The sequence below is a fragment of the Hibiscus syriacus genome, unplaced genomic scaffold, assembly GCF_006381635.1.
Source record: "Hibiscus syriacus cultivar Baekdansim isolate YM2019G1 unplaced genomic scaffold, ASM638163v2 tig00110419_pilon, whole genome shotgun sequence".
NCBI classification, from domain to species: Eukaryota; Viridiplantae; Streptophyta; class Magnoliopsida; order Malvales; family Malvaceae; genus Hibiscus; species Hibiscus syriacus.
The window spans coordinates 531,611-592,558 of record NW_024062731.1 but is presented as its reverse complement, the minus strand read 5'-3'; the positions used below and the strand labels follow the sequence as shown (position 1 = coordinate 592,558).

Here is a 60,948-nt window from a genome sequence, read left to right as displayed (position 1 = left end):
TTTTAAAATATATTATATAATTTCACAAAAATGTTTTTTAAAACTATATACTATATATGTTTTCAAAATGTTTTTAAAAACTATATAATATAAACGGTTTCAAAATGTTTTCAAAACTATATATATATATTTAAAAACTATATAATATATAAATTTTTGAAAATCATTTTCTGAAAATTATATATTATATTTTGTCAAAAACATTTTTACAAACTATAATAAAAACACAATAACTCCGGGCGAAAATGAGTGTCTACAGCTGCCCCTCTTTGTCCTTTTTCGTGGAACGAAAAATAGGACAAAGATAAAATGACACAAATTTTCGCTCGGTGGAGCTGAAAATTGATTTGAATTAGGAATAACTCCCTGTCGAATTGGGTTGCGGATGGCTCCTCCGTCGCGAAGTCGAGTCCATCTCGAATGATATAGAATTGAAGCCGTATTTCGGGATTTGAATCGGGATGTGGCTTCTCGTTGTAGTCCGCCTCGGTCTTTTTCCTCGGTTTAAAGACTCTGGTTGGAAATTCGACTGGAAAGTAGTTAATTGACTCCATCATGTGGTTGATAGGCCCTCGAGCTGAACGAAATCGAACTCGAAAGGTCTTTGTTGACAGATAGCTTTTCTCGACTAAAGCTATGCTGTCGGAAAATGGCTTCTTGTCACTAAGGCACGGCTAACCCAGGTCTTTTCCTTGACTTGAAAATCCCGACTACAACCGGACAGTAGTGTGATTGAGGTGTCATCGAGCTGAATGGAATCGAACTCGGTAATTTATTGACATATAACCCTTCTTGCCTTGAGCTATACTGCAAATGATGTGCCCTCGAAGTTGAGTGCAATCGAACTCTTTGGCAGATAACCCTTCTCGACTTAAGCTATGCTGCAAATGATGTACCGTTGAGCTGAGCGTTGTCGAACTCAAAGGTCTTTGGTTGGCAGATAACCCTTCTCGACTTAAGTTGTGCTGCAAATGAGGTGCCCTCGAAGCTGAGTGTAATCGAACTGGGGGTCTTTGGCAGATAGCCCTTCGACTTAAGCTATGCTGCAAATGATGTGCCTTGGAGCTGAGCGTAGTCGAACTCGAAGGTCTTTGGTTGGTAGATAACCCTTCTCGACTTAAGTTATGCTGCAAATAACGTGCCCTCGAAGATGAGTGTAATCGAACTCGGGGGTCTTTGGCAGATAGCCCTTCTCGACTTAAGCTATGCTGCAAATGATGTGCCTTGGAGCTGAGCGTAGTCGAACTCGAAGGTCTTTGGTTGGCAGATAACCCTTCTCGACTTAAGTTGTGCTGCAAATGACGTGCCCTCGAAGATGAGTGTAATCGATCTCGGGGGTCTTTGGCAGATAGCCCTTCTCGACTTAAGCTATACTGCAAATGATGTGCCGTTGAGCTGAGCGTAGTCGAACTCAAAGGTCTTTTGTTGCCAGACAACCCTTCTAGACTTAAGTTGTGCTGCAAATGATATGCCTTGGAGCTGAGCGTAGCCAAACTCGAAGGTCTTTGGTTGGCAGATAACCCTTCTCGACTTAAGTTATGCTGCAAATGATGTGCCCTCGAAGCTGAGTGTAATCGAACTCGGGGGTCTTTGGCAGATAGCCCTTCTCGACTTAAGCTATACTGCAAATGATTTGGTTTTAAAAAAAATGTGGTTTCCCTTAACTGGTCGAAGCCGATCATGATTCTTCAGGTGGTTCCTGAGCGAGAACCAAGTAAGACAATCTTTGGATGACTCCCATTTTATGGGAAAGCCCGTTGATGAATTCTGACAGCCAAATATCTTCCGTTGTGGAATTGAAATCTGGCTTGAAGACATAAACTGGAAACATGTTGCTCATTGTTGAGTTGAGCTGAACTGAATTTGATCTGAATTGGTTCTCGAACCCATCTGAAATTGGTTCTGAGATCTGTGGATATGTAAATTCGGTTGAGGTGTAGCTTCTTGCTGCTGAGTTACACCATCGTTCTTTAAAGGTGCTTGCAAGTCGAGTAGCCTTCATCCTGAAGTCGAAGCTTGACTCTGAAAGCTGCAAAATTATGCATGCTAAAATGATGGATGTGATGCACCTAAGTATGTCTAAGATGCATGCAACATGAATAAATTATGTGTTATTTCTTGGATGGAGTCTCGTGCTTTGTCTGCCAATCTGGTCCATGGAATCGATCGTGCCCCATTTGCTTCTCGAGCTTGGGCTTTACAGACATTTCATATCCGAGATTGTTCTGTTTGAAAATGTTTTTCTCATTTTCTTATTTCAGGAGAGAAGAAAATGATAAAAATGTTGTAAGATATTATTTGTAATTGAATCAAATTATAAACGCGAGTTCAAAGTATATCAAAGGAATCAATAGCACTTTTTATGATTTCAGAGTTACAGGTCTTTGACAAATGTTCAAAGGGATGAGTTGGCTTTAGGTTGGCCTCCTATTTTCTAAGGTTATGGCAAAAAGAAAAAAAATGTCATTTTCTTGGTCATTGAACATGTTTTGACATTTTGATTGGATGCGGACAAAATGACGCAACTAGCATTATCAACTACTAGGCCTTCTATTTCGGTTCTCCGAAATCTTTCATTTGTTCAAGTTTTGTAGGCTCCTCTAACAAAGGTAGTGTAGAAATATCGGTCTAAAAATGAAATTCTTGAGTGCTCGTGTGTAGTTGACTAACAGGTGTTCCTTAACTCCCTTAGTCCATTTTACCGAAAATTTCTTGCTTAGATAATTTGATTTAACTTGTCATTATCTGGCTAGCTGAATTGCCAAGTGTCCGAGCAATGTCATGGTTTGAACGTAATCTACTCATAAGGCCAGGGCTTTCAAACCAATTGCCTTAGTGGAATAGCTCAGCTTTACAGATTTAATTTCTTAAGATTGTCAAGAAGAACCTGTTATAGCCTAGGTATTTGTTGAAAGTCAAAAGTTTCATCTTTAGAGTTCAATTTTCAAGCAACTGACCTAAACTAGATTCACTTACTCGACTATTCCATCTGTGAAGATCATTATCATCACTGAACGTCTTAAATAAAAAGTATAGTAATCGTCATATGCAAACGATGCCCCATGTTGTCCGCACCTTAGAAAGGAAAAGGTTATATGGTTAATTGCAAGGTAGGGTATGGTGTTTGAGAGTATATTATGGGTAAGGTCAAAGTCCTTGTTTTTAAATCATGTTACTTCGTCAAAGATCTGTAACTTTGAACCATTTACAGAGTTTCTTAATTCAAATGATATTCAAAGAATTGCGAGTTTGCAAATGTGATTCATTGCTTACAATCTTTAAGTAGCATAAATTATTCAAATATCCAAAGAAAGTTCAAACAAGTCCCAAACATGAGGAAAAAAAATCAAAAACAAATTCAAACAACATGTCTCAAAAATTGAATAAGGCCTCATCAGGATGCCCCACCTGCCATGCTCTTTCTGCTTTAGGAGTGTCATTGCTTTCATCGTAAAATTCCAGCTCTTTCTTGTCCATCATTAGTTGGATCAAGGCTCTAAATTATGTACATTCTTGTACATCAGTCCATATCATTGTGATAACAACAATAACTGTCACTTTTGGAATATGATGTGCCAAGATGTGGTGCAAGAAAACCCCTCATTTATCATTTGCCTCCATACCCAAGCAAGAGGTAACTTCACTTCGGAAACTCTGGTTTGGCCTTTTTTACCTTTTTCCTCGGTGACTGTACTTTCCTTATTCTCTTCATGATTTGGTTGGGGGTTCTGTACAACGTGGAGATTCTGAATTATTAAAATGAATCCAACCCCTGTTGCGTATCCTTTGGATAACCCTCTTAAAGGGGAGGCAATTTTCGATAGCATGCCCCGGAACACTGCCAGATATTCACAGTGCGCATTTTTGTCATACCACCTGGGGTATGGGGGCTTTAGAGGTGTCTCGGGATAGGGTGACACCACATGTGCGTCAAACAGTTGTTGGTAGAGCTCCTTATATGTCATGGAATGGGATCAAATGCTCTTTTTCCTTCCTCGGTTTTTGCCTACAAAAGGGTACGACTGGAAACGACTTTGAAATGTTGATGATTCTCTTTCCTTCTTCTTCAGGGGAGGCTTTCCACCTTCTACCTCCTGGGTTAATGGTAATTTCTACCCTCTTTGTTTTGACCTCTTCTTCAAATTTCGGATGCGATAACTATCGAATTATCTTGAAGTCCTGGTAAGATTCTGGGTGTGAGACAACCACTTGCGGGGTAAGTGGCATGGTTACCCTTCCGATGAACCTGCCCCGAGTGCACTGGTCTGTTAAAGGCCAACTAACTTGGCAACGATCTGATCCACCAAGGACTCTTGGTTCTTTGTGATTGTTTCCAGAGTATTTCGACTATTCTGGTTTATCTTGTCTTCTAGCTCTTTCTGTAGTTTCAACATATTCTCCTCGATTATGTAATTCTGGCTTCCATCTTCTTCTTCTTCAAACGAGTGTTATATGGATGGGGTGTGTCCAACGCTTGAGACGGTGTATCCAGTATTTGCTCCTTTTGATGAGACATGTATATGTTAGTTTATGTGAATGCAAAGAAAATAACAAAATGCAAAGAAAATAACAAAATGCAAAGAAAATAACAAAATACAAAATGTCTAAATGCATGATGCATGAAATGATCGAGGCATTAATCCAAAAAATGTATTTGTTATTAAAAATAATCCTTATTGGGGACAAAAGTGTTTTATCTTTTAAGAGACAAGAATATTCTGACAACTTCTGACATGTTGACTAGTCTTCTGCCTTCGTCTGTCACGGTTGGATAACCTGTCGAACCGCTCCGACTTATGCAGATGATGAGTTGTTTGCCCCCAAAAAGAGTCTCGAAGGGCTGCACCTCAAGCTTCCACTCTCTGCCGAGTCTGTTCCCTAGCAGCAACACCATTGGAACCCTCTATCGAAGTTTTCTTCTTGAATTCGTCAGCCATGACGTTCAGCTCAGCTAGGGTTTTGCCATCTTGTTCTCGTAGTTTTCAAAAGGAGCGTCCGGGTCTGTAACATTTTCCTGTTTTGCTTTGCAACCTTTGACAGTTAGTTCTTCAAAGATATACTTTCATTGCTTGATGTAGGCCTGGTTCATCCTGAGTCCTTTATAATGCACCAGAGTAATATCCTCTTCAATGTGGGCACCACATAGTCACCTTGTAGATTGTCTTCTGCATTTTCATCTATTGTATTACAACCCCTTTGTCCATTAATGCAGATTATTCATTTTAACAAGCACGTTTTGGTGAATCAATGCCTCGTTTAAATGATGCAAATGATGAAAACAAAATAAAAGAGAACAAAAATAAAAAGAGTTAGTGAGGTAAATCAAAATAATAAAAAAAAAAATCCTACCCCACATGATATCTACCCTACATGCTTTACTTCCTACGGACATGATCTATCCCGCATGCTAATTTCAAACACAATCTTAACGCATATTTGTCTAGTTCGCATGCTTGAACAGAAAGTAAAGCAGGAAATAAAATCAAAGCCATAGGGTCTGAAATGAGGTTTTGGGGTGGGCTCTAATTCCCTGTACTCTCCCAGTTTAGGTTCTAAAAAAAAGGTACTCGAGTTTCCTTGCCGGTGCCCCCTTGGGCTTGCCAGACCCTTAGTCCTAAACCCATCACAGGCTTGTGTGGACTAAGTTTAAACTCGAGAGGACACATTCCCTTATGCCCATACGGAGAATAAATTCACACGAAGACATAAGGTATGAATCCCAAAGGTTACTTGCTAGGCCCATACGGAATAAATTCACACGAAGACGTCGCTTTCACCCCCACTTAAAAGGGTTCGGAGCTCGGGTATAGAGCTAGAGATGACAATTTTGAAAAATCTGAAATCATTAAAAACGTTAGTACAACTATTTATTTGAAAAAAATAATCAATAAATAATAAGAATCGAATAAATAAATTAAAATTTAAACTTGTAATTTTCGCTAAAAAAAAAGACAACCGGAAATTAATTTCGGCCTGACTCACTTACCGTCCCCAGTGGAGTCGCCAAGCTGTCGCAACCGTATTTCGGTTGGGCCCGGAATTGGGCTTCGACTTGAAAATGTGGATTGGAGTCGCCACCGACCATTTTAAAAATGAATTTATGTGGTTCGGACACCATCTTACCTGATCTGCGTTGTACCAGAAACGTGTCGGGTTCGGGAGTCAGTTATGGTCAAGGAAGGATTAGCACCCTTGAATCGCCCTTTCGGTACCAATTAATTTTTCGATTGTCTTTAATGCGAAATTGGAATTTAAATTAAAATTTAAATTATTCGATCCGAATCACTTACCCTTTGACGATTGAAATTACGACTAACAAAATATGTTAGATAAGAAAAAATAAACAAGAAAATAAAATGTTAATATGATAATAAAAGATAGATAAAAAGATAATAGAGATAAAAGAAAATATTTAAACAAAAAACAAATAAAAAAAATAAAAGGTTAAGTTTAAAAAAATATTTAAAAGTAAAAAAAAATTAGGACCAAATTGGAACAAATTGAGTTTAATGGATTAGAAAATGAGATGCAAAAGAGCAAATAAAAAGTTAGGGGACCAATTCACAAAATATAAAAATATAAACATGGACCAAATTGATTAAATTAGGAATATGGAGGCAAATTTACAGATGGTGACCAAAATGAACTACGACTCAAAGTATCAGGGACTGCGGAAGGAATTTAAGAATCTTGTATTTGCAGAATAGTCCTTTATATAAATAAGCTAAAACACTTATTTCATTTCACTTTCACATTTTTCTCAAATGGCTTCTCCCTCAGCCGAGAGAATGCTCTCAACTCTCCCAGAAAACGGCCAAAATTCGGCCACCACTCCGGTGGCCACCTATTGCGCCGGCCGCCACCGTCGGCGGCCGAAAAAACCCAAACCTCTCCAAAAAACCTCCTCTACCTCCTCAACACTAATCCATAAACCAAATCCCATAAAACGACCCCAAAAAAAGTAGATCTACGTTTTTTAGTTTCGGTTTTTACCTCACCAACGATGACTCTTCGGCTCCCGGTGTATTTGTTCTCTGCTTTGCTTTGCTTTGCTTGTCTATTGTGGTGTACTATGGTTTTTTTTTTGGTTTGGCCATGGTTGTTGTTTGTGTTGGCTATGTTTTTGGATTGTTTGTGTTTCGGCTTCTGGCCGTTTGGTTTGTTGTTCTGTTCTCGTTGGCTTTCGGTTCGTTGTGGTTGGCTCACTGTGATGGTTATCTATTCACTGTGTTCTCTCCGATGATGTGTTCTCGGTATACTATTCGTACCCTCTGTTGCGATGGGTTTCTGTTGAACCCTCGGTGATTCTCTGTGGTTCTCTCTGTCTTGTGAGTTCTAGATGCTCGTTTTGTCTCCCCCGTGAGTACTGTCGTGGGTTCTGTGTGTTCCTCCCCGTTAGCCTCCTCTGTACTGTGTTGGTCGTGGGTTTTTTATAACCCCCACCGGTCGTTGGGAGTCCCGACGATCTCGGGATCGTGGTTGGTTGGCCGGGGATTTCGGGATGGGTCAGTCCCGATCCCCTCGGCCGGAAATCTCGGTGACCGGTGTTTGTGGCGTTCAGGCTTCTGGTAACCTTGATTTGATCTTGACCGTTGGATTGGGTCAGATCCAACGGTCCAAGATCGGCCGCTGCTGATAGCTCTTTGTGGGTAAACAACCCTAATTCCCTTGCTATGTTGGACGTTGATCTCTTTGTTGATCCAACGGTCCCCTGTTGTGTGGCACTGTGACATATGCTGAAACCCTAATTTGACCTATGGGCTGGATCAGGCCCGTCTGACTGGATTTGGACCCGTTTCTGGACCCGTTTTGGACCTGAAAAGAAAAAAAAATATGAAATTAAATTAAATTAATAAAATAAAATATAAAATGATATAAACTATATATATATATTTCAAAAATGTTTTAGAAAACTATATTTATACTTAAAAAAAAATCCAAAACTATATATTACATAGTTTTCAAAACGCTTTAAAATATTATATAAGTTTTCAAAAAAATATTTTTAAACTATATATATAATTCACAAAAAATGTTTTTTAAAACTATATACTATATGTTTTCAAAATGTTTTTAAAAACTATATATATAAACGGTTTCAAAATGTTTTCAAAACTATATATTATAGTTTTTAAAAACTATAAATATAAATTTTCGAAAATCATTTTCTGAAAATTATATATTATATTTTGTCAAAAACATTTTTACAACTATAATAAAAACACAATAACTCCGGGCGAAATGAGTGTCTACAACAAGAAATAAAAATAATAATCAAACCTAATCTAAAATAATTGATGCCGACTCCAATCACGTAACAAATTCTTCAAAGACTCAATACATTTAAATCATTATAAAATAATTTCGACAGTTTAAAGACTTTACCAAAAACATTTAGAGTGTCAGGTCGCAATTGAAGGAAATTCTTACCCTGGAAAAAGTTTTGATCAATAGATTAACCTTAATAGTAAAAGATTTTTGTTACCGAGATTACGGAAGTTGTTTTACTGTGGTTAATTATCGTATCATGATCCTCTGCGTACGTTCAAACATAATATTGAGTTTTCTATTTGACCTCTATCCTTACTGAGAACAAAACACTATGGTGGTGTTTATGTTGCAGAAGTAAAAAGTCTGCGTACCACATCTGCAGGCATCTGCACCAAAAGAGGTGGACCAAAAGTCTGCAGTCTGTAATAAGAAGACTGTTTGTTTTTAAACGTCTGCAGACTGCTAAAATAAACTGAAATATAAATAAACTGATTTTTTAAACTACTCAAATAACCATTTTTACTATTCATTTTTAAAAAAATTATAAAATGTCATTAAATTTAATAAATTATTATAAAATAATCACTATAATGTTGTAATAAATTATAAAAGTTCGATAATATAATAATTATTTTATAGTATTTAGATAAATTTATTAATATTTTATAATCTTTAATAAATTTAATAAGTATTTTATAATTTTTAAACTTTATTGACGAAAATTATCATTTGTATATAACTCAACGATATAATATACTTTATTTGAAAAACTATATTAAATAAATATTATACGAATTTTATTATTATAAATTATTACATCTATGGACTATTAGATTTGGTTTAATATTATATCATTTTAAAAATTATTATTAAATCAATCAATAATGAAATCAATTTGATTTTAATTCAATCTGTTTCAGTTTAAGTAATTGTTAAAAAATTATATTTTAATTCTCAATTATTTCGATTCACAAATATATCAATACTCAATTTTATAATATCATTTAAATCATCTTAATTTATTCGAGTGGTACAATCCGATTTTAGTAACATCAAAAAATATATAATATATACTCCATATAATATACGTCAATTAGTATTTTTCTATTTAGAAAAAAATATATTATTTGTTTTTTATTTATTTATTATATAAAGAACTTTCGTACTTTACCGGAATTAAATGATAAGAATTAGATTTCAATAGTGTGAATATTTTTTTTATTAAAACATTTTTTTGTGTTTTAATGCTAATAATTGTATGTCCCCATGATTTTTTAAATTTATATAAAAAAAAGTTTACTAAGTTTAATTGTATAATATTTTTTACTAAGTTTAATATAATTTTTCAAATAAAGTATATTAGATATCGTTGAATTATATACAAATGATCATTTTCATCAATAAGTTTAAAAAATTATAAAATACTTATTAAATTTATTAAGATTATAAAATTATTAATAAATTTATCTAAATACTATAAATAATTATTATATTACGAACTTTTATAATTTATTACAACATTAGTGACTATTTTGTAATAATTCATTAAATTTAATGACATTTTATATATATTTTTAAAAATTAATAGCAAAATGGTTCTTTGAATAATTAGAAGAGCTTCGAAGACATAAGTCAACGTCTGTGCCAAGAAGAGGACGCGCAGACGTTAGAAGAGCTTATGTCTTCTAAAAAACAAACATTCTGCGAAGCACAATGTCTGCGCAGCGCAGACATAGAGCTTGAAGACCTTAAACAGTGAAAACAAACACCACCTATATCTTTGTGATGTTAACTTCTACACAAGATGGTAATTTACGATACTATGCCATATGTCTTCATGAGATAAACTTTAATGCAGACATAAGAAAATGTATCCTCCCATGGTCAGTATGAAGTATGAACTTGTAATGGATGGAGCAGAAAATTCTCTCTATTCATAAAAAACGGCCTCGATGTTTACATGAGGCAGCACCCACTAACATACTTTTTTTTCTTTTATAAATTTGGGATGAATAAGATAATATTTATTCAATACCTTAAACTATTTGACAATAACGATTGTACTCCTACATAAACGATGCTCAAACCCGAAACCTCAAAAGATAACAATCTCTTAACCACTTAGTTTGTGCCCTGCTAACCTACTTTATGGGTGTATTTGGGTTGTTAAAGTTTATACACAACCGTGTATGCGATCATTAAATTATTTGGGCTGTTGATTTTGATTACAGTTGCTTCAGGGTACATAATTGGTCATCAAAAGAGTAATATCTATATCATGTTTATATTCCATATCAGTTGATATGGATTTCCATGTGCTTTTTAATAGCTTCAGTTAAAGTTCTACTCCACAATGAAATTTGATTTGTGATGATTGAATATAAGATTCAGAGAAATTGCATTGTGTGGTGTTTTTGTATACAATAAATTCTACCAACACCAAGACCTCTACCAACTTTGCAATTTTGAGAGCTGTCGACGACTTTTGATTTTAAAACTTGAATCCATGCTTGGCAATAAAATGGCCAGTAGCTCAAGTCCAAAAATGGGTATTTAGACCTCTTCTCCATAACTGATTCATGCTGATCATCTTTGGTCTTTCATTCAATCAATTGAACTCTTTTAATTAGCTTGAGCATGTAGAGGCTCGAGCCGTATCGTGCTAAACCCTCTAAATATCCGAGTGTCAGTCTAGTATTTTCTCACCAGTTGAAAAGAGGTTCCAGACCACGGTTCCGACCAAATAAAGCCCAATCGAAACCCTGAAGACGTCATCCCATGAACCTGAGAATGGTCAGTATTAAGCAAAGGTTAGGTGTTGGAATGAGTAAAGATTCAATCACAACTAATGAGGGGATGCGATAAATCACTAGTTTACGTGAGCAATGTATAGGCAGGCGCACATAGAATATGATTCTATCAGAAAAATCCAGCTGACCCCACAGCGTCTTTGGCAAAGACAGTTTAGTTTATCACTTGTTTTCCGAGTTAAGCAAATAGGGTATGATCAACTTAAGAATCATAAGAGCAAAGGTATTATATAAGCAACTCTACTACTTCTATTGTCAGATGTCACCAGTAGGTAAATTTCCAGAGCCAATAGTGAGTTGAACTTTACTCACCAAATTCTATGCCATATAAGCCATGATTCGTTCACTTCAATTGGGCAAACTTTCTACTTCAAATCCTAGAAGATTAGGCGGTGACTTCTTACCGCTGCAGGATGTAGCCGGTTGCTGCTGTTCCAAAGACCCCTGCTAGTACTCCTGCAGTGTTCGATAAACCAAGTAATACTCCCTGCAAAGAAATAATAAGTAAAAATAAAATACAACTGTCTGAACAAGGTTAGCAGTAAACCGATGTCAAGAATCAAACATAACCCGAGTAATACAACAGCAAAAATTGTGGTTAGAGAAAGCTTATTTGGATAACAAAATCAATTCCCGCCATTAGTGTAACTTTCCTTGTTTGTTGAAGGATAATCTTGAAGAAAAACCAGGATATCAACAATGGCAAGAAAAACTTACGGAATATTGAGGATCAATATCCTGATGGTTTGAATAAAGGCCAGACTGTGAAAACGCATCAGTTCCCTATTCAGGTAAAAGTGGAAATTAGATATTCCAGTTGCATACAGTTGATACAAGTAAATGGTTTTTCTTCAATCACAGTGTGGGGGAAATGGTAGCAGAAGCTATTGGCGTATACCTGAGAACAAATTGGTGGGAGGGATCGGGTCATGTATAAATGGTTCATAAAATGAAAGCTGTTGATAGAGGAACAAAGTGGAAATTTGACGAAATCTGAAGATAGGATAACTAAAACAAAAGCAACATTAACTCTATGTTTCAAAGTTTTACAAGAAACAAACCTGACTGCATGCCATACACAAAACAGCCATAGCAGGTGAGTTGACATGGCTCAGCTGATTTAGGAAGAAAGCAGGGCCGAGAAATCCAATTGACTGCATAATCTGTAAACATAACAATGAACAAAATGCACCATAAGGGTTACTCCGGATGAATGCATATAGACTCTTAAGGAAAGCATATTTAAAGAAAATTAAATGATCAAAGAAGTAAGAACAATGAAAATTTCATAATCGCCAATATTGGAGTGTGTTGAGGAAAATGAAATTAAGAATACCTTGCGAACAGTCGTCACAGATAAACCTCTGCTCACTAGTGTATCTGCAATCCAACCTCCAAGGTTCGCAGAAAATGCCATTGTAAGCCAGGGTAAAACACAGAAGAGCCCTGACTCGGTGAGATTGAACTTCAGGACCTATAATGTATAACAAATAATTTATTTATACCGTTGTGACAACTCATAGAAGAAACATCAGAACATAATGTCGTGAGTAGTGACTGCTAAATTCTTACCGTGCTTATTAAGTATCTGCATTATGAATGCTATGCTTGCAAGAATAACGACAGTGTGCATTTAATGATTAAATCACTTACTTGATTATAGTAAGTAGGCATCCATGTTAAGAGAATAAATGTTCCCCAATTGTGACAGAAATGAGACACTATAAGGGCCCATACAGGTGGTTTTGATAAGATTAACTTCCAAGGTATTGTTTTAACTGACTGCTTGGAAATACAATTGGAAACATAAGCTTCTTCTCTTGCGGCCGAAGTTGAGGATCATCATTAGGTGAACTATAAGCCTACAGAACAAAGAAGAAATTTATGGCATTTGAGAGATATTTCCAATTAAAATCGAACACTTACCTCAACTGAATCCTCAAAAACAGTACTTAAGATCATTCAAAATAAGAGGTGTGCTTCAAGCTTCCTTTTCACAGGCAGCATTTACCTTATTTATCCATAAAGTAACCCAGACTGTCCCCAGGGAGCCAAAGGAGTAAAACACTGATGGCCATCCGTACTGATGTATCAAGAATGGTGAAAATGCAAGGCCTGTAACAGAGCCAAGATACATTCCACTGTAAACCAATGCTAATGATCTACTCCTTTCAGCAACAGGAACCCATTTGGACAAAATATTGTTCATGGCAGGCATGGAAACACCCTGAAAATCAAACAAAACCAAACTAAATCAATACCTTGTCCATATACAATAACAAAAAGCTAAAGAGTTCAAAATTTCAAATTAGGCTTATGTATATACACTAAAATCTGATGAATTAATCAATTTTGACTCAATACTAGTAGTAAAAGAAGCAACCTCTCCGATTCCCATGAAAGCACGAACAACAAGAAGAAATGGCAACCCCAATTTAGCTGCAACAGGAGTAAGAACCGTAGCAATGGACCACCAAACTACCCCAAATCCTAAAACCGACTTCCCACCTACAGTGTCTGCCCATATGCCACCAGCAATCTGTAATTAACTACAACATAATTAGCAATAAAAAACCCATAAAAACTTATACATTTGATTAACAGAAAACCAAGATTCCATCTCAAAACTAAACCATTTAAAAAGGTTTTACAAAAAGGGAAAAAAACAAAGAAGAAGGAATTATTACCTGAGTAAGGAGATAACCCCAGAAAAAAGATGATTGTATTAAACCAACAGTTGCTGGGTTCCAATTGAATTCAGCTGACATGGGAAGTATAGCAATGCTCATATTTACCTGTCAATCAAGAGCTGTTTAAAGTTGATAATGCAAATAATTACAAAGCTTTAGCTGAATTAAACTACTCCTAATTCTAATGGTCATTTTCAAAGCTATTTGACGGTTCTCCAAGAATCAAACCAAAGAAAGAACGGAAAAGTAAAGCTTACTCGATCCATATTACACAGCAAAAAGGCTGAAAAACACAAAAGAACGATAACCCAACGTTTGGGGAACTGTTCCCACCAGGGAACCGTAGTGTCCAAATCATCCCCACTAGAAGCGACATCGTTTAGTCCGTCTTTGAACTTAAGCGAATCTCTTAGGGAGTCGAGTATGTCTCTGACGTCTGCATGTACTTTCCCGCTTCTACTTCTCCTTCTTCCCTCACTAACTGGAACACGGGAAATGCGGCAGCCATGGAGGGAGTAGAGGGGGATCCGGTTCAGAGACCGGGTCGGGTTGGGGTTGTTCCTGGTGGAGATGGTACCGGGTGGTGATTTGGGGAAGTTAGAGGAGAAGAGGAGAGCTCTGAAGCTCATGGCAACCTTTTCAATTTCACCACTTCACAAACAAGGGAGGGAGGGAGATCTTTTTTAAGGTTAGAGAGCCGGAGGAAATGGGAGCGATATTTAAGGGGAATGTTCGGAAGTTTGACACGTGTACTTTGTTGGACTAACGGAAAACGGATTTTGGATTCCTTTCTTAGACATGGATTGGGCTTGTCAAAGTGCGATGATAAAAAGGCCCGTAAGCAATTTTAACTAATCATGTTGCACTGTCTCTGTGTCAATGATAAAAATTTTAAATTTTAACTAATCATGTTGCACTCTGTCTCTGTGTCAATGATAAAAAATTTAAATTTTATACAATTTTTTAGATCATTAAAGGAGGGGAAAATAAATTATTAAGATTAACAGTAAATAAATGAGTAGATTTTTACGAGAAAAAAAATAAAGTGAATTATATTTAAATATATAAAAAATTAATCTCAATCATTAAATTTAATTAATCCAATTATCTAAAAAATCCGTGTTGTTATATCCCCCCGTCATACTTCGTCACTCCGTGGGAGTTTTTTCTTAAAGCCATCCATCAAGCCCAGTTACAGCTAGATCATATGGCCTAATGGATCTATACGTCGGGTCATGGGGTTGATATATTATGTTGGTGATAATTTACATCCAACCTACGCACTTAACTACGACACAACCACATGATCATTAAATCGACTGTTTAACTGCTATTTTTCCACCATTTACATTATCGTAAAACATCACATGCAAGCACCACAAAGGGAAAAGGTGAGTAGAGAATATCACCAAGAAAGGTACTAATTCATAAAAATGTACAAGAAACACAAGTTAGCAGCACATCAAGAGTATACATGGTAAAACTTGGATCAACGTAAAATTTTATAAGCTTGTCTCCCTCTTAAAGTTTTAAAGGGGTAAAATTATATTTTCATTAAAAGATATAAAGAAAATAACTAAAATATATAGAAGTTTAAATTTTTTAAGAAAGATGATCGTATCCACTCGACCCAACTAAGTTTATCCTAGGGAAAAAGCGCATGCAACATCAAGTATAATTTTGTAATTCCTCATTCAACCCCGTAAAAAACTTCATAGATAATGAGATAACAAGTGTGATTATAATGGATATTTTGTGATTAGTATGAAAATAATATAGGGTAAACTATGCCAATAGTCCCTTTTATTTTTTATCTTATTGACTTTGATCACCAATTTTTAATTAAGTGCGCTTGGTCCTTTACGTTATCGGTTCATTCAATTTAAGTCCCTCGACTGTTAACTTCTGTTAACCAATTAACGAAAGTATTATATGGTAATTTTAAAATAATATAAAAATCACATTCATCATATGTAAGTGACATGACAAATTCAAAATAAAAAAAAAATCACACTTTTTCTTCTTCCTCTCCTCTCACTTATTCTCCTTCATCCATTATTTCTTATTCCTCCTCCTCTTCCAAGAACCCACAACACCCAACAAGACATAACCCCTATACCCCCAAAACATCTACTATAAACCCCAAAAATTTAAATTCCAAAGTCAAAAATTAATCCACACTCACACATTCACCGCCATCAACACCAAATCCCTTTAAAATGACCACCCAAACCTCATTTTCCTAAAACTAACCCTCATCTGAACTTCACACATACCTCACCTCATCGTTAAACACAAATCACACAGCCACAATAGTCAAAAATTTCAAGCGCAAAGAAGAAAATTACCGTTTGGTCTTTGGATTCTCAAAACTCCAATGATCACTTGATATATTCGAACGATGGGTATACGCGTGGAGAAGAAAGTAGTAACATACTCCGAAACCAAGGCAATCCAACGATGGGGATAGCAGATCGACGAGGAGAGCCCCGAGAGCTTTAAGCATAGATCTATGTCGTTTGGATCACTTCTTTGTAAAACGGTGACCCAAATTGTGTTCTCGACATCGAGACGTATTAGCTTTAGCACGTGCTTATTGGGGCTAACTTATAGTTCAGCTGTAACAGAATTCTTAACAGCTTCAACAATTTCAAAACCGTTTTACAACAGACTAACAAACTACAGTTAGCCCTAATAAGCACGTGCATGAACTGCATGAACTATCTCAACATTCTCCTTGCTTCTTCTTCTCTTCTTCAACAAGGCATCACTCATATTTTTTCTCTGAATTGTTCAAACGCTGCCTTAGCCAGGGGCTTAGTTAGACAATCAACCACTAGAAATCCAGCTGGAACATAACTAATACGAAGCTGACCATCAACAATTTTTTCCGAACAAAGTGGACATCCAGCTCAACATGCTTGGAGCGAGCATGGCATACCGGATTGACGCTCATAGCAACAACGCTTGTGTTGTCACACCAAATGGCAGGTTCATCCGGTAGAGACACACCAAAATCACGTAGCAAAGCAGTAATCCATGTAACCTTCGCTACAGTATCAGCAACGCTCCTGTACTCAGCTTCCATTGTGGAACGAGAAACAGTCTTTTGCTTCTTCGAACTCCAGGCAACCAACCAACCCCCAAGAAAAACACAATGTCCAGACATGGACCTGCGATTGCTAGCATCACTAGCCCCGTTAGCATCTAAGAATGCTTTGACACTTAACCTAACATCTTCTGCTGAAAACACCAACCAATAATCCAATGTACATTCCAGATAACACAATATTCGTTTGACTACCACAAAATGGACTTCACGATGGGCCTACTTTTAATCGCGAACGCAATATCTGGCCAAGTGTGACACACATACAAGATAAACCCCACAATACTGCGATACTCACGAACATTTATTAATAGAGCACCGTCTTGATCAACAAGCTTCGCAGTAGCAATCATTGGAGTACAAGTTGAAGTTGCTTGAAGCATATTTGTTTTTTTTAACAAATCAAAAATTTATGTCCGTTTGACTAAGCGCCAAACCATCACCAACTCGTTTAACCTCAATACCAAGAAAGTACTACAACTCGCCAAGATCCTTAAGCAAAAACCGACAACTCAACATCTCTACAACGTGGTTAACATCTGCAGCAGAGGTCTCGGTGATAATAATATCATCTACATACAGTAGAATGTATGTACATCATACACCCTTTGAACCGAACAAATAAAGACACGTATGCTTTCGACTCTATTAACCTCAGCTCCAAAAAACTAGCTTTAAGTTTTTCATTACAGTTGCGTAGCGCCTGACGAAGGCTGTAGAGCACCTTTTGTAGCTTACACACCAACGGAGAACCATCTGAAGCATACTGTTCAAACCTCGGTGTTGAGATAGTTCATGCAGTTCATGCACGTGCTTATTAGGTCTAACTGTAGTTTGTTAGTCTGTTGTAAAATGGTTTTGAAGCTGTTAAGAATTATGTTACAATTGAACTATAAGTAGCAGTACATTGTAAATGGAAAGCACATATACACAATGAATTTCTTTTACTCATTTATTGTTTATGCTAAAGCTAATATGGTATCATTCACTATTTGTTCCTGAGGGTTTGTGCTTCTTGCTGCGTCGTCTTCTTGTTTTGATAGAGCTCTCTACTGGTAAGACCTTTACAAACAAGAAGGTGAATATTATTCTTGATTAGTCCAATTTTTTGCTTTGGAAGTAGTAAATTCTGCTTATTGTTCGTAGTCGCCGGTTAGAACATTTGTTAACTGGTTCTCGGCGTGGCGATCTGTGTAGTTTGGACTCCAACAGCCACTGAAAGGCGATGGTAATCGGCTGTGACAGACGACGGTCGGCGATAACTAACGACGGTGGTGAGAGGCGGACAACTACCTGGATTCTAGAGCTTCTCTCTTTTCTAATTTTGAGAGAGTGGAGACAAATGAGCTGAAAACAAATTTTTGATTTTTTTATACCTTTGTGCAGGGGAAGAAGAAGAAGAAATAAAGGATGAAGAAGACGAAGTGAGAGAGGAGGTAGAAGAATTGGTGGAATTTTTATTATTTTAAAATTGCCATATCACTCACAGCTAGTAAATATGAATTTTTTATTATTTTAAAATTGTCACATAATACTTCTGTTAATAAGTTAACGATCGAGGGACTTAAACCTAATGGATCGATAACCTAAAAAATCAAGTACACTTACCGATGATGAAAGTTGATCAGACTGAAAACAAAGAAAACTATTGACATCGTTTACCTAGTAATATATTATAAATATGTGTAAAATTAATATATTAGTGTAAACGTGGGAAACACCTTGATTGTAGGGTTGAAATCCTCTTCCATGAATTTAGCTAGGTACATTATACATATAAATTCTTTTAGGTAGGTCGTGCATTTATAACCAAAACAGTGTCAGGCTAATAAATGATTGTTTAATTTAGAGCAACAAAACTAATAAAATTTAACATGCACAAACCTGATAATTACAGTAGCTTTAAAAGTAGGATGATTACGTGTGTGTATAATATGAATTATTTGCTTTTATAAAATCATTGTTACGGAAATAAAAGTTCAAAAATAAAAATAATCAATCATATTATACATTTGTATGGAAACTGCGAGTAATGATTTTGAATTCGTCCACAACTTGATTATAGTTTTCTTCGCAAGTCATGAGAGATGATAATCATCGTTAAAATAAGTCATTGGAGATAATATCATATATCTTTTTGGAGATGGATTAAGATTAAAATGCTAAAAAGAGGATTATATAACTTAAATCGAAACAAACTGAAATTGAAATTGAAATACTAAAGATAATCATAAAAGCTACTTGTGACAATATTTTACGACAATAAGTCGAAATTGTTAGATTTCATAATGGTTTAATATCTACGAAAAATAATCTTGACAAGACTCGTCATAATTGAACTTAAATATAATAAAATTTGGGTACAACGTACATATGATTTACAGTCTGAGACACTCAGATTTAGGATCTAACCCTAATCGTGCTGTTAAATTAAGGCGGTGTCAATTAGAATAATTAGTTGAATAGAATTTTCATGAATGACTTCATAGATTCAAATTTTACTTAATTAAGTTTGGTCATAAGAACCAACTTACCTTAGTGATTAAAAAAATCGTTATTATTTTTAAAGGTCACGGGTTCAAACACCAACAATTGTAGAAGAGTAATTGAGCAAATTTTATGTATGGATCAACTTTATATTTGTTCAAATCCGGTCCAATCTAAATAATGACCTAATATTTTTAGGATAAACTGTACATTTAGTACTTAAATTATCAATTTTAATTTATTTTAATCTCTAAACTTTTAATTTTTCTAAAATCAAACTTAATGTTTAATTTTTATTTTATTTTAGCACTACTATCGTTAAGAACTTATAGCATTTAGTACTTGAACTTTCAATTTTGGTCTGTTTTAGTACTTAACCTTTCAATTTTAAATTTTGAACGGTTATACTAAACAAAACAAAGACTAAACTTTAAATATAATTTTAAAAAAATTAAAAGTTTAAGTATACTAATGGATAGTTTAAGGCTTTGACGGCAAGAAATTAGTTGTTATTTGGCTTTAAATTACATACTCAGTGAATCCGAGAAGAAAGGCAAATATTCCGCGCAAAAACAGATCACACAAAAAACTGTGAGCAACAAAACACCTAATTAAAATAGCGTCATGGAAAAGAAAAGGAGCAGAGGCCAGAGAGTTGCTTCCGCAGTTTATAATGGCGAAATGCAGATAACGTTTGACTTTGTTGAAACCTCGGGAACTGTCCCAAGATCCATTTTCCAAATACTGACATCCCTCGAATCTCGCTTTTTTCTCGCTCGTTGCATTCATTTAAGCTCCCCAACTCTCCATTCTTTTAGTCTTTCCCCTTTGCGTTCCATTTTAAAAAGAAATCTGATCTTCAGTTCTCACGTCTTTTGCATGTCCAACGCCTTTCATTGGTTTCTCACCATTTCAAGTTTCCTTCTTCTTCTTTTCATTTATAGAATTCTCAGGGTTTTGCTCTGTAATTTGTTGCTAACTGGGACGATATTGAATTCAAGCTTGAAGGTAACCAATCAAATTGGTAACTTCTTCAAATTCTTGGGTTATGTTCACATTTTTCATTTTGTTTTTTGTTCGCCAGTTGTTAGATAAAAATCTCGGCATTACCTTAAAGGTAAATGCAAACTTTTTATCGTATTGTTGCTGTGTATATTGGTTCATATTTCCCTCAGTGGCAAGGTTTTTTTTTCCCGTTCTTTTTTTCTAGTTGAACTTTAGGAAGGTGAAAAATAGAGTGACAAAAGCAGGGCAATTTCTTGTTTCTCAAATCGTAGCTTATGCACTTCAATACAATTTGCTTCAAAAAGGCTTCTACTATTGGCACTGTTGCTTCTTTGAAGTTCATGCTTTATAAATTGGAATTGTATCACTTGATTGGCAAATTTTCATTCTTGGGAATGGCAATTCGGAGATTTTGAATTCCGACTTTAATGTTTCTTTTCATGTGCAGGTTAGTGATATGTCGAATATCAAGCTAGATGAGGTTGTGTGCCATGATTCTGAGGAATCAGAATTAAGCTCTTGGAAGGGGAAAGTAGCATCAGATGAGAAGGTTAATAGAGTATACGATATCCTAACTACTATCCATAAGGAAGGGAAGAGGTCACTTAGCAGTAGCACCGCAAATGTGGAGAATGGAACACGGTCCGATAGGTATTACCGATATGTTTCGACTTGTAATGGTTTATTATTCATTTATCTGTAAACTGCTATCTTGTTGGAGTTCTCTCTTGTTAATTGTACTTCATCGTAATGCACACTCATTTTGCTAGTTGGAATCTGATTTATGTACTCTCTACATGTCCATGTTTGAAAGACGAGGTCAGCAGAATTGCTAAGCGAAGAGATTATTTGATAACCACTAATGGATATTTATCTGTCGTTTTTATTTGAAGATTTTAGTTTCTAAATGTCTCCTAATTTATGTACTGTACCAAACTACTAATGAATTTTTTTGCATTCGTGTTTTTTAATTTAATATGATCATATTTAGCACTTTAAAAGGACTCTTATCTGGTCGATTTGATGTATATATCACTCTTCCAACAGGCTATTTAAAGGGAACGAAAAGCATGCACGTGTAGTCGGAAGATCTGGACCTCTTATATCCGGAACAGCCTACTGCATTTCTTCGTGCAGCATGATATTGCTGAATAAAGTTGTTCTCTCAAGTTATAACTTCAAAGCAGGAATATCATTGATGTTTTACCAGGTAATTAAATGCACCTCAATATTCTAATAGCATTGTGAGCATGCAAAAAATGTTGTCATGAGTGTCACAAGTAAGTTTCTCTCTGCTTTATCACGTTATTAAATTGAAACTGTAAAACCTCCAGAACTCTTAGGTGGCGTTTGGTTGGATGGAATCCCTTGGAATTGGAGGAATTGGAATCTAATTCCACCATTTTCCCATGTTTGGTTTAAGTTTTCCAAGGGAATTAGAATCCCTCATGGCTTCAACTTTCTATCAAATGAGAGAATTGAAATTTGACCATACTACCCTCATCAATCTTTTGGTAATTTATTTATATATTGAATAAAAATATTTTTTTATTATTTCGGGTCGGGTCGGGTTTCTAATTCATATATTCGGGTCGGGTGAAACTTTATTTTGGTCGGGTCGGGTCGGTTTTTTTTAAGTGTGATATTAGGGTCGGGTTGAGTTCGAGTTTAGGGTGAAAAATACTCGACCCAAAAATATATATAATTTTACCTTATATATTTAGGAATAATTACAATAATACCCATATATATATATATTTTCAATTAAGTTACTGTTTTTATTGAATAAAAATAATTTTTTATTATTTCGGGTCGGGTCGGATTTCTAATTCATATATTCGGATCGGGTCGGGTGAAACTTTATTTTGTTCGGGTCGGGTTTTTTAAGTGTGATATTCGGGTCGGGTCGAATTCGGGTTTAGGGTGAAAAAAAACCGGACCGACCCGAAAAAAGTATATAATTTTACTTTATATGTTTAGGAATAATTACAATAATACCCTTCTATATATAATTTTTTTCCAATTAAGTCAATGTTTTTATTGAATAAAAATAATTTTTTCATTATTTTGTGTCATGTCGGGTCGGGTTTTTAATTTATTTATTGAATAAAAATAGTTTTTGGTATATTTTTTGGTAACTAATTAACATACTCCGATTGGAATGTATCGAAATATTGCTCTATCTTTTGATAACTTATTAACATATTTTGATTACGATGATTTTAACTTATAATGTTTATTAGCATGTTTTTTATAATTTATTGAAATGAATAATCAATCAATAAAATGAAATTTTAATATTTTTTAATTTTTTATAATATATTACTTCATGTAAGTTGTAAAACAAACTAAAATAAAGCAAAAAAATAAGAAGGACAATTCTATCATTTTACATTACTGAAATCAAATGACTGCGAACCAAACAGAATATAGAATTGGATTCCAATTCCTGACAGATTTCAATTCCTTCACAGATTTCAATTCCCTCATAAACATTCCAGCGAACCAAACGCCACCTTAGCGTCTTTGAACCTTTACTCGGCAACATTAATCCCGAATGTAATCAACTTTTAATGTCTGATTTCATGAGAACCTTAAAATTTAATCGATGGAAGTTCATTATTTTTACTGTATTGCAATGCAGAATCTGATAGCTTGTCTAGTCATTGCCATATTGGGTCTATGTGGAGCGATTTCGGTCGAAAAGCACAGTTGGAGGCTGATCAGGGTTTGGATCCCTGTAAATATAATCTTTGTCGGCATGCTTGTGTCGGGAATGTATACGTATGTTATAGGCCGCCTTTAGCATATTCCTCGAATTATTTACACAAAAAGTGAAGAGAAGTGGAGTCCTAACAATACATTTTGTGTTTTCCGTTACAGTTTGAAACACATAAATATAGCAATGGTGACCATTCTGAAGAACATGACAAATATTTTAACAGCAATAGGAGAATATTATTTTTTTCGAAAACGTCAAAATCTGAAAGTCTGGACAGCCATGTTTATGATGGTAAAGTTACTCCTAAATGACTTCCATCTAATTCTTTAGTGCACAAATCAAGTCAAAACACTTCCTTACATATAAACTCCTCTCAAATAGAGAAACTCTCTTATAATCATGAAAGTAAATTTTCCCTTTAGTCCGAAATTTTACTGAGAACTTATGCGTCCTTGCGCTGCAGATTATCTCTGCTGTCAGTGGTGGTATTACAGATCTCTCATTTGATGCCACAGGGTATACTTGGCAGATTTTAAATTGCATCTTAACAGCTGGCTACTCGGTATGCCTCGAATGTATTCATTATTTAGGCAACTCATGATTTTGAGATCTCTAATTTCTAGTTTAGACTTTGGAAACTATGGTCTCAAATCAGGATCACTTAACAGAGTGTCCATGGTTTTTCTGAATAATTTCTTGTCTCTACCCTTTGCCATCTTCTTGATCTTTGTTTTGAACGAATGGGAATATGTAATGAACACGTGAGTGAACGCCTTAGCTTACCATTTGTGACGGTTATATAAGTTTTCCATCGTGCAAGTATCATCTTCTGCGTTCTGACGATTTCAGTTTTGGGCTTTTCAGCAATGTGATAAGATTGCCGATGTTTTGGGTTTTCGCAACAGCTAGTGGGTTGCTTGGTCTTGCCATTAGCTTCACTTCTATGTGGTTTTTACATCAAACTGGACCAACCACTTACAGGTATTTGGTTTTGTATCAAAAAGGAGTGCCTCTAGGAAATATATGCTCCATTAATATTCTTTATGCTCATACGTACTCGGTACTCCATAGGTGTCGTACTATATTAGTTTCGTGATCCTCCATTTACACCGTCTTTTATCTTCAATTATGCATCGTGCAGTGTATCCTTTACACGTTCCCGAATGTTACGATCACAGTAACAATGACATTGTATCCTTGTTTTACAGCCTTGTAGGTTCCTTGAACAAGGTTCCCATCTCTATAGCCGGACTCGCGTTGTTCAAAGTTCCATTCAGTGTACCAAACCTGTTCAGCATACTTTTCGGTAAACTAATCGACTCTGCATTTACTATGAACAAAACGCTTACGAAACGAAGATCCTTATCTTATGTTGATCGACGCGTGCTCCTCCCAGGTTTATTTGCCGGAATAGTATTTGCCAGAGCTAAAATGTCATGATCCGAGATCAAGAACACGGCTTCTCTCCTTCCGTAAGGATACATGCATAAAACTTCTGAAAATGGTAGGAAACAAAAATTTTATTGCAAACTCAAAGGAGTAAACATATATTATATCAATGCCTTAAAATCACAACATCATATACACGAAAGGTCGTTAGTTAACACAATAGTTCTGATTTTCATTTGTTTAGGGCTTGTTTTTCCTTTTTGAGGAAACAGCGACATATATAGGAATTATGAGGAATTCCCTTGTAACTTTCTTATTTCTCCTACCATTTTTATATTTTCCATTGTTTTGGGTATTTATGAAAAAAGGCTGGTAAAACATGATGGCTGCCAAGTTGCCGGTTTGATTCTCTACATCACTAAAATTGCATAATAAAACTTTAAATCTCCATCAACTTCTTTGATATTAATACCAAAAATTCGCAGGTACATTACAGCCTCGGTCTCTTCGGGTGGCAATTCACGTAAACATTTGCATGTGCATCACCTTATATCTCAATCCCTATTCCCAAAGCCTTTTGGAGCTTCCATTTGTTTGCATGCATTGCCTTCCCAGATTAGCTTCTTTAAACCGACATTGTCTATTGATATCTCTCTTCCTCATTCATTGCCGTGGTTCGGCCATTGTGCCGGAGCACCAACTTTTCTCACAATCAGTATCATCGTTAATTTTTTTAGCGACGGATGATCAAAACGTAACATTAGATAAGATTTAAAGAAAAATAGTTGGGCGGTAAAGCAGAAATTAAGAAATAAATGACGTAGTTTGCCCTTAGCTGTATCATGAGAGTTCAAATCAAAACTTACATCAGTTACATGTATGACAAAAATATATCATCAAAATTATTCAAGAAGAGTAATGTCATTAATCTATAGTCAAGATGTGATCAAACTATCCAAGAAGGGACCCATTTCACAGTGTACTTAGACAAAAATGAATAGTTCCAGTATTATTATGCCATTGAATTTCATAATTGCAATACACAAAATGCTTGATATCTGGTATTCCGGTGGTCAAACTGCTTGATTCTGAAACTTTTGGGTAGAACAATTGACTTTCGCGCTCTGGACGAGAGAATCAGGAAAATGTGGATGCCCAAAGCTGAATACGAGTTAATAGACGTAGGGGAATGATACTACCTGGCTAAGTTTTCATCTCTGGAGGATCTCCGTTTTGCCCGGGAGAAAGGGCCTTGGATCGTATATGGACATTACTTAACAGTCCGCAAATGGTTCCCGGAATTTCACCCATCGTCTACAACGATTGACTCCAAGGTTGTCTGGGTTTGTTTTCCTTATTTACCGATCCAATATTATAACTAGCGTATGTTATTTGCAATGGGAAATACCCTTGGTCGTCCTTTCAAGGTTGATAGTAACACGAGCTTCACGTCCAAGGGGAGATTCGCTCGTGTTTATGTTGAAATTGAGTTTGGTCATCCTTTAGTGCCGAAGATTGAAGTGGATGATGTCTGGTATCATATAAAATATGAGGGTTTGCCCATGAATTGCTTTAATAATGGCATGTTTGGTCATAAGGACTGCTCTTCGATTATTGCTCTTGCGACTACTGGTGCGGAGAAAGAAGGTAGAACATTCGGGGGGGGGGGGGGAAGATGGCAAGAACACCACCGGAGTAACTGAGGTTGGTGAACCGCCGGTAGAAAGTGCCAAATCTTCCTCCGCTGATTTTGGACCTTGGATGATTGCCCAACGCCCGAAATCTAGGAAGAATTCCAGGAATCTCCGGGGGGATGCATGGAAAGTAAGGAATCATGGGAGAGACAAAGGTTGGTGAAGATTCACCCCTTTGAATGATATCTCGGATAATTCGACGGCATTTAATACAGCTGACAATGTGCATGACAAGGAATCTAATAAGCAGGGAGCAAAAAGATAGCCATAATTGTTGACTAAGCATCGAAAGGTGCATATTAAATGCATCGAAAAAAATGAGCAGTTCTATTGATTTTTTTGGATAATGACTAAATCATAATTTAGTCATTAAACTTTAAGGTATTTATAAATTAGTCCTTAGATTTCAACTATAAATACCCTAGCTCATTTAGCTTCAAAATCATCCCAAAGCATTCTAGTTTTCTTCCAATACTAGAGAGATTTTAGAGAGTTTCTTGAGAGTTGTTTTCTCCTTTTTATCTAGAGAGAATTATCATTGTTTTCTCCTTGGTAGATCGAGAGAGGTTGTAATTCCTATTTTCTCATAGTGAAATTCTTCTACCGTTGCCCGTGGTTTTTACCCTAAATATTTTAGGGATTTTCCACGTAAATTTTGTGTCTCTTTTATCTTCAATTTTATTTTCTCAAATTATCAGTTGCAATTTTGCTCTATCTGATAGCCGTCTTCCGCAACAATTGGTATCAGAGCTAGATTAGAGTGTGTAATATCTGCTTATTGTCTTTGTGGTTGCCACCAAAAGGTGGATCCTCCAACATAAGAAAGTAAGAAGGTATTACTCATTCTTTGAAGGTTCCAGAGAACTATTCACGATAGTGAAATAGTGGGAGCTATCCGTAATAGAAGCTATGACAACGAAATTTGATATTGAAAAATTCAATGGGAGAAATTTCTCACTGTGGAAATTGAAGATGAAGGTCATCTTGAGGAAAGACGGGTGTCTAGCGGCTATCAATGAAAGGCCGGTGGATTTCGCAGATGACAACAAATGGAACGAGAGATGGACGGAAATGCTATGGCAAACTTTCATCTAGCATTGGCAGATGAAGTATTGTCAAGCATCGAGGAGAAGAAGACAGCTAAGGAGATATGGGATCATTTCACCAAATTGTACGAGGCCACATCGTTGCACAATAAAATTTTCCTTAAAAGGAAATTGTACACTCTCCGTATGCCAGAATCTACTTCAGTGACAGAGCACTTAAATACACTGAACACCTTATTTTCTCAGCTTACATCCTTAAGCTATAAAATAGGAGAACAAGAACGTGCTGAACTTCTACTTCAAAGTCTACCGGATTCGTATGATCAACTCATCATCAACTTGACAAACAATAATGTCACCAGTCTAGTCTTCGATGACGTTGCAGCTGCTGTTCTACAAGAAGAAAATCGGCGCAAGAACAAGGAAGACGGACAAGTAAATCTGCAACAAGCAGAGGCATTGACAACGATGAGAGGGAGATCAACAGAACGTGGCCAAAGCAGCAGCCACAAACATGGTAGATCGAAGTCGAGAAGCAAGAAGAATTTAAAGTGCTACCACAGTGGAAAGAAGGGTCACTTGAAGAAGGATTGTTGGAGTCTCAATAAAAACTCCAATCCATAAGGCAATACCGCAAACACTTCAGATGATGGAGATGTTCTATGCTGTGAAGCGTCAACCACCGTGGAAGGAAGAAAACGATTTGCAGATATATGGCTCATTGATTCAGGAGCAACATATCACATGACCTCAAGAAGAGAATGGTTCCATCATTATGAACATGTCTCAGGAGGATCTGTTTATAATTACAATGATCATGCCTTAGATATCGTTGGCGTGGGAACCATCAAATTAAAGATGTATGATGGAACAATTAAAGTTGTTCGAGATGTGCGGCACGTGAAAGGCCTGAAGAAAAATTTATTATCCTACGGATTGTTGGATAATAATGCAAGCAAGATTGAAACACAAAAAGGAATCATGAAGGTGTTCCGTGGAGCGCTTGTGGTGCTGAAATGCGAAAAGATAGCTGCAAACTTGTACATGCTGAAGGGAGAGACTTTGCTAGAAGCAGAAGCCTCTGTTGCCTCATGTAGTTCAGATTCTGCAATGTTATGGCATAAGAAACTTGGACACATGTCAGAACAAGGTATCACTTCCTTTGTGTGATCATTGTATAACAAGTAAGCAACATCGGTTGAAATTCAACACATCAAATTCTAGAGGCAAAAGTGTTCTAGAATTGGTTCACTCTGACGTATGGCAAGCACCGGTCACATCCCTAGGCGGAGCAAAATACTTGGTCTCATTTATTGATGAATACTGCAGGAGATGTTGGGTGTACCCTATTAAGAAGAAGTCAGATGTGTTTGCAACTTTCAAAAACTTCAAAGCGCGGGTGGAACTTGATTCTGGAAATAAGATCAAGTGTTTCAGAACAGATAATGGAGGAGAATACACAAGCGAAGAATTTGATGACTTTTGCAAGAGAGAAGGCATCAAAAGACAGTTCACAGTGGCGAACACTCCTCAACAAAATGGAGTGGCAGAGCGGATGAATAGAACCTTGTTAGAAAGAACACGAGCAATGTTGAGGGATGCGCAGGCCTAGAAAAATCATTCTGGGCAGAAGCAGTCAATACCGCCTGTTATTTGGTGAATCGAGCTCCATCAACTGCAATAGAGCTGAAGACACCAATGGAGATGTGGACTGGTAAACCAACTGATTATTCAAACCTCCATGTATTTGGAAGTATTGTGTACGTGATGTACAACTCCCAAGAAATCTCAAAGCTGGATCCAAAATCCAGGAAATGCAAATTCTTGGGGTATACTGATGGAGTCAAGGGGTATCGCTTGTGGGATCCCACTGCCCGCAAAGTGACCATTAGCAGGGATGTTATCTTTGTAGAAGATAAGCTACAAAGAAAAGAAGACGATGATAGCGTTGAAAAGTCAGAGACTACACATATACATGTGGAAAAGGAGGTTGAACAAGGAGATTCTTCTGAAGCAGAACCAACATATGATGAACAAGAACCAGAGAGTTCTGAAACTCCAACAACTCGTCAATCAGATCGTGTGAGAAGACGTCCCAATTGGCACTCAGATTATGTTATAGAAGGTAATATTGCATACTGCCTTTTAACAGAGGACGGTGAGCCATCAACATACCAAGAGGCAATAAACAACTCAGATGCTTCACTATGGATGATGGCGATGCAAGAGGAAATCGAAGCCCTTCATAAAAATAATACATGGGACCTTGTGCCACTACCACAAGGAAGGAAGCCAATTGGTAACAAATGAGTCTTCAAAATCAAGCGAAATGGTGACGATCAAGTTGAGAGGTATCGTGCAAGATTGGTGGTCAAAGGATATGCTCAAAAAGAAGGTATTGATTTCAATGAAATATTTTCTCCTGTGGTTCGACTAACAACAGTTCGAGTAATTTTGGCAATGTGTGCTACATTGAACTTACATCTAGAGCAACTAGATGTTAAAACAACTTTTCTTCATGGAAATCTTGAAGAAGATATTTACATGCTCCATCCTGAAGGATTTGAAGAAAAAGAAAAGAAGAACTTGGTTTGCAGGTTGAACAAATCTCTGTACGGTCTAAAGCAGGCGCCGAGGTGTTGGTATAAGAGATTTGATTCCTTCATTATGTGCCTTGGATACAACAGACTTAATGCAGACCCTTGTGCTTATTTTAAGAGGTCTGGTGATAACGATTTTGTTATATTTATGTTGTATGTGGATGACATGTTGGTTGCAGGACCCAACAAAGATCATATTGAAGAATTGAAGGCACAACTGGCTAGGGAATTTGAAATGAAGGACTTGGGATCAGCAAACAAGATTCTAGGGATGCAAATTCACCGAGACAGAAGTAATAGGAAGATTTGGCTTTCACAAAAGAATTACTTGAAGAAGATCTTGTCACGATTCAGCATGCAAGATTGTAAGCCAATTTCTACCCCTCTTCCTATTAACTTCAAATTATCCTCCAGTATGAGTCCTAGCAGTGAAGAAGAGAGGATGGAGATGTCTCGAGTACCGTATGCATCAGCAGTGGGAAGTTTAATGTTCGCTATGATATGCACAAGACCAGACATTGCACAAGCAGTGGGAGTGGTTAGTCGGTACATTGAGAATCCAGGCAAAGAGCATTGGAATACAGTGAAGAGGATCCTGAGATACATCAAAGGGACCTCAAATGTTGCATTATGTTACGGAGGATCAAACTTACTAATCAATGGTTATGTAGATTCTGACTATGCAGGGGATTTGGATAAAAGCAAATCTACTACATAATATGTGTTTAAAATTGATGGTGGAGCTGTAAGTTGGGTTTCAAAATTGCAGTTAGTCGTAGCTACCTCCACAACAGAGGCAGAATATGTAGCAGTTACACAAGCCAGTAAAGAAGCAATTTGGTTGAAGATGCTATTGGAGGAGCTTGGGCACAATCAAGAGTATATTTTTCTGTTTTGTGACAGTCAAAGCGCCTTGCATCTAGAAAGGAATCCAGCATTTCATTCAAGGACAAAGCACATACGAGTTCAATACCATTTCATTCGTGAAAAGGTGGAAGAAGGGACGGTAGATATGCAGAAGATTCATACCAAAGACAACATAGCAGATTTCATGACGAAAGCGATCAATACCGATAAATTTACTTGGTGTCGATCCTCTTGTGGCCTGTTAAAGACGTAAGCAACATGATGGTACAAGGTAGAAAGAATGGTGTGAAGATATGATTGTTCCAATCAAATCTTCAAGTGGGAGATTGTTGACTAAGCACCAAAAGGTGCATATTAAATGCACCGAAAAAAATGAGTTGTTTTGTTGATTTTTTGGACAATGGCTAAATCATAATTTAGTCATTAAACTTTAGGGTATTTACAAATTAGTCCTTAGTTTTCAACTATAAATACCCTAGCTCATTTAGCTTCAAAATCATCCCAAAACATTCTAGCTTTCTTCCAATACTAGAGAGATTTTAGAGAGTTTCTTGAGAGTTGTTTTCTCTTTTTTATCTAGAGAGAATTATCATTGTTTTCTCCTTGGTAGATCGAGAGAGGTTGTAATTCCTATTTTTCTCATAGTGAAATTCTTCTACCGTTGCCCGTGGTTTTTACCCTAAATATTTTAGGGGTTTTCCACGTAAATTTTGTATCTCTTTTATCTTCAATTTTATTTTCTCAAATTATCAGTTGCAATTTTACTCTATCTCATAGCCGTCTTCCGCAACAATAATCACAGCAGAATAGTAGGATTCTCAATGTTTAATTAGATAAAGGGAGGACCCCGCCTATAGTTGATAAAGTCTTTAATGACTCCACGATTTGTGTTCCCCCAAAAGCAGCTTTCCTGCATGGGAACACAAATCACGTAACTGGTAATGGAAAGCATGGTTCGTCCTCTATGAGAAGAGGAGAGGAAGGTATGACGGCTGATGGTGATGCGGTTATGGGGATGCTGCTTCCAATGAGGCTTCTCTACACATGGATCATAGAAATTTTGAGCCTCCTGATGACAGTCTTCAAGGATCGGAGACATCTATCTCACGACAAGAGCAAGCACTCACGGTGGGTAACCCACCTGGTGAGAGGTTTATCGTTAACAATGTAGCAAGGAACCTAGAATTTCTCGAAGAGTCACTGAACGTGTAGCAAGGAAACTCACCCTTTCGAAGTTTCATATTGTTGATCCAGTTGGCTTCTCAGGGGCCATATGGGTTACTTGGGACTAGGGCAGTAAATGAGACGAGATAAATCGTGAGTTATTTGAGATCAACTCGATCAAGGCTCGATAAATACTCGGATCGAATGGATTCGACTCGAGCTCGACTCGAGTTCTTGACGAGTCGAAACGAGTTACTTAATATTCAACTCGAAAAGTTTGTAAGCAGCTCGAAAATATAATATATTAAGATTTTATTTTTTTTAAATAAATTATTAATAATATTAATATTTATATATTGATTTTTTTAAAAAAATACAATAAGATCTCATGTATTTAAGGTTCATATTCGAGTTTGAATTTGAGGCTTCAATAGAATTAAATTTAAGAATTCTTTTTTCATTTCGAGCCTTTTCGAGTTGCTCACGACAGTGACAGATGCACTAAGCCCCATAGAAGCCAAGTGCATCTAGAGATGCACATAGCCGGATTTAAATCCGATCCGGATCGGATAAAAAACCGATCCGGTTTTTTCACTAAGCCAAAAAACCGGTTTATAAAAAAACCGGTTCGGATCATAACCGGTTTGGAGGGTCGGATGATGTAACCAGTGTAACCGGTTTCGGTTTGAAAAAAAACCGATTTTTTAAAAAAACCGGTTTTTAATCCGGTAAAAAATCCGGTCATCTAATTTTTTAAACCCCAGACCGGATTTTTTTCCGAATAATCCGGTTTGTTTCAAACCGGTTTTTAATCCGTTAAAAAATCCGGTCGTCCAATTTTTTCTCAAACCGGTTATACTATCCTGTTTTAAAATATCCGATCCGGTTTAAAAAAAACTGATTTTTCCCAAATCCGATTTCGGATATTTTTTACACAAAATCGGATATTCGAATTTTTTGTGCACCTCTAAGTGCATCCAATTATTTTGGAAATGTGATTAAATTTAGCTTAATGTGTTAAGGAAAAAAGAAAAAAAAATACAATTTTTGCATACCTATTATTTTTAAGAAAATAAAATTAAAATTTTGGATCTCATTCTTAAATTTCTGGATCCGCCACTGCTCACGAGCTTCAGTTCAAGATTTCGAGTTCGAGTCGAGTTTGAAAGTTTTAAGCTCGCGAGTTTTCGAATCGAGTCGAGCTTTATTTCAGAGTTTTCGAATCGAGTCGAGCTCAGCAATACTCGAGCTCGACTCGGCTCGTTTACACCTACTTGGGGACGATAAGCGGGTTTACTCAACGTTGTCCATTCATCTCTGCAGGTTGTTCATTGTACTATCACCATGGAGAATGAAACCCCTTTTTTGTTGTCCATTATTTACGCTAGCCCCACCTTGGAATCTCGTAGACGACTTTGGTCTAATCTTGTGAAGTTTGCAGGTTCAGTCTCTATTCCGTGGCTTATTGCATGTGATTTTAATGATGTTCTCCACTCATCGGAAAAGTTTGGGGGTAGGTTGCCTCTCCTCTTAGATGTCGGTTGTTTCATGACATGATAGCCAAATGTAATCTGATGGACCTGGGGTTCCAAGGTCCTTCCTTCACATGGTGGAACATGAGGAATGGTCCGAATAAAATTCAAGCACGGTTAGATAGAGCTCTATCCACCCCAAGCTGGCGTACTTGTTTTCCGAAGCCCTCGTTACTCACCTTCCTCAGCTTCACTCAGACCATTGCCCTTTGTTGGTCCAGCTTCGCCCAATGATGGGGGTGAATAGGGGAAATCGCCCTTTCCATTTCCAAGCTATGTGGTTGAAGAAAGCAGGTTTCCATGATTTTGTTTGTAATTTTTGGAGCTCCTTGAACAATGGTTTTGTGGAAAACACTATGAACTTGGCAGTAGCTCTCTCCAAATGGAACAAGGATGTCTTTGGCAACATTTTTGGTCGGAAAAAATGCCTTCGCACGAGAATCCATGGTATTTAAAACCTCCCAGCTAATAGGCGTTCTCACCAATTTGAGCTTTTAGAGGAAAGTTTGATTGCGGAGCATAACAGTCTTCTTGAGCAGGAGGAAACTCTATAGCTCAGAAATCGAGAGTACAATGGCTGCAATATGGGGACCGTAATTCTCACTTCTTCTGTCTCTCAACTATCACTCGAAGACGGAGAAATAAGACTCTAATCCTGAAAGATTTAAATTGTAATTGGGTTACTGACCCGACTCCCTAAAACAGTTGGTCACGGGTTTTTTCCGGGATCTCTTTGCTGCTGATGATATCCCTCGTCTATCTCTCTCAAATTTAGCTTTCCCAAAGTTAAGCCTCGAGATTTGTAAGATTTTGGTTAGAGACATTACTAAGGAGGAAATCAAACAAGTCTATGAAACCTTGGAAGTCCCCAGGTCTTGATGGGTTCCAGGCGGGGTTTTATCATGAATTTTGGGATACACTCTGCCCTGTCCTTGTTTCTTTGGTTCGTGGAGCTTTGGATACGGGATCATTCCCCGCTGCGTTGAATGTAACTCTGCTCGTCCTTACTCCTAAATTGCAGAATCTAGAGATGATAAAGCAGTTTCGCCCTATAAGTTTGTGTAATGTGGCTTACAAGCTTATTACAAAAGTCTTGGTTAATTGACTACGGCCATTTTTGGAAGATTTGGTAGCTCCGGTTCAGGCAAGTTTTATCTCGGGTCGGCATGTTAGATTTGTCTAGAAATTAAGTTGACAAGTTGGAAATTTCATCTTGGTTGGTGGCCAACTTATTAGAAATTTCATCTTGGTCGGTGGCCAAACTTTGAACATGTGAATTTCATATTTGGTGGCTAACTTGTACATATTGGAAAATTCTTTGGTATGTGGCCAAACTTTGAACATATTATTCTTGAAACTCAACTATAAATAGGCCTAAGTATTTCCATTAGAAATCATCCCAAAAAACAAGTTCTCTCTTCCTCTTGTATTATTTATTCTCCCACTTTGGGAATTCCAAAAAATTCCATTTGTTGTAATATTGGCGATATAGTGAAGTTATCATCCGGTGTGGTGCCCGAGGAGTAGACGATATTCTCGTCGAACCTCGTAAATTTGGTGTGTTCTCTCCTTTATTGTTTTTTATTCGTTTCTTTTCCATTGTGTTTCAATATTCAATAGTTTGACAGGTTTATCCGTTGTGCAACCTTTGGTGGTTTTAATCTTGACATTTTAGGTCAATTTTAAAACTACGTTCGTGTGAGAAATAACCCGTTTTCCCCAACAATTGGTATCAGAGCTTCGGTTGAGGTTATCCTGGTAGTTCCGTTACTGAAAAGATACAGTTCGTGATATTGAATATTGTTCGTTAGAATTAAAATGCCAAAATACGGATCAGTTGAGACATCAAGCTCTTCATCTGGACCGGTGAGGAGGGTGATGTCAAATACAAATTTCTCGGTGGAGTTGTTCGATGGATCCGGTCATTTTGGCATGTGGCAAGGCGAGGTGTTAGACGCTTTATTCCAATAAGGTCTAGACATTGCCATTAAGGAAGAAAAGCTCGAATATATGGAGGAGAAAGAATGGGGAACAATCAATTGTTTGGCGTGCAGCACGATTCGATCTTGTCTTTCCAGGGAGCAGAAGTATGGCTACAAGAACGAGACTTCTGCAAGTAAGATGTGGAAAGCTTTGGAGGAAAAATTCCTGAAGAAAAACTCTCAGAATCGTCTCCACATGAAGAAAAGATTGTTCAGATTTGATTATCAACCAGGCACCGGTATGAATGAACACATCACTGCGTTCAATGAGCTAGTGGAAGACTTATTGGGCATGGATGAAACCTTCAAAGATGAAGATTTGGCTTTGATGTTGTTGTCATCTCTTCCAGATGAATTTGAGCACCTTGAGACAACGTTACTTCATGGTAAGGATAATGTTACCCTTAAAGATGTAACTGTTGCTTTGTATACTTATGAACTCAGGAAGAAAACCAAGAAGGAGAGCAAGTACGAAGCAGTAGAGGCCATGGTGGCAAGAGGTCGCTCGAAAAGTTAAAAGTCAAAGTGGAGAGGGAGATCAAAGTCGAAGTCCAGACTGGGAAAAGATGAATGTGCCTTTTGTCATGAGAAAGTCCATTAGAAGAAAGATTGTCCGAAGCTGAAGAAGAAAGGAAAAGTTGCTCCAGATGCATGTGTTGCAGAGCATGATGCACATGACTCTGACATATCATTGGTTGCTTCATCAACAACATTCCATTCCGATGAGTGGATATTAGATTCGGGTTGCACCTATCATATGTCCCCTAATCGGGAGTGGTTCTCCGATTTAGTGGAACTAAATGCAGGAGTTGTTTATATGGGCAATGACAATGCCTGTAAAACTGTTGGGATAGGTTCAATTCGATTGAAGAATCAAGATGGATCAACCAGAGTTCTGACAGATGTCCGATACGTGCCCAGTTTGAAGAAAAATCTCATCTCGTTGGGAGCCTTAGAATCCAAAGGCTCAGTAGTCACTATGAGTGATGGAGTTTTAAAAGTCACATATGGCGCACTTGTGATGATGAAGGGCATCAGGAAAAATAATTTGTATTACTACCAAGGTAGTACAATTATTGTAGCAGTTGCAGCAGCTTCAGGAGGTGATGATTTGGATGCAACCCAGTTGTGGCATATGCGGTTGGGACATGCTGGAGAGAAATCCTTGCAAATTATGGCAAAGAAAGGATTGTTGAAAGGTGCAAAGGCTTGCAAATTGAACTTTTGCGAGCATTGTGTTCTGGGAAAGCAGAAGAGAGTGAAGTTTGGCACCACTATACATAATACAAAAGGTATTGTAGATTATATTCACTCAGATGCATGGGGTCCTTCAAAGACATCGTCTTTGGGAGGAAACCATTATTTTGTAACTTTTATAGATGACTTTTCCAGAAGAGTTTGGGTGTATCCGATGAAGTCTAAAGATGAAGTGCTTCAAATTTTCCTGAAATGGAAAAATATGATCGAGAACCAGACTGGTAGAAAGATCAAACGTCTTAGGACGGACAATGGAGGGGAATATAAAAGTGACCCATTCTTTGACGTTTGCCATGAGTATGGTATTGTTCGACACTTCACTGTTAGACATACACCACAACAGAATGGGGTGGCAGAGCGTATGAATCGAACACTATTGGAGAAAGTTCGATGTATGTTGTCTAATGCTGGGTTAGGCAAGGAATTTTGGGCTGAGGCTGTGACATATGCTGGCCATCTCATTAATCATCTGCCGTCATCAGCGATAGGAGGAAAAACACCATTGGAGGTATGGTCTGGAAAACCTGCTATTGATTATGATTCCTTACATGTATTTGAATCCACTGCTTATTATCATGTGAAGGAATCCAAGCTTGATCCGAGAGCAAAAAAGGCTCTCTTTATGGGAATCACCCATGGAGTGAAGGGATTCCGCCTTTTGTGTTTAGACACCAAGAAGGTAATTTGTAGTAGAGATGTTACCTTTGATGAATCTGCCCTTGTAAAGAAGGTAACAAGTGAAGCTGTCCAGACAAGTAGTACTCCGCAGTAGGTGGAGCATACTCCAAAACAGGTGGAGTTTCAGCAGATGATGATCCCAGAAGTTGATGCAGCTGATTCTTCAACTCCAATAGAAGAATCAGAAGATGAAGAGGTTCAAACTTAAGAATCATTAGAGACACCAGAAACACTTGCAGTTACAAGGCCAAGGAGAGAAATTCGTAGACCTGCTCGATTTGTTGATATGGTGGCCTATGCTCTTCCAGTTGTTGATGATGATATCCCTATCACTTACCAAGAAGCAATACAAAACTTGGAAAGTGATAAGTGAAAAAGTGCCATGGATGAAGAAATGCAATCTCTCCAAAAGAACGACACTTGGAAACTGGCACAATTACCGAAAGGTAAAAGAGCCATTAGATGCAAGTGTGTATTTGTAAAGAAAGATGGATCTCATAACAAGAAAGATGTTCTCTACAAGGCACGATTGGTAGCTAAAGGCTACGCTCAAAAGGAGGGAATCGACTACAATGAAGTATTTTCCCCTGTTGTGAAGCATTCCTCCATTAGAATATTATTGGCCTTGGTAGCACAGTTGAATTTAGAGCTAGCTCAACTTGATGTAAAGACGGCTTTCTTGCACGGTGATTTAGAAGAGGAGATCTATATGACACAGCCAGAAGGATAAAAAGATGGTGGTTGTGAGAAATGGGTTTGTAAGCAGAACAAATCTCTATATGGATTGAAGCAATCTCTGAGGCAGTGGTACAAGCGATTTGATAGCTTTATGAGGAGGCAAAAGTATACTAGAAGCAAATATGATCATTGTGTGTATTTGTAAAAGCTCAAAGATGGATCTTTCATTTATCTTCTCTTGTACGTTGACGATATGTTGATCGCTTCGAAGAGTCAAAAGGAGATAGACAAATTAAAGGCTCAGTTGAATCAAGAGTTTGAGATGAAAGATCTAGGTGAGGCCAAGAAGATTCTTGGTATAGAGATAAGCAGAGATAGACAGAGAGGGAAGCTTTGTTTAACACAGAAGTAGTATCTGAGAAAGGTATTACAATGTTTTGGCATGAATGAAAATACCAAACATGTAAGTATCCTATTGGCTTCTCATTTGAAACTTGGTTCTCAATTATCTCTTAAAACTAACGAAGAACGATTGTATATGGCAAAAGTTCCATATGCTAATGCAGTTGGGAGCTTGATGTATGCAATGGTGTGTACGCGTCCTGACATTTCACAAGCAGTTGGAGTTGTGAGCAGGTACATGCATGATCCTGGAGAAAGACATTGGCAAGCTGTGAAATGGATTCTACGGTATCTCCAACAAACCGTGGATGTTGGTTTAGTTTTTGAACATGATGAAGCACTTGGTCAGTGTATGGTTGGATATGTTGATTCTGATTATGCTGGTGATTTGGATAAGCGTCGATCAACTACTGGGTATTTGTTTACTCTTACTAAAGCCCAGTAAGTTGGAAGTCTACATTGCAATCTACGGTGGCCTTGTCTACTACAGAGGCAGAATACATGGCAGTTTCAGAGGCTGTAAAGGAAGCAATTTGGCTTAACGGGTTGATGGAAGACTTGGGAGTTGTTCAAAGTCACATTAGTCTCTATTGTGACAGTCAGAGCGCTATTCACTTAGCGAAAAATCAAGTCTACCATTCAAGGACTAAGCATATCGACGTGAGGTATCACTTTGTGCGGGAGATCTTTGAAGAAGGAAAGATTCTACTTCAGAAAATTGCGACATCAGAAAATCCTGCAGATATGATGACCAAGGTGGTAACAGTAATCAAGTTCAATCATTGTTTGAACTTGATTAACATCCTGAAAGTATGAACACCTTCGGGTGTGTGGCGCTTGTGAGCGCAATTAGAGGCACTACAAATTTGGGGGAGTTGAAGAAGTTGAGTAGGCTTGGTAATTTCAAGCCAAGGTGGAGATTTGTTAGATTTGTCTAGAAATTAAGTTGACAAGTTGGAAATTTTCATCTTGGTTGGTGGCCAAACTTTGAACATGTGAATTTCATATTTGGTGGCTAACTTGTACACATTGGAAAATTCTTTGGTATGTGGTCAAACTTTGAACATATTGTTCTTGAAACTCAACTATAAATAGGCCTAATTATTTCCATTAGAAATCATCCCAAAAAACAATTTCTCTCTTCCTCTTGTATTCTTCATTCTCCCACTTTAGGAATTCCAAAGAATTCCATTTGTTGTAATATTGGCGATATAGTGAAGTTATCATCCGGTGTGGTGCCCGAGGAGTAGACGATATTCTCGTCGAACCTCGTAAATTTGGTGTGTTCTCTCTTTTATTGTTTTTTATTCGTTTCTTTTCCATTGTGTTTCAATATTCAATAGTTTGACAGGTTTATCCGCTGTGCAACCTTTGGTGGTTTTAATCTTGACATTTTAGGTCAATTTTAAAACTACGTTCGTGTGGGAAATAACCCGTTTTCCCCAACACGGCAGGCATCAGATAATATTCTCCTAGCTCAGGAGATGATACATAAAATAAGGAGATTTAGGGGGAAGAATGGTCTTGTGGCTATTAAGCTTGACCTTGAAAAGGCCTATGACAGGATTCGTTGGGACTTCCTTGAAGAAACGCTTGTTCACTTTAGGTTCCCTCGCATTTGGGTTGATCTGATTATGTTCTGTGTTCTGAGCTCCAGGTTGTCGGTGCTTTGGAACCACGAGAAGACGGACTTTTTCAGCCCTTCTAGAGGCTTACGACAAGGCAATCCTATTTCTCCGTATCTCTTTGTGCTTTGCATGGAAGGCCTTGGTCAATTGATTCAACAAGCTGTTGAAAATAATACTTGGAAACCGATCAAATTGGGCAAGGATGGTCCTCGGATCTCTCATTTATTTTTTATTGATGATCTATTCTTATTTGGTAGGGCCAATGAAGATCAAGCCAATGTTTTCAAATCTATTTTGGATCGATTTTGCCTTGTTTCGGGAGCAAAAGTGAGTTACGAGAAGTCGAAGTTCTTCATATCTCCAAAAGCTTGCTCAAATGCTAGCCGAAGGTTTGGCCAAATTGTAAATTTAGGTGCTACTTTGGATTTGAAAAAATATCTTGGAGTGCCCCTCATTCATGGTCGGATTACCAAAGCAACCTATAGCGAGCTTGTGGATAAAGTGCATCTAAGGCTTAACGGGTGGAAAATGAGGCATTTGTCTATGGCAGGGAGAGCTACGCTTGTGAGGTCGGTGACGTCCGCGGTGCCAATGTATATGATGTGAACTTCTTGACCGCCTAAGAATACCTGTCAAAGTCTTGATCGAGCCAATCGTAGGTTCCTGTGGGCTGGTGATGATGAAAAATGTTCCCCTCATTTGGTAGCTTGGAATGATAACTGGTTGTGGAAGCCTCTTGTACAGTACCCTGATGTTTCGTTTTTTATTGCGGATAATTCAACAAAAGTCTCAGAGTTTATTACGGCAAATGGTAAGTGGGATTTAGAACGTGTTTTTGCTCAACTCCTTATGGACGTGGCGAATAAAGTTACGAGTTATCCCTTACCCAGAGTTTCAACTTTACCTGATTCTTATATTTGGGGCCTCTCTACAAATGGTGAGTTATAGTATGAGATCAGCGTACCTGGCCCTTCTTGCCGAGGATTATGTTGAAATTGGTACGGGTTTCTCATGGATATGGAACTTATCTATCCCTCCTAAATGGCAATTTTTCGTGTGGCTTGCATGGCATAGTCGGCTGCTCACTAATGCAAGAGTAGCGTCCTATAATCAAAATATTTCTCCTTGGTGTTTTTCTTGCGGAGGTGCGGTTGAAGATTTGATTCACATATTGAGGGACTGTTCTGTCGCTCGAAAAATTTGGAACTATTATTTCCGACTCTCCCGCACAGGACTTATTGTCGCATAATTTAGAGACGTGGTTGGCTGAAAATCTTGAAAAATCTAAACATTCGGAGGAGTACATCGCTGGGTTTGCAGCAACTCTGTGGAAGCTTTGGACATATCGGCGTGTTAAGAGCTTCGATCAAAATGGTGTAGTGTCGGATGAACTTGGCATGTGGCAAAGCATTGTTGTAGCAACAAAATAGGTGTTGCTGGCTTACAAAAAATTACCCAGGGCCCCGAAGGATCAGTTTATGGTGACTTGGAAGGCTCCAAGTGATGGCATCATTAAGTTAAACACTGATGGCGCAAGTCAAGGGAGCCCGGGTCTAGCGGGAGCTGGTGGAATTTTCCGCAATGCTAGTGGCGAATGGATTCTGGGATTTTCAGCGCTTGTCGGGATCTGCACCAGCATGGCAGTCGAACTTCAAGCGGTTCGCATGGGTTTGATGATCGCATGGGATAAGGGTTTCCGAGCTATTGAATGTGAAGTTGATGCACAATTAGCTCTTCCTCTTATTGATTCGGGATGCATAGATATTCGTAATCTCAAGAATCGCAGCTGGTCTCTCACATTTCTCCATACGTATCGCGAGGGAAACTTTAGTGCTGACATACTTTCGAAGATGGGTTGTAGTCTTGACGAAGAGCTTGTTATCTTCGAGCATCCGCCGACATAAGGTAGCATAAGCAAGTTTTGTCTTTCATTCCCCCTTTGTAACCCTAAAAAGCTAAAAAAAAAAAAAGGAAAATGCAAATTGAAAATGATTTGTGTACTTACAATTTGGTCATGTGGTTGGGTGTGAACTCGGAAAAATAAAAGACCATAATTTCGAAATGTGCGCAAAAGAACTTGACAAATAAGAAAGCTTTATCCATACCATAAAGCTTTCATTTTTCATAATCTGATAGTCTAAGATTTTAATCAGACATATCAGCTCAATTTTGAGTCCGTCCATATGAATTAAATTAATCTAAATTTTATTATATCTGCCTTTAGCCAACGGGATGAGTTTTGATGCTTCGTTTAATTGGTTCAAAATTGAAATGATGTAAAGATAGGCTAAGAAGGGAGTAGCAGTGGTAGATCTACATTGATACAATGCCCATCTTCAAATTTTCTTTTTTAAAAAATCGAAGTATTCTTTATTAATGTATATATGTTCACTCTGAAATTCTATGGTGATGGGTGATGTGGCTGATGACGTGACAGATAGACTATATTGATTTTTTTTTAAAGTTCGATTGTCAAATTGATTTTTTCAATATCTATAAATTTCCAGCATCATGTGAAACTAAACTTCATGTATTTTTTCAATATCTATAAATTTCCAACTTCTATTAAAAATTGTGTCTTCACTTTCATTACATATTTTTTTCTTAATAAGATTAAAATTTTGCTTTTAATTTTTTAATAGTTTATTTTTTTTTGGTGTTTTTATATTTATTTAATATTTTTATATTTTAAATTTAAATTAATTATATTTTAAAAAAAATCAAATATTCCCTTGAACTTTTAAAAAAAAATCAATTTGATACTTGAACTTAAAAAATCAATTTAGTTCATTAACTATATCATCAACCACAGTCAATCGTACGTCAACACTGTAAAATATCACGTCAATATCGTAATGTTCAATAACGGAAATCAATGGTTAAAATATCACATTGAGTTATTTTTTAAAAAAACTTTTGAAGTTCACATACTTCAATTCTAATTTCACACTTGAAAGTTTCTTATAATAATCTAAAATAATTATTAAAAAAATTAACTATTAATTACGTACACGTTTTATAAACACTCACTTTCAATTTAGATTAAGTCATTTTAAAAATTATGCTTTTCAAACTATTACACGAATATATAAGATTTCATGGAAATTAGATTGAAATTAGTAAGGTGAATTTTGGGAACAAAGAACGACAAACCAACTATAGAAATATCCATAAACAGCAGATCTGAAAGTGGTCGTGCAGATGGCACCGTACGGTGCTAAACAAGTCTCCCGCCGTCGCTAAGTTTACCTGTATTTGCCGGAATTCTTCACATGCATCCCCATCCGGAATTCTTCACATGCATCCCCATCCCATGCACCCACCTGTTCCGAATCACTCGCCATATGTTTCCGCCTCGGCTAAACAAGAACACCCAAGTTTCGAGAACAACCCCATTCTTCTTCCCCAAGTTGCTTCAATCCCATACATGATTTTCCCTTTTTATAACTTAAGATCATATTATATTAAGCAAAAACGAATTGGATCGAACTCATCATGGAAAGCTTTATGTTCCTTATTTTATAAACAAAATTCGTGAATAAAAAACAAACAAATTAAGGGGGAGAGGGTTAATATGTTTGTTCTAATGTTTTATTTCTTTTGTATTTTTGTTTTATAATTTTCAAGCTTCTTGGGTAGTGTCCGGGGAGGCAAGAGGGAAACAAGTGTCTTCCCCACCGGTGTTCCATAGAAAATGAGCATAATTCGCGGCGTGATACGAGTTACAAGGATCCGCCGACATCGCTTCCAAGAAAGTTTCCTCCGCCGCCCACAGATCGTTCCGAGCTCTCCATAAAAAGGTCGCGTATTTACTGTATGCCTCCGCGTCCGCCGCGTCCGCCGCGATTGCTTTCTTGAAGTACTCTTCCGCTCTGCGTTTTTTAAAAGAGAAAAAAAAATACCTCGTTAGTCAAAACAGCTGTAAATCGAAAGTGGAGTTCAACTAACACACGCATGCTACAGAGAAAAAATCTTAACTTTTTCCTAGTCAAAAAGTCAAAAACTAGAGAGCTAATTCACATAAGCGCGTGAAGAATCACGTGCATGAAAGGTGATAGATTGGGACATTTACGACTCTGCCATGCCCAACATTATGAACCCTGCTGCTCCACCACACATTAAAACTCCCCCATCAGATATTCAGGGTAACGACATAGGTTATTAATTTTTTAATATAGGAGGACCAAAATTAAAATTTTCCCTTAATTATTTGAAGCGCAGCCGCAGACTAAATACCAAAGAAATAGATATATTATTGTAATTTCTTAATTCAGTTAATCAATCAGCTGCTTGGTGATTCGATTCGGTGTAGTACAATTTCATCTTGAATCTCAGTACCCACTTTGATTAAAAATAAATTGGGGAAATAATTTTTAATTTTTATTGTAAATGAAAATTGAATGAAAAGATGGGAAAGATTCCGTACCTGTCGTAATTATGTGCAACAAGGTAGAGAAACTGGGCATAATTGGCAAGGAGGAGAGCGTTGCTAGGCTCTTGTGACAACCCGGTTTGATAAAGCAGCTCGGTTCTGAAATAGTCTTCATAGTCACCGTCCGGTTCGATTTTCGCCGTCACCGGCGAAACGAATCTCTGGACTGTTTCCTGATCGAGCGTTTCATCTCTGACTGAAGCTAGCATTCTCGAAGCTTCGTCGACCATGGAGTTCCAAAGAGTGAGCTCTTCTCTGGTTTCTCTCTCTAACGTTGAATCTCTGTGTGTTTCGCCTGTTGTTCCTGGAGATGGTAACTGAGACGCACCGTTTGGAACAATGTTACTGAATTGGTCTGCCTTTTCAAACCATCCGTCGCCGTCTGTTCCGCTGGCTACAGGCCGGACTTTTCCTCCTCCGCCGTTCTTCCCACCGATAGAAGCGGTTTTCCCGCTCGACGATGATACTGAAAATGACTTTATCGAATCGAACTTGGAATGCTTCTGATCTTGAACATCAACCATTGAAACACAAGTCCCAGGCGTTGGATTCGCGGCGGCTGCGGCGGCTGCAGCGAGAGCGGCGTTGCTTCCCATGGAGTGAACCGAGTAATTGGCTAATAGAATCATCACATAAACCATTAAAGTGGGTGTGTGAGAGAAAACCTGCTGAAACAACCAAACGAACGAAGCGTGCATCTCATTTTGAACTCTGACAAGAATCCCTTGTAAATCCTCGTAATACAAAAGCTCTCGCATTTGTAAAGTGTAACTATGAAGCTCCCGGATTATGAAAACCATGGAAGAAAACGCCTTCTTCACTGAACAATAAGCCGTTTCCCCTGCCTCTCGGAACCCCTCTTGCCATTGTATTTTCCTCTTAATCATTCGCAGTGAAACCGGAAGATCAACGCTGTTGGCTTTACGTTCTATGCTTGACGATGCTATTTCTTCTCCTCTTTCAACCCATGACGATAGTTCGTCGAATCCCAAAGATTCCGGAACGGACTCCGTTTCCCGTTCCCGTTCAGAATCTAAATCATTTCCGGTACTTCTGCTGCTAGTGGTGCCATCATTATCAGACAACTGGAATCTAAGGGCCAATTCTTGAATCTTTTTCGAAAATTCTTCATCGGAAAAGGATTCTAAGCTTGCGCTGCAAGCTCTTCGTAAAGTTCCGGATCTTGATTTCTCGCCCGACCGGGACCGTTGGATACTGGAGGAGTTTGAACCGAACAGAGCCGACCGGTTCAGTCTTTGTACGGTCTTGAGAATAAGAGCGCCGTCGCTACGGCAACGCCTCGGAAGGGAAGGCGAAGAGATCGCTGAAGCTAAAGCTTGGGAGGAAGATGGTGGCTGAGGAAGATTTGGCTTTGACCATTGTAAACTCGTCGCCGTTGCCGCAACTTTCAGTACCATTTGTTAAAGGCTTAGCAAATTCAAAAGCTTGCTGGAAAACAACTTTCTAGTTCAAACTAAACTTTAACTTTCACTAAGAACCTGAAATTTTAAATTAGAAGGAAAAGTATATACATTAAAAATCACTCTCAATTGAAATTGGAAAATCAGTTCGAAGAAATAAAGAAAGTATTTCCCAATTGGGATCTCCAAAACCACATTAGATATCATGAAAATCGGATCTCAAAACTCTAAAACAGTGAGACTCGAAATTTTCTAAGATTAAACAACTTTTGATGAAGAAACCGACTTACTCTGGGTACGAACTTCGATGGCAGTGACAATTTTATTTTGAAAAAAAATAATATTAGATTGGCCGCCAGATTAAAAGCTCCGACGAAGTTTGAGATTGAAGCTTATCAGAGAAGAAAGAGAACTCCAACCGCTCTTTATATATCCCACGGCTCTTGGATTTCTCATAAAAATGTATTTTGAATAAAAAAATAATGAAAATTATTTATGTATATACGTAATTTATTAGAGAAAAATATCTAACGGGCTAAGCCGGTTAATTCAGCGTAAAGAATTCTGGCGTAGGAACGGAAATCACAATGTCTTCGATGGGGAGATCCGGTCACAGGTTGTTCAAGTTTATTTTTATTTTTATTTTAGAATAAATTACGCATTTAGTACCTAAATTATCAGTTTTAATCTTCTAACACTTATACTTTCAATATTTTTCAAAACTATATGTAATGTTTAGTTTGCGTACAATTTTAGTACCTTTCCGTTAAAAATGAGTAATTTGCATGTGGTACATTTTTATGGATAAATTTTTATGAATAAATCACTCAACTATTTTTTCACTCTTATTTTGGTCACTAAAGTTTAATTTTTTTTTAATTTAATTACTCAACTTTCATATTATACCTAATTTAATCACTCTAACTTTAAAATTTATTTAATTTTATTTTAATTATAGATTAATAAAATAATAATAAAATTTCATGTCACAAAAATATTAATAAAATAAATTAGAGTGAATAAAATATGTTGATTAGTTGAATTGAAAATTATTAAACTTTTGAACCAAAAAAGGAGTGAGAAGATAGTTGAGGGATTAATGATGTAATTACCCATAAAAAATACAGGTAGTTGAGTTTTTAACGGCGAGGTACTAAAACGAAACAAAAACTAAACGTTAGGTATAATTTTTAAAAAGATGAAAGTTTAGTTACTAAAACTAATAATTTAAATACTAAACATATAATTTACCCTTTATTTTATTGTGGTATTCTAGAAAATTCATCAAGATGATAATAGAATTCAAATCTAAAAAGAAGTTCATTAAGAAATTGAAGTTACATGCTTATTCTTTTCAATAGTTTTATTATTTTATATGTCAAATTCATTTGCACGAATAAACTTGACTAAATGGTTAAAGAAACTATTGTTGTTCCTAGAGGTTACGGGTTCGAGCACCAGCAATTACAGTAAGGTGGTGAGCTTTCATTGTCAAATGATTGATAATATTTAGAATATATATTACTTTATTATTATAATCACCTTAGCTTAATTAAAAATTTTAATTTCATTTTTATCAAATAAATTCATTATAAACATGGTAAAACTAATTCATAACAACTTTTTATTTTTATTTATTTTTTAAATGTAGATGATCAAAATGGAATTGGAACATAATATTATGTATGATTTAAAAAATAGTTGAATGATTAAAATAGAAACATATGAAATATGAGTGACTAAATATGTAATTTACCCTATATATTTATTTTTTCTTATAATAGTGACGGGTTTGATTCTGAATGAACTTTGTATTAGAATCACAATATATAATTCTCATCAAAAATCATAGAAACTACGATAACCATGTATTTGTATATAATTAATTTACTTATAAAAAGTATTTATTAAGTTAATGTGATAACAAAGTAGTATTTGTTTTAAATATTCTCAATCATTTTACAATAAACGTTCAATCACTCTATTTCGGTAGTTGGTGCTCAAACTCGTAATCCCTATGAACAATAACGTTCCTTTAACTCCTTAAGTAAGTTAGTTTATGTACTTGTAAAAAATATTCAACTATAAAGTTTCATTAATGAATAATAACAAAATTTTATTTATTTCAATATTTACATAAAGCATTAATGAATAGTATTTATTATTTCTAATTAAGGTTTTTTTTTTCTTTTTAAGAGTTAATTATTCATTTCTCACCAATGAAGATGGATGTGATCAGGGCCTTTGAATGCGCCACGTGTCCATACCATCACACGTCGTTGTGAAGATTTGGTTTGATGATAAATATCAAGAAATCGTGATAATTTCATCTACTTTCACCGTGACCTTAAAAACACGCGTCTGCTCTGTGCTTTCTGCAGTTTTGTTGGTAGAAATTAAACTTTTCATTCCCACTTGTATCAGTATATGAAGCGGGAACGGTCATACACTCTAAAAATATAAAATTATTATATATTTTAAATTTTTATGTATTTTTTATTGAAAATTTATTTTCGTTCTTTAAAATTTTATAAGTTCAAGTTTATCGACTTAAAATATTATAAGTTAAAGTTTATCCCCCTAACTTTAAATCATGCGTTCGTCCGTATTAAAATACTCAGAACAAATATAACTTTATAATCACATTAACTTAACAAACAAATAATTAATATATAATAGTAAATTATTACTCAAAGGTAAATTACAACCAAAGTCAATTAATTATGAGTTTAATAATAAATATGTCATTTTATCTAAAAGTTTAAACTGATCACTTAATTAAAATATTGTTATAAAGATGTGATTGGTCATTAAATATTGGCAAAAAATTATTGTGAACATGTATACTAATAATTTTAATCTTTAAAATTTATATAATTAATTAATTTGATCCAAATTCAATAAGTTTAATCTTTTATATTTCTAATTTCAGCATTTTAGTCTTTTTTTTCTTATCTTAAATTGTTTTTTTGGTTGAGAAAGGTACAAAATTCGCCTATCTACCCGTTTTGTCTACAATCAGTAGCTCTTCAGCTTCTTTAGGATAATCTTCGAACAAATTGGTATCTTCATGGTGCTTTCCCATCTATTTGACGATGAAATCAGCGACACGATTGGCCTCCCTAAGTATATAACCCAGATCAATTACCCAATTTCTTCTCAACAATTTTTCGTTATCTTAAATTGTTTAATAATAAATATGTCACTTTATCTAAAAGGTTAAACAGATCACTTAATGAAAATATTGTTATAAGCATGTCATTGGTCATTAAATATTAGACAAAAAATTATTGTGAACATGTATACTAATAATTTTAATCTTTAAAACTTATATAATTAATTAATTTGATTGAAATTCAAAAAATTTAATCTTTTATATTTCTAATTTCAGCATTTTAGTCTTTTTTTTCTTATCTTAAATTGTTTGTTCTTTTCCAAAAAAAATATTATATTATTTTGTTGTTATTTTTTTGTCTAATAACAATTTAACAATAATTTATTGTTACTTTATCGAATAATACAATTATATAACTACTATTTTAATCTAATAAACTCGCTTGGTTTGACATTATTGCAAAAAACTGAATTGATAGAATTTTTAAACATTGAAGGTTAAGTTCGTTTAATTATTTTTAATTTTGAACAGGAGTATAAATAAGTAAGGCTTGAACGAACAAGATCGTATTTATTTTTTAAGGTGTTTATATTCGGTTTGTATTCATTTAAACCATTAATGTTGTATTAGTATTTACTTGTTTATATTTTAAGGTGTTCATATTTGGTCCATTTAGTGTTCGTGAATATGTTCGTTTAATATTTGTGAACATATTTATTTACCACTCGCAAGCATATTAATTTATATGTTTACCAACATGTTCGTTTAGCATTTTTTAATATGTTTATTTATATGTTCGACAACATATTCTTTTAGTGTTCATTTATATGTTTAGAAATATTAACTAAAAAACCAAAACAAAAATTAAATTAAAAATGATAAAATTACACCACTAGTCCTTAAGCTCCTTAAACTCCATAGTTTAAACTCTAAGGTTCACCAAGTGTCTAATTTAATCCTTACTTTCATCAATATGTAAAATGTAAAAATTAAAAAAGGAGAATCAGGTAAATGAGTCAATGAAAGAGATTTTAAGTAATATTATTCGTGAATATAATATAATCTAACACACATATATTTAGGGTTGGGAACGGGACCCGAATCTGACGAGTTTCGAATCAATCGGGTCTGGTTTTTTTTAAAAAAAAATGGGTTCGGGTCGGGATTGAGTTTTTTTAAGTGTGATGTTCGGGTCGGGTCGGGTTTAGGGTGAAAAATATCCGGCCAACCCGACCTGAAAAAATATATAATTTTATCTTATATATTTAGGAATAATTATAATAATACCCCTCTATATATAATTTTTTTCAATTAAGTCACTGTTTTTATTGAATAAAAATAATATTTTTTATTATTTCGGGTCGGGTCAGGTTTCTAAGTTATATATCGGGTTTGGTTCGAGTTGGGTAAAATTTTGTTTTGGTCGGGTCTGGTCGGGTCTCGAGTGGAGGATCCTTTGTTCTCAGGTCGGGTCGGGTGGACCAAAAACCCGACCCATGCCCATCCCTACATATATTCATGTTCGTCCATTTATTAAATAATTATAATAATCGAACATATTTTTGTTCGTGTTAGAGATTTTGAAATATTTTTAGATTATCCAGAAAGTATAATGCACGAGAAAGATACGTTGAGGACCTTCAACATGGTTTGATACACTTAAAATTTATCTAATTTTTTAATAGAAGCAGCTAGTTCTATTAAAAAAATATGAAATATCCAAAATTAGAATGAATGTTTAAAAGCATAACCGTAAATAAAATGTATAATTAGGACATTTTTCTATAACAATTGACACAAAAAGTAGCCACCTAAATAACACAAGGACCAAACAAGGAAAAATTTAAAAAAACATAAGTAAAAAGCTCAAACAAAATATAAATATGAATAAATCTGATTGCATTGATATACGAACCACAAAATGAGTGAAGCTATTAAAAGATCACCGACAATCTATAAATCAGAGTCTAGCGACGTGAGAAAACTATCCAAGAACACAAATTGGGCATCCAGATAAATTTGAGGATCCAAAGTAAAGAAGATCAATATGATAACAAATAAGAGTAGTTTAGATCACGTGACGATGTCAAATCCAACCCTGAAAAGAAAAAAATAAATGAAAACAAAAACCAAACGTCGTAAATATACGAAAAAACAGAGAAAAACGTGCTATAAAAGGATAATGAAATGTATCATAAAGATAATATTATTAAAAAGCAAATGAAACAAAGGAAAAACAAAGATATTGTAGTTATTTAATCTCAATTTAATTAATATGCTTTAATTTAAATATATTTAAACATAATTATATTTTATTTTAAAATTTAGATAAAAAAAGTCACATTTAATAAAATTATTATTTTTAAGTTAACTCAGAAGTTCCAACTAGTATAACTTATAATCAATGGTGGAACTTGGTAATAAAGTTTGGAGGACCAACTTAAAGCTTTAAAATATTTGGAAGTTTAAATTAAAATTTTCAAAAATTTTGAAGGTTTAATATATATTTTTTCCCTAAAATATATTATGGTCTAGCTAAAATTTTTGAAATTTTGAGAGGCTTAATAAGATTTGTTTTAAAAAATTATGGGAGGGGATTTAATTAAAATCATTAAAAAATATATAAAATTTAATTTGAATTATTAAAAAATTTAGAGGAACTAAAATAAATTTTTAAAATTTTTAAAGGTTTAAATTTTATTTTTTTTAAATTTTGGGGGCATGGCCTCCACTAACCTTACTTATGTTCCGCCACTGCTTATAATATTTCTTCTGCTATACTTGATAGTAATGATTTAATTGGCAAGTGCCTTTAAAATAATGATTAATAGAACACCCAGCTAGATATTATGTATAGACAAGTTCATTAAATTACCATATCCTTGTTATTCTTCATAGAACAAACATGTAGCACGTTGTCTTTTGATTATTTAAATATTTATTCCCATCCCTTTATTTTATTTGATAATAAGAGGAAATTTCCCTACCGTCCCTTCTATTTATTTATTTATTTTAAATTAACCAATTCTTTAAAACTTTAAAGAAAAGACAAATAAAAAAAACAAAAACTTTGGGGTAGCCTGGCAAAGGAGATGATGAACCGACGGTCCAAAATGAAAAGCTTAGGAAGGCAACTTGCTTCACATTTACATCAGCAGAAATACAAATGGCAAAGGGTCAAGAAGGCGACATCATAAGATCTACGGCTAATATTTCACTTAGGAAATCTTCCGGATGGTTCAGATTGATTCTTCCGATAACGTCTTTTCTTTAAGAATAATAATAATAAAAAAAATAGTCGTTTTCGTTCCATGGCTTTCTAATGCTATCATATCATATATTCATATGTTATTGTCCTTTTATAGTACTATGTGGTATGGGAATTATATTTATTACTTTATGATATCTATTTTCACCCACGTTCATTAAAGAAGTATTTAAGCGTGGATGGTCCATGAATCATTAATACAACCTTATGAAACTAAGGTTTCATTAATTTCTTTTTTTCCCCTTTTGGGGTTAAAGTTGTTACAGGGGGTAAAAGTAAACTATTGATTTACCGTGTCCAAACTGTAATCTAATCCCACGTCGTTTAGTGGAACACCGTTTCTTTGTTTATGTATGTAACGAGATTTATAATTCCTTGGGTAAACTACAAGTTTAGTAACTATTAGGGATTCATTTAGCAGCTCGATATTATTTTAAATAAGGTTTTAAGTTCGAGTCTTTGTAAACACAGAAAATCCTCGTTGTGTTACAATATGAGCCAGTCCAAATTAATCAGGGCAAAGTCTTGAAACTGGAGGGCAATTAAAAAAAACTATAAATTTAGTACTTCAACTATCAATTTTGGTCATTTTTAGTACCTTAACTTTAAATTAAAAAAAAATATTTAAAGTTTTGTTTCATTTTAGTACCGTCATTAAAAACTTAACGCGTCTAGTATCTAAACAATCAGTTTGGTCTGTTTTAACACTTAAACTTTAGTTTTTAAAAAAAATAAAACTTAAGTTAAGTTTTTGACGATATAATTTTTGATATAATTTTAAAAAGTTGAAAGTTTAAGTACTAAAATATATCAAAACTGATAATTTTGATATTAAACGTGTAATTTACCCTAATTTCTTTTCCGTTTAGCGCCCAATGTAATTTAACATGATGTTTTATATATTATAATTTCATTTTTATGTTTCTATGAACGAAATTAATAATAATATCTTTTAATAATATTGTGTCTAATGTTTGAATTATGATATTATTTTAAACAATTGTGAAGAAAATATCAAAATTTTATTTGTTTTACGTGTCCCACATTTCTTGTACATATATAGCTAAAAAAGGAAGTGGAATATCCAAAAAACACATTTCCCATGTTTGTTTTTTTGAATTGTGTTGGTACTGTAAATAACAGTTGGGGTGCGTTGAACCGTGGATTGAGCCGGCCAATAAAATAGACCCATCCCATGGGGAAGTGGCTATTAGTTACTGCTGGACTCGAGCTATAGGTCTAAGCTGGGGCCAGCTAGCGTGCTACGGTGGTGCTGTTCCATAGAAGAGACAATCGTTCCATGCCATGAATCTCGCTGGCTGCTGTACGTGGGGATGCTTAAATATCGGTTAAAACGGATTTAATCAATTGAATTAAAGTTTTTTTAATAGATTGATTAATTTTAGATTTGATCAATTAAGGGTTAATAATTTTTTAAACTTTGGTTATCGATTAATCTGGTTTGAAATTGGTCGATTAATCGGATTAATTTAAATTATTAAAAATTTAATAATATATATTATTTATATATTAGAGTGTTTAAACTTTGGTTTTAACCAGAATAACCAGCCAAATAAACTAACAAATTATTCGACAGATTTCAACACGGATCAATTATTTTCAAAAAAAATTAGTTCAGTTAACGATCAAAGGAAAAAAATATCGGTTGATAGAAGTTTAGAAGTTCGGCTCGATTGGTTAACCGAACTGTTACAAAATAATATTGTTCTAAAATAAATTGTTAGCATAATAGAAAATAAATTAATTTATTTTATCATAATAGTAAATATTTATTTAAAAGTAATTTTGTTCGGATTAGTATAATCTTAAAAATGAATATTGTTTTTAAAGTAAACAATTTTTTTTAACTTTGTACCCTTGAAGTGAAGAATGAAATTTGTTTGTGTTGTTCTATTCAATAAAAAAGTTTTCTAAAAAAATATATTGAAATCATTAATCATATGTTTTAATTAGAGAAGAAAATATTGTTTATTTATATTATTTATTAGTTTAAATAAATATAAAATTATATTAGTCTATTAAAAAATGATGTGAAGATGAATACGACAATCATCTCGAATGTGATTTCTTACCGGTACGCTTTAAACCAATCGCTAATAAGGAAAAATTGGAGTGATAAACACAGTTACTGTACCCAAATAAAATATCAACTAAAAGCAGGGCTGAATGTAAGTGGCTCTCTAGGAGAGTTACTGTCCACTATTATTTAAAAAAGATTAAATTAAATTAAATTTATTTATAAAAATTGAAAAAGTAAAAAATTATATACTCAAACTTTTTAAAATAAAGTATAAAAAATTTAAACTCTATTTTTAATATCTAAATCCATCACGGCTAAAAATAAACTCTAAATGGACAACGTCTAACTTTACTGACACATGGATCGCCGTAATTGGTCAAAGGCCATATGCAATGTCTAACCATGAAAGGTGCCTGCCCTTTGCCTAGATCACTTTTGCTTCTATGCTGGAGTAATAAATTGCAAGCTGGGTGGGTTAGAGCCGCAAAAATTTGATGCATAAGATAGGGTTTGGAACAGGCACACACATATAAACCACCGTTGATGATCCGTCAAATAAACGATGGAAATGGGAGCAATTATGGAGGGGGTTGAAAGAGTCGGAGGCCACTTACCTCATTCGGCAAGGGATTGCTAAAATGGCAAAACAAAAAGGACGAATTGGGTGAGAGGGTAGCCACGTGAATTCAAGCCTACACATGATGGGAAGTATTCTTTTCCCCTACTTTTGTATTTTAATCCCACTTAGGTTTTAATTCACTTAATCAACTATCAAAATAAACTTGATTACATAGAGTATTGACATTGTTATACTCGAATCTCAACCATTGCATCGTATTCTAACCAGCCTAGATCACATTATGACACCACTCTATTTGAAGTCATCACATTAGGATATTTATACACGAGTCATTAATGATTGATCATGGCATTAGGGATGGAACTAGAAATTTATCAGGTTAAAATATTTTTTTATTTTTCATACATACAATTTTTTAATTGAGGTGATCTTGTTAAATTTCTCTTTATTTTTTAAAAAAAATATCTTTTTTCTATATTAATTCATAATTAAAAATATAATTGACGGAGACTACACTCCCTTGACCCCCAACGATTTTCTGCCCATGCATCACGTGACAGTACCTTGGCCCCTACGATGTTGCGCCCATGCACCACGTGACATTTAGAGACTGAAATAATAATAATGCATGAAATTTATAATATTGAGATGGAACTAAGAAATCTAAGCCTGCACAATTTCCAGCCGAACCTCTCTCTCTTTTCTTATTCTTTTCTCCTATACTCTGAACATTATACTCAACTTCTCTGTCTTATCTGATATAAGATGAACCGCTCATCGTACCTTAAAAATCTTAAAAAAATGATCTTTACAATTATTGCAGACATAGCAGCTATTATAGATTTATAAAGTTAATGAGTCATTGAGTTGGTAAGATACACATATCAACTTCCTAATACAAAAGAAAGGCTAATTATCAACGGATGTCATATTTTATTGGAATTAAAGAATCTCGAGCAATTGAGAACGTAAATGGGGAACCCTAGACGATAAATCTCAAAATAATGTGAACTTGAACAATTACCGCTAACCACCCATATCATTAATTTGTGGAACTACTATATGGAATGACTGCAACTTTCACCATCAAATAGCACTTAAAAACGGTGTGGTCACCCTAACAGCCAATGACATGCACGTAGCAACCTAGGAGATTAATATCGCCTTTGGTGTGGACTAAAACCTAATCTCCACACATATGCACATATTCTAACGAGTAAGTCATCGTCTGGTGGTATGAAAAACTCATCTTTCTTTCGGAAAAATGTTACCGTTTCTGATTTTTTTTTATCAAAGCTTCTTATCTTCTAGCAGAAAAATCTTAATTTCTTAAGTCAATGTTGTGCCCTTAAGATGTTGACGTCTAGTTAATTTATGAGCGGGATTAGGAATTTATTATAGCGGGGTCAAAATATTTTTTATTTTTCATAAATTCAATTTTTTTAATTGAGGGGAACTTGATAGATTTTTCTTTCTTTATTTTTTAAAAAATATATTTTTAATATTAATTAATACTTAAAAATAATAATTGGCGGGGCCAAGGGGAGATTTTATGCCCCCGGTTAGGTTTAGGGTTTAGGAATTTGACAAAAATTCTAACTATTCACATTGAATATACTTATACATTATATATATATATATATATAAATATAAATGTGATTTGTTTTTTGTATTTCAAGATGATGAAAAACTCAACGTTTAGCTAAGGATGGTTGAAGATAAAGAGTGAGGATGCATGCGATGGAAATTGCATGGGTTATCCGTATGATTAAGCCGGGGGGTGCATTGATGTGGAATTGTCTATATCGTTGGAGACTTAATTGTTGGCATTATAAGAATGGGGTCTGATTTTTCACATATGGGGATGGAGAAATACAGGGATATGTAAGTCACCGATGCCACGCCAATCTCCTTATCTCTTCATCTAATATAAAATATACTACATGTATCAATGTCTCATTTCCCTTTCCTTTTCTTTTTACTTCCGAATTTTATTTTTTCTTCAATTATATATTTTTTTATAGTTCCATCTTCCCTTCTCGAGATGTCTCTTCCTTTTCAATTTTTTTAAAAAAATAAGTGTAGTATATACATATTACATAAATGTTTTATATGGAGTAGTATTCATTATTAATATTGTAACAACAACAATACTAAGTAAACTAATACTCAAATTGAGTTTTCCCTTATAGTGTTGGGAGATTGACTTGAAACACAAAATACGAGTATAAAGCAAAAAGGATTTATCAGTCTTATTCCCTTCTTGTTTAGGGAACATTGAGATTGAGGAATAAATACCAGAGAAACTATATATTGAGGGTTTGAGGATGGGTATTTTGGTAAAATGGCAAATGAAAAATATCTTAGAGTTGAAGGGTTATTTTCGGGGTCATCCCTCTCGCCGACTATTGGCTACAAATACAATGGTCCATTTGATTTGGATTTTGATGTGATCCCAACCATTCCCCATTACATACCATTGAATAATTATCTCATTGCACCTAGCTAAGGCCATTCAAGTCCATACAAACATATAAGTATAACCCCAGTGTTTTATATATATGAATCTTTATTCATATAGCATATACTTGGGACACAATTAAGATTAAATATTAGAAGGGTTCGAGTATTTATGTATACAAAAATCCTCGTTAATAGATTCACTCATCAAAATCAGGTGAATGACCCGGATTAGTCCAGATTAATCAGAGCGAAGCCTTAGAACTGGAAGACAACAAAAAAATATTAAGAGAGATAAAAAATTGTTTAATATTAAAATCTAAAAATTTAAAAATATTTAAATTATTAATGATCTAAAATACTATTCTATTTAAAAAAAAATTATGGATCCACAGCTCCACTCACTCAACAAATGACTCGTCCCTACTTATATGTATATATTATGTTATATAATGTTAGTAATATATGTGCAAATCTAATCCCAAAGTCTGGATGATATAATCTCATTTCACCACTCCATGCTTCATATAATATTATATTATGATAATTTGATATAGGGTTTCACGGTTTTTTTCCTTAGAAAAACAGGGTAAAGAAAGCAAGACGACTGCTGTTTCACATTGGATGGTGAAACGACATGCCACCTTTTATATGTTTTTTTTATCGAAACTAAGAAACAGTAAAAAATAAAATGAAAATTAATTTATAAAATATCTTTGTAATGGGGTTTCAACATTTAACCACTTCAAAGTTCGTATTAAAGTGTGTACAGTTTAAGAAAGTATACATTTTTATTACATATTATATTTAATACTTATTTAGTATATTACACTTATTTAATGTGTATAATTCATAGGACTAAGTATAACCAACATTTCAATTTAATATGATATTTAAATTAAGTATAATCCATAGGATATTGATTTATTTGGGTACAGTGAAGTGCTAATTTGATAAAAAAGAAAGCTAGTCAAGGACTATTTTAGTAGTTTAGCCGAAATATGATCTTGTTATTTTGGGTTTTGAGAGCGGACCCAATTATTCAATTAGGGGCCCGAATAAGTGGAACGTGGAACTCTTAGTCCCTGCTAGAGCCCCAATAATGATAATAGTTGGGATAAACATTAGATATATAAAAATAATAAATGTCAGGTCATTCTATTTTGTGTATGTTATTATATCTTAGATATTTTCCCAATATGGTAAACATACACATGTTTTAATTATTTATAACTATGGCATTGTCACAAATTCTTTTGTTTTATAGGGTCCACACCATTGATTGTCCATGCTTGTGGTTATTCACTTCGTTTAAGCTCCCACTCAATGTTTTAATATATATGTAGCGTCTATTTAAATAGAATAAAATTAAAAAAATTTCAATAATTTAAAATCGTTGGAGAATGACAGTGTTAATTAAAACAAGCGCCGTTTATATCAAGTCTCTCCCAATTTTTTAAACAAGTGGCATTAGAGATGTTTTTATAGTACGTTTTTCTTTTCTTTTTAGCACGTTTCGATCCTTTCAATTGGAAATGCGCTTTAAATTAAGGACAAATTAGAGGATAAGGGTCTATTTGGGTACAATGAAGTGCTAATTTTATAAAAGTAAACTAGTTTAAGGACTTTAGCCGAAATCACATTGTTATTTTGGGTTTTGAGAGCGGACCCAAATGCATATATTATTCCATTTGGACCAGAAAAAACTTTTGACCCTAATAAGAAACATGTTTAAATATGTTAGGCCCTATATCTTACTTTTGAGAAATTGACCCCCATAATATTTCTAGGGTAAATTACATTTACAATCACTAAATTATAAGGTGATTTTATTTTGATCATCGAACTATAAATTTGATCAATCAAATTGTTTTTAGTTGTGTTATATGAATGTTTGAACATATCTGTTTCACCTATCTAGAGTGGTCATTATCGCTCTCATTGATCAAAGCATTGCATTATGAGTTTTGACCCTACAAGTCCCTCAACTAGTTTTTGCATACAAAATATGCATTCATAAATTGAATTTTTTTGATTAATTTTGTTTTCTCCAACATCATGGGCGGCATAATTTAGTAGTGATTTAAATAGAAAGGTAAATCAAAATAATTTTTTAAATATAAAAAATAACCATTTATAATTATTCAGCATCCACAACTGAACAATAACCTATACGTTTAGAAGATCCACCAACCCATTCACCCAAATGATTGCGAAAGATACCTCCACAAGTCGCAAGACCCGACGAAGCATTCCTCGCCCCATCAGAGTTAAGATTCAACCATCCAGCCATGGGAGCTTGCCATTCTACAGACCGATCCACTTTTTGGCATCGAGTGCGTTGCCCATTGCTTTCGCGATTTAAAGCTGTTGTCGTCCCCCATTTCATCCTCAACCTTCGTTGTAACAGCATTTCACTCTCAAAGTATTCCAAATCAAATATAATCTTATTTCCTTCGATTCCAAATATTCCACAGCATAAAGCCAAATAAAAGATCCCAGTTCCCCACGACCACAGGAAAATGACTAGGCTGCCGGAGATTCCGATCAATCCAGCTAATCATATAGCCATCCATGAACTCATCAAATAAATCAGGTTTGACAAGCTCCTTCTATGCTGCCCGTATCACCTTACATTCCCGAAAAATGTGTGACACACTCTCCACCGCAGCATTGCATAAAACACAGCTCGGACGCATCGTTAGATGACGACGCATACGCTTCTCATCAGTAAAAATTCGGTCTTTGCAAATTATCCAAAACAACATCTTAACACGAGGCCAACCCCTATATGATCGAAGAATATCCCAGGGTCTATTACTCACCCCGATACCCTCCGATCTTCTTAAAGAATATGCCGAAGCAAAAGAAAAAAGTCTCCTCTTATCCGATCGCCAACCTACAAAATTCAGACCGATCGTGATCAATGAAGGTCGAACTGCTTGCAAGGCCAACCATCCCCTATTCGATAACCACAGCCTTAGTAAACCCCACATCCACTCACCATTTTCATCCACGTAACATCGAACTATAATCCCCCTCTCCGGTGAGCATACATTCGGCTGCAAATGGTGAATAAGCGGTTCCAAGTCCCCTAACCAAGCATCATACCAAAAATCGATTGAGGTCCCACTTCGAACATTTCACACCACATTCTTCGTAACTAGGGTTGTAAAATCGGGTAATCGTTCAGGTTTCAGTCGGATCCTGTCAGGTCGGGTAAAATCGGATACAGGTCAAGTCAGATAAATTTGACACCAGATCCAGATCGGGTTCATGTCAGGTCAAATCAGTTCGGGTTATTTTCAGGTCGATTTGATACCAGATCCAGATCGGGTTCAGGTCAGGTCATTTTCAGTTCGGATCGATGTCAGTTCAGGTCAAAACAGTTCAGGTCCAAAGCAGATAAAGACCAGATTAATTCAGGTTCGGGTGGACTTCAGTCGGATCTCGTTCAAATCGGGTCACATCATTAACAGATAAAATTCAGGTCGGATGTTTACCGGATACAGATTTAGTTCATGTCAGGTCGTTTTTATTTTTGGATTAATTATTTTGTCACCTTTCGTGATTGTTGAATTGCAAGTTATAATTGTATATGATTTCGAGTAAATTAAGAG

The 60,948-nt window shown here is 35.5% G+C and overlaps 2 protein-coding genes and 2 pseudogenes across 2 annotated transcripts; 2 read left to right on the top strand and 2 right to left on the bottom strand.

Annotated features, from left to right (window-relative positions):
- Positions 1 to 10,857: 10,857 nt before the first annotated feature.
- LOC120124522 lies at positions 10,858 to 14,473 on the bottom strand (annotated as a pseudogene).
- Positions 14,474 to 20,361: 5,888 nt separating this feature from the next.
- On the top strand, positions 20,362 to 24,554 carry LOC120124596 (annotated as a pseudogene).
- A 15,313-nt stretch (positions 24,555 to 39,867) lies between these two features.
- Positions 39,868 to 41,915, top strand: LOC120124546. Its single transcript, XM_039143198.1, has 4 exons — positions 39,868 to 40,580; positions 40,671 to 40,948; positions 41,266 to 41,413; positions 41,471 to 41,915. The coding sequence occupies exons 1-4, from the start codon at positions 39,868 to 39,870 to the stop codon at positions 41,913 to 41,915; spliced, it is 1,584 nt and encodes a 527-aa protein (XP_038999129.1).
- Positions 41,916 to 43,596: 1,681 nt separating this feature from the next.
- Positions 43,597 to 46,319, bottom strand: LOC120124595. The gene is made up of 3 exons (XM_039143229.1): positions 46,155 to 46,319; positions 44,438 to 45,942; positions 43,597 to 43,883 (listed from the first exon to the last, which is right to left on the bottom strand). The coding sequence occupies exons 2-3, from the start codon at positions 45,859 to 45,861 to the stop codon at positions 43,634 to 43,636; spliced, it is 1,674 nt and encodes a 557-aa protein (XP_038999160.1). The 5' UTR covers positions 45,862 to 45,942; positions 46,155 to 46,319; the 3' UTR covers positions 43,597 to 43,633.
- Between the last annotated feature and the right edge of the window lie 14,629 nt (positions 46,320 to 60,948).

Coding starts and splice junctions, on each gene's coding strand:
- LOC120124595 (XM_039143229.1), bottom strand. CDS start 45,861: ATGGTACTGAAAGTTGCGGCAACGGCGACGAGTTTACAATGGTCAAAG. Junction 43,884..44,437: donor GTTGCACATAATTACGACAG/GTACGGAATCTT, acceptor TAAAAAACGCAG/AGCGGAAGAGTACTTCAAGA.
- LOC120124546 (XM_039143198.1), top strand. CDS start 39,868: ATGATACATAAAATAAGGAGATTTAGGGGGAAGAATGGTCTTGTGGCT. Junction 40,581..40,670: donor GGGAGAGCTACGCTTGTGAG/GTCGGTGACGTC, acceptor AGCCAATCGTAG/GTTCCTGTGGGCTGGTGATG. Junction 40,949..41,265: donor TTGGGGCCTCTCTACAAATG/GTGAGTTATAGT, acceptor CGCATAATTTAG/AGACGTGGTTGGCTGAAAAT.